This window comes from Mauremys reevesii, linkage group 1 (assembly GCF_016161935.1).
Source record: "Mauremys reevesii isolate NIE-2019 linkage group 1, ASM1616193v1, whole genome shotgun sequence".
Lineage (NCBI taxonomy): Eukaryota > Metazoa > Chordata > Testudines > Geoemydidae > Mauremys > Mauremys reevesii.
This window is the reverse complement of record NC_052623.1, coordinates 70,651,545-70,723,633: the sequence shown is the minus strand read 5'-3', so window position 1 is coordinate 70,723,633 and position 72,089 is coordinate 70,651,545. Positions and strand designations below refer to the sequence as shown.

At 42.6% G+C, this 72,089-nt stretch overlaps 2 long non-coding RNA genes across 2 annotated transcripts; both read left to right on the top strand.

Moving 5' to 3' along the window:
* Positions 1-25,586: 25,586 nt before the first annotated feature.
* LOC120390331 lies at positions 25,587-29,175 on the top strand. Its single transcript, XR_005591064.1, has 4 exons — positions 25,587-25,662; positions 26,011-26,123; positions 26,800-26,926; positions 28,941-29,175. It is a non-coding gene; the product is annotated as an uncharacterized LOC120390331 (long non-coding RNA).
* Positions 29,176-39,735: 10,560 nt separating this feature from the next.
* Positions 39,736-59,122, top strand: LOC120390326. Its single transcript, XR_005591063.1, has 3 exons — positions 39,736-39,902; positions 57,660-57,840; positions 58,751-59,122. It is a non-coding gene; the product is annotated as an uncharacterized LOC120390326 (long non-coding RNA).
* The last annotated feature ends 12,967 nt before the right edge of the window (positions 59,123-72,089 follow it).

The window sequence follows — 72,089 nt, the reverse complement described above, 5'->3', positions numbered from 1 at the left end:
AAATGAGTAGGGGAGAAATGGAGAACATGGCCCTTTCTAATCCCACTGTTGCCAATTCTCATGGTATTACTGTGTGTCTCACAATATTTAGCATCTTTCTTAAAGCCCCAATTCCTGAGGCTGTGCTTATTATGTAAGAATCTCAGCAGTCATTTAGAAAATAAGTAAGTTCCTACCCCTCATGTTTGCATGGAAAGACTTGATATAACACGAGCCCTAAAGGTTCAAAAACCAGAAGGCAAATAACAATAACTCAACAAATATTATTTTTTTAATCTCACAATGAAGCCAATTTCATTACTTTTGGCGAATCTGAATCATGTTTTTTGAATATTTAGGGTTGGCAATACTGTAATCCGAAGGAAAAAAATCAACTTTATTTTCAGTTCATTCATAGGATGCATGATCTTCACCCATATGTTGTAGCATATTGTTTTTGATAAACTTCAACATTCAAGACTTTTCTGTACAGAACGTGATAATGACAAATTATCACTAAGGAAAAAAATATTATATATTAAATATATAGCATAAAAGATAATATGTCAGGTACTTTGTCAGGTTTTGCATATAAATTGTCACTGTCTGCATGACACTAAGACTGTGAGACTCTCATTGGTCAATGACCTCTTCTGTGGTGCAGCATTTCTGTAATGAGACAGTGAGTGGGAAAAAGAAAGAAGGCACCATCTGGTAGGTTGGTCTTAATTTGCTTTTGATATCCCTTTTTTATGCATACCAGTATTCAGACAGATCCTCAGCCGGTGAAAATCAGCATAGTGCCTTTTATCAGAGGGGTAGCCATGTTAGTCTGTATCCACAAAAAAAAAAAGAGGAGTCTGGTGGTACCTTAAAGACTAACAGATTTATTTGAGCATAAGCTTTTGTGGGGAAAAAACCCACTTATTCAGATGCATGGAGTGAAAATTACAGATACAGGCATAGATATACAGTATACAGTAGGCTTCGACCCTGAAGGCGAGGGAGTTGGCAGGGAGCAGGGAGATCCAGGCCCACCCTACTCCACCAGGTCCCAGGCCCTAACAATGGGGCCTAACAATCCAAGGCCCTAACAATGGTGGGTAGTCATGCCACGGGCAGGGAAGTCACAAAAAATGCTGACTCATTTTCTGGCCACATAACCAAATTAATGTCTGGATCCCCTTGGTTACTTCCTACCACCCTTCCTTGGCATGGCTCTGTAGTTCATGGGTTCCCAGTATCGCTGGGGTAAATGGCAGACAGTTTTTCCAACAACACCTCTCTACAATTGGTCTCTTCTGGGGGCAGGGCACTGCACAGCTTGGTCTCTGGTCTGGAATCGTGACGCGAGGTAGAGACATCTTCCTCCTTCAATGACTGACCAAACTGAGGTGCATGGCCTCCCTCTTATATTTCCTGTCCCACCCTTCCAGTTCAGGCATGGGAGGACAGGGCTGGCTTGGCTCCACCCACCAGGGACTTTGGGGCAGTTCCTCCTCATCAGGGTTGGAGGAGGCCACCCTGCCTCACTACAACTACAATATGTAATGCAGTGATCAGCAACCTTTGGCACACGGCTTGCCAGGATAAGCCCCCAGCGGGCCATGCCAGTTTGTTTACCTGCTGCATCCACAAGTTCAGCCAATCGCGTCTCCCACTGGCCGCGGTTCGCTGCCCCAGGCCAATGAGGGCTGTGGGAAGTGGCAGCCAGCACATCCCTCGGCCCGCTCCACTTCCAGCAGCCCCCATTGGCCTGGAGCGGCGAACCGTGGCCAGTGTGAGCCGCGATCGGTTGAACCTGCGGATGCGGCAGGTAAACAAACCAGCCCGGCCCTCCAGGGGTCTTACTTTGGTGAGCCGTGTGCCAAAGGTTGCCGATCCCAGATGTAATGGAAAGCATTTTATAAATCCCAAAATAAACAAACAAATGTATGAAAGCGGTTTTCACTGTTGCTAAATTAATCCCCAAACAGTAAGGGCCAAATTCTCTGTTGATGTAATTTATGGCAGCAGAGAATTTGGTCTTTCTGTAAGGAATTGGGCAAGAGTTTCTATAAGTGAATATTAGTATATACAGTTCTTATGTGCATGTTTCAATAGTTCTATATTTTAATAAATGCAAAGCTAGAGATGACTAAATTAGCAGACTGATCATCTATTCATTGCACATCTTTTCCTTCTGTGTGTATGTGGAGAAATACCAAAGAAACCCATCACAGTAGCATTTAACTTCAAATAAGAGAACTACACAAAAATAAGGAGGCTAGTTAAAGCAAATTGAAGGGAACAATCAAAAGAGTGAATTGCCTGCATGCTGCATGAAAACTCTTTAAAAAACACCATTAGAAGGGCTCAAACTAAATGTGTGCACCAAATATAATAATAATAATTAATAATTAATAATAGTAGTAAATTAATAACAAAATAAGAGGACCAAAAATGTTGCCATGGCTAAACGATGGAGTAAAAGAGGTCATTAGCGACAAAAGGACATCTTTTAAGGAATGGAAGAGAAATCCTGCTGAGGAAAATAGAAAAAAGGATAAATTCTAGCAAGTCAAGCATAAAAGTATGATTAGGCAGAGCAAAAAATAGAATTTGAAGAACAGCTAGCAACAGATAAAAACGAACCACATATTTTTTTAGTACATTGGAAGCAGGAAGCCTGCCAAACAATCAGTGGGGCTACTGGATGACTGAGGTGCTAAAGGAGCACTTGAGGAAGACAAGGCCATTCCCGAGAAGCTAAATAAATTCTTTGCATCTGCTTTTGCTGCAGAGGATGTGATTAAGATTCCCACACCTGAGCCATTCTTTTTAGGTGATAAATTTGAGGAACTGTCCTTGTTTGAGGTATCAGTAGAGGAAGTTTTGGAACAAATTGATAAATTAAACAATAATTCATCCAAGAGTTCTGAAATTGTAGAACTACAGAATGTGATATGTAACCTGTTGCTTAAATCAGCCTCTATACAGCACGGTTAAGCTAATATAATGCCATTTTTTTAAAGGCTCCAGAGGTGATCCTGGCAATTACAGGCTGCTAAGCCTAACTTCAGTGCCAGACAAAATGTTTGAAACTATAGTAAAAAACAGAAATACCAGACACATAGATGAACAAAATATATTGTGGGATAGTCAACACAGCTTTTGTAAATGGAAATCATGTCCATGTAAATGGACCAGTCTAGCAGATTGCGCTGAGGGCATCAACAACCATGTGGACAAAGGTGATCCATTGCACTTGGACCTTCAGAAAGTCTTTGACAAGGTCCCTCATCAAAGGCTCTAAAGCAAAATAGGAAGTCATGTGATAAGAAGGAAGGCATTCTCATGGGTCATTAACTGGTTAAAATATAGAAATGATCAGTTTTGACAGTGGAGAGAGATTAATAGCAGTGTCCAAGGATCTGTAGTGGGACTTGTGCTGTTCAACATATTCATAAATGATCTGGCAAAAGGGGTAAACAATGACATGGCAAAGTTTTCAGACAATATTAAATTACTCAAGATTGGTTGAAAGCAGGCTATAAAGCATTATAAAAGGGCTCTCACAAAACTGGGTGACTGGGCAACAAAATGGTAGATGAAATTCAGTGTAGATAAATGCAAAGTAATGCACATTGGAAAACGTAATCCTAAGTATACATACAATATTGTGGGATCTAAATTAGCTGTTAGCACTCAAGAAAGAGATATTGGAGTCATCATGGATTGTTCTCTGAAAATATCTGCTCAGTATGGCGCTGCAGTCAAAAAAAAGCTAACAATGTTAGGAACCATTAGCAAAGGGATAGATAAAAAAATATCATAATGCCACTGTATGAATCTATGGTATGTCCACACCTTGAATACCATGCACAGTTCTGGTTGCCCCATCTCAAAAGAGATATATCAGATTTGGAAGTAGTACAGAAAAGGGCAACAAAAATGTTTAGGGGTATGAAACAGCTTCCATATAAAGAGAGATTAAGAAGACTGGGACTGTTCAGAGTGGAAAAGAGATGACTGAGAAGAGATATGATAGAGGTCTATAAAATCATGAATGGTGTGGAGAAAGTGAATAAGGAAATGTTATTTATCCCTTTACATAACACATAACCAAGGGTCACCCAATGAAATTAATAGGGAGAAGGTTTAAAACAAACATAAGGAAATAGTTCTTAACACAACACACAGTGAACCTGTGGAACTCATTGTTAGGGGATGTAAAGGCCAACAGCATAACTGGTTCAAAAAGAATTAGATAAGTTCATGGAGGACCATCAATAGCTTTTAGTTAGGATAGTCAGGGATTCAGTCCCATGCTCTGGGTGTCCCAAACATCTGAATGCCAGAAACTGGGAGTGGATGACAGGGGGGTGGATAACTTGATAAAGTTCCTTGTTCTGTTCACTGCCTCTGAAGAATCTGGCATGGGCCACTGTCAGAAGACAGGATACTGGACTAGATGGACCATTGTTTAGACTTAGTATGACTAGTCTTATGTTTTATAGCGTAGTCAATGGGAGGTTTAGGTGCCCATGGAATACAGGATTGGGCCACAAGTTTGGGAACTAAAAGTTTCCCTCCTAATAAAAAAGAAGAGTCCACATAAAAACATATGAGTGGGATAGATATTTATGATACTGATGTCAACCCCTGATAATTAGGAGCAATATCATAATTTTCAAGGTGAGAAAACCTCAAAAATATAGACACTGGGTTTTGACAGAGTCTGAAAGTTTGGATGCTTCTGTGAAGCTTACCTAGGAGTCTAACATTTGTGAAATTGGACTGGAAATCAGTGAAAACAGGCTTTAAGAGACTTCCAGCAGTTCAGCTACTTCTTCCTTGTGGCACCTTAGAGACTAACAAATAGTGATCCCCATCAGATTACATATGGAAATTTGAAGAGAAATCATATTTAACTAAACATTTTAGTACCTCAAACTGATTTCAGCCAAACTTGATTCTAAAAGCAGGCAGAGGTTAAAGAAGTTATATTTTATCTCAAGTGGTTCACTGATCCCAAAAGATAGCATTTCCGAGAATTATACTGTGGCATCAGAAACAGTTTTTGGTGGACTGTTGTTACAATTCAAGCAAAAGACTGTGGCATCAGAAACAGTCTTTGGCTTAAATTGTAACAATAGTTACCAAAATCTTTCTTCTAGTACTGGCCATTCTGGGAACTCTGACATACAATTCAGTCTTCAAAGTGTCTGTATGAACTGAGAGCAAGTTCCTCGGGAACTGAAAGTGAATCGATAATTAATATTGTGTCTAATCATTTATTTCTATTTAGTTATAAGTAATGTTTTGTAACTAGTGAATATTTTTTTTAATACTCAGTGTTCAATAAACATACTTTAATCTGTTCCCTGGAATATCCAGATGGCAAAATCTCTAACTTTCCTTAATCAGTTAACAAAATAAGCCAGGAAAATGTTTTGCACTAATCAATAGCAAGTAATAAAAATGTGTGGATTAGTTTCTCTATTTATCCTTCAAAGATCACAAAGTCCAAAAACATTTCTATTAACTCTTGTTAAAATAAATAAGGTTTTAGCACTGGAAAGCTGATTGGCTGATTTGCACTGTAATACAATTTTCAGAAGTAAATCATGTGAATGTTATCTTTTTTTAAAGAATGTTACACCCTGATAGCCAAATATATTCTCTAGGGCTGAAATCCTGGCCCAATTGAAATCAACAGGACTTTTGCCTTTGACTTTAGTGGATTCAGGATTTCACCCTAGGTGTTTCAGCTCCAGCAAACCAGACAGCCCACTACTGCACCATTTCAAATGTATATCCCATTCTTCATTGTGTTAAGACTCACAGACCCATTACAACAGGTACATCAGCCTGCTTGCATTTTTGGGACAGAACACAATCTGTTTAGTCACTTGCAGCAGAAGTATTTTTCTAATTCTGCACTGTGATCCCAATAGCTGGGCTGCTGTACCTGTGCAAAGCCCAAAGGGACTTCACATGGCTTCAGAAACTTGCCCACATGAATCACAGTATGGGGTTGGGGACTTAGGGGTTACCAATTCACAAAAGTTGTGCTGCTTTAAATATATCAGACTAGTTAACACAGTACAACTCCCCAAGACTGGACACAGTTATATTGTAATGAAAATATCTGACAGTGGTATGGGAATACATTTTACCAGTATAATACACCTTTATAATGGTATAACTGGATCCACACTAGAGGTTGTACTGGTATAATTACTCTGGTTTAAAAAAAAATCACAGCCATAACTAAAATAGTTAAATTAGTACAAAAACTGTGCATAGACCAGGCCTTACCACATATTAAGATAATGAATTACGATAATGAAGTCCTAGTGCAGTAGTGTTGACAGTGTAACTGACACTGTTTTTTGAATGCTTTGGCAGTTTAGCATTGATGATGATGTTTGTAACTGATGAGGGATCAGAGATTGCAGGATGCAAAAAATGAGTACAGCTGAACCTTTCAAGTATTTGTGAATAATCACATTAACATAAATATTTAGGCATGTTCTGAAAAGATTTATAATATTATTTCTAAATAAATATTATGTTGCACAAGTAATGTTTCCTAAAACCCGTATAGCAGGATTTAGTGACTATTCAAACAAAGATGATAGTCTCAATGCAGACATGATTGTGCAGTCTTCTAGATTCACAACATTCTATGAGCAGTATTCAGATTTCTAAATCCCCTGCATGTAACTGATTTTAAAGACATTTTTATCTGAGCTCCTTTCCTACATTGGTATATTATGCAGACTCTATTAATGTGAATTTAATACTCAAGAAAGTTGCCAGCTGCACAACCCTAGAGAGGGAGAACCAGATCCTCAGCTGGTTTGAATTGGCACAGCTCCATTCATTGCAAAGGAGCTATGCTGGTTTTACACTAGATCTGACCCTCAGTTCTCTATTAATATACAGAACAGGCAGTGGCACTGCAAACTTCTGCACATCACTCAGCACCTAATCATTTCTAGGGGCAGGAAAGTAGTTGACCTATCAGTCTTTTCCCTTAACCCTCTTCAATTTCTATCTCACATACCTCCCCCCCCACACACACCCCTCCCTGACAGGAGTGATAGCACCTCTTCTAGTGCTGCAGAGCTTTTGGTACTGGTGTGACTCCTCATATGCTCTTCTCTCATCTCCCTCCCTATGTGTGAAATATATACACACAATAAACAGCATGCTGGTGCAAGGAGAAAGAACATAATCTATAGGTAATATGGCAAGAGCAAAGACAGATGTCTGGCCTGAAAATATTAGGGGTTCACTCCCGGAGTAGCTCTCAAAATAGAGATTGCTGTAAATTAGAATTGCCCTTTATCAACAAAGGTAAGTCATTGTAAAGTCTGGGCATCTGCTTACAGCTGCAGATGGTCTGTCATTGCGGGGATGTAGGGGTATAAAGCAGGGCCGCCCAGAGGGGGGGGCAAAGGGGGCAATTTGCCCCGGGCTCCGCAGGGGCTCCCAAGAGAAGAGCAGAGGCTCCCGCCTCCGCCCCTCTCCGGGAGCCTCGGCGCATCAAGCGCCGAGACTCCGGCCGAGCCCCTGAGCCCCGCCCCGAGCGCCGTGGGGAGGGGGCGGGGCAGCTGCCTCCGCTCGGCGTGGAGCTCACAGCCCCGCCCCCTCACCACGCGGCTCTGAGTGGGACGGAGCTCAGGCCCTGCCGGCGACGCGCTCGGTAAGAGGCCGAGGCCGGGGCCGGGGAGAAGCTGAAGCCGAAGCGGGGGGGGATGGAGAAGCGGCGGCCGGGGCCAGGAGGGGGGGGGGCAGGAAGCGGGACCCACCGCCGCCATCGAAGCGCAGCCCGGTCTTCGGCGGCGGGGGCCCCTTCTGTTCCGGGACCCGCCGCCGAAGTGCCCCGAAGGCCCGCGGCGGGGAGCCCCCCCCGCCACCGAATTACCGCCGAAGCGGGACCCGCCGCCGAAGCGCAGCCCGGTCTTCGGCGGTAATTCGGTGGCGGGGGGCTCCCGCCGCGGGTCTTCGGGGCACTTTGGCGGCGGGTCCCGGAACGGAAGGGCCCCGCGCCGCCGAAGACCCCGGGCCCCCGGAATCCTCTGGGCGGCCCTGGTATAAAGGCCTGTGTTTCTTTGGCCTAACGTTACACAGACCTGATTCAGTTTGTATTCCTATTCAAACCTTGATTTCTCTGCTGAGATTACTAACAAGGGTGCCAATACAGTCATTTTGTTTGATGTGGACACTAGTTCACTAAGTAATTGACTGAGACCATCAGCTAATTTTCTATGAACCACTGAGCAGACTTCAGGTCAGGGGCGGCTCTAGCCATTTCGCCGCCCCAAGCACGGCGGCACGCCGTGGGGGGCGCTCTGCCGGTCGCCGGTCCTGTGGCTCCGGTGGACCTCCCGCAGGCGTGCCTGCAGATGCTCCACCGAAGCTGCGGCACCAGTGGACCCTCCGCAGGCACGCCTGCGGGAAGTCCACCGGAGCCGCCTGCCGCTCTCCCGGCAACCGGGAGAGCGCCCCCCGTGGCATGCCGCCCCAAGCACGTGCTTGGCATGCTGGGGCCTGGAGCTGCCCCTGCTTCAGGTGTTCTGAATGTTGCTTACATTCAATGTGGATCTGAAATGTCTAAATATTTGCATAATATTATCTACATATAGCTCCTTTGTGTATCAGGTGATGCACAAGGGAATTACTTGCCTATTGAAATAGTATCTTGTGTTCTTATTGTGAGAGCACTGCAAACCAAACCCGACTCCCTTGCTCGTCCTAAGGATGAAGCAACTATTTTGAGTAAACAAAAGGTGCTGGAGCTTCATTACTTCTTTAGTTGACATTTTAGGCATATAAGAGCTATTTTAGCTCATCATTACAGATTTTTTATGGCTCCCTTTGAGCTGTGGACAGCTGGACTGATGTTGACTATGGCACCTGGCCTGACAGGTATAGAGATATGAAAAAAAGTCCCAGTAACATATTTAAACTCATAGACGCAGAAGGGACCATCATGATCACCTAATTTCTCTAATGTATGAGGCATATACAGAATCCATGGTGGGACATGTTCCAGGGATACCCAGGTTTGTGAGCACCTCACCACCACCAGCGCTTAGCATGAGGAAGCCTCGTCTGTCCCTGCCGGGGTCAGCTCCCGATTCTACCAGCCACAGGCAGCACAAGCACTTCCCTCTCCACCCACTCACCATCCCTTTGCACGTTATAGCAATAGATACATTCCACCCCCATAGTCTCCAAGCATTTCTCTGGCATGTCCAACCCCAGTTCCCCAGGCACTCACAGTATCCACAGATCCGCCTCTCCCAGAGGACTAGTACACACCAGTTTGCCAGCTCACATCAGACCACAGCTCAACTTAACACACAACACTTACATTACTTTGATAGTGAAAACAGAAATACGTTTATTTAACAAAGAATAGACATTCAAGAAGTAGCAAGTAGGATCCATAGAAACAAAATGGTTACATATACAACAAAGTCAGAACATGCATCGTAGAGCCTAAACTTAACTAACAAGAGTTCCTCTTGTCCAATAAGGAACTGCTTACCTGAAGTCCTTCTTGCAGCATTTTTCAACCTGAAGGACCGAAACCCTCCTTTCATAAAACTAAGCCCGTTGGCATCTTGTCTTCCCAGATGAAGGATGCCCGGGCTTCTCCCCTATATATATTAGACCAGTCATTTGTCCTCCCTTTGTAAACAGGGTTCCCACTCCACTGTTCACCTTTACCTATAAATGTCTTCTCCTGAAGTCCCTCAAATCACTTTATTAGCATTTGATTCAGTATGCAAATAGCTTTCCATTGTACACAGTATTCTGCCAGGGAAACAAGTGTTTCCTACCTGCTGTCTGGTGGAACCTGTTTTAAGGCATGTAATCTCTAGGTGACGTGACTGTAGCGTCAAGGCTTTAAGAATAGAATTTCCAAAATATATATATCCTTACATATCATCTGCACGTATATGTCACACAGAGTATGATGACCAGCGTGACTCGGGCTTTGAGTAGAGACCGTACGTGACACTCTTTGTTGAACTAGCATGTAAATAGCAAATACAGGGGATCACTGTAACTTCTGTAAACCCCAGTGCCCTCTGCCAGTTGACACCAAGATGTCCTTAGGCCACACACATTGCATATTATAGAACACTGGCTGACAGAACTCGCACATGGATTTGCCATGTATGTGTAATGTCCCAAAAGCAGGTATCACAACAAGTACCACAAGTACCACAAGACATCATTAATTTCACAATATAAACCATCTCTGTATGCATGTGTATATTATATATATACACACTCTATATGGAGCAGGATGATCTAGTGGCTAAGACACAGGACTTGGAGCCAGCTCTGTCTCTATTGGTATGCCTATGCTGCATCTGGCATCGAGCTTCTAAGACTGGGTAGACAGGCTCACGCCAGCTCAGCTTGAGCTAGAGCACTAAAAATAATAGTGTGGATGGTCCAGTTCAGGCAGCAGCTTGGGCTGTCAAGTCCATCCAGATCCCTGGGTCTGAGTTTGGACCGCTAGCCTAAGCTGTATCTGCTATTTTTAGCATGCTAGCTCAACAAAGAGTGTCACAAGTCATTTAACTTCTCTGCTCCTTTTCCCACCAAATGCCTGTCTTGTCTATTTAGAATATAAACTTTTTGGGTTCAGGGACTGTCTCTCTCTCTTTGTGCTATAGTTGCTACTATAAGACAAATAATAATTACAATATTATACAGCGTGCATAGGATAAATACACAAATGTATACATGTGTGTACATGTATATATATATATAAAATATCCACATTCCAAACATAATTTTAAAGGGATATCTGACTAGCATAGCAGAGATGGCATGTATTAAGATTTATAAAGATAAAGTGTATGCTTTTCCCTATCTTGAGTTATATCTGTTAGCCAATACATATATGTTAGGCATAGGGCACACCATATTAATATTGCATTTACATTATGTCCAGCCTGTGGGCAGTTATGTTAACACTTTTGCTCATTTATGTCAAGAGCAAAAGTGTTAACATAACTGCCCACAGGCTGGACATAATGTAAATGCAATATTAATATGGTGTGCCCTATGCCTAACATATATGTATTGGCTAACAGATATAACTCAATATATATATTCTACAATACTCTGCAAAGCAAAACATAGCTTTTTGGTATTAGCAAATATAAAACCTGCCAAAGGCAAGATACATGAATGTTTTGCCCTAGTACCAGCTTGAGGAGGTGCCTTCAGGCCTACTGGTACCTGGGATGTGGTAACAAAGAGATATGGAAAGGTACAGAGCAACAAGTTAAGGAACTGATAGAAAATTAGTGGGTTGGATCTTAGGTGTCGTATAAAGTGCTTTTAGCTTGAAAAGGACCCTATTATAAATAGAAGTAATTTAGAGGGTGTATCTTTGAAGCACACCTACTGTGTAAAATGAACATGCTGTGAGATAAAAAATATTTCCCAGAATGTGGGATATGAATGTCTCCTTTTCATATTGTACTGTTTGGTCTTTAGGCAATAAATTGGCTGACCTTGGTTAGTTGGTCTCTTGAACATTTTTTAGCATCAAACCGCAAGTGTAGTCAATCAATCGGCTATACATTTTAATCAATATCGCTGAGGGGTATTTTTCAAATCTGCAGAACAGCCTTTTTCTCTCATCTAATACTGAGCCTTTAAAATCACACTGATAAGTTCGAGAACTGCTAGCTGAGGGCTTTTCTTTTCTATTATTATTTTTTGGTGTCATTAAAAGCCTAAAAAGATTATTGTTCATTTTTTCATATTCCTTATTTATTGAACTGTGCATGTAATATTTTTCCATTTGGATTTATTTGAGATGGTACAAATCAATTCCCAAAAAAGAAAAATATGCTGCCCGAGCTGTGGTGTCCACACAGCTAGCTTGAGCTCCACTACACGTCTGTCTACTGGGCTGGGAGGCTTGCCCCCAGCTGCAGTTTAGACATACGCAAAGTTAGTTATTATTCAGAGAGTGACTTGACTTCTCCCAGTAAGACAGTTTAAAGCTTGGTGAATGTCCCCGCTTCTTGATTTTTGAGACTAATAAAATTTAGTTTTTCTCGTATTTCATATTTTCACAATAGATGCAATATTGACATCCGTACTCAATCCTTACTAGGGTAAAAGTCCAATAAAGGTAACAGTAATGAAACTTTAAAATTCTGTAAGACTGAACATTAAATTAAATGATATCAGGGTGCTTTGAAACCCCATTTAATTGTCACAGCACACATGTTGTATTATGTTTTTGCGAGGTAGGTATTGTTATACTGTCACTGTGCAATGGATAGACAATAACTTAGTAGTTAAGACTTTGAAGAAGTTTTAGCCTTGTTTCTCAAAGCTTAACAAAATGTTACAAGTAAAAATAATTATACCTTGAAACAGGCAGGTGATGTTTGGTGTCATTTGACACTAAGGGCTAGTCTACACTTACCAGCCGGGTCGACGCGGTGAGTTCGACTTCTCGGAGTTCGAACTATCGCGTCTAATCTTGACGCGATAGTTCGAACTCCGGAAGCGCCGCGGTCGACTCCGGTACTCCACCACTGCAAAAGGCGGTGGCGGAGTCGACCTTCGAGCCGCGGACTTCGATTCTGCGGCGTCTGGACGGGTGAGTAGATCGAACTAGGGTACTTCGAATTCAGCTACGCTATTCACGTAGCTGAACTTGCGTATCCTAGTTCAACCCCCGCCCTTAGTGTAGACCTGCCCTTAGTTAATAGTTTCTTATTTAGATTTTCATTATTTACGCAAAGGTTTAGTGGAACAGTTGCCAACTCTTGTTCAGAAGATGGAATTCATTACCTGCAGTGGCTTACTTGCATTGTTTTAGAGCTTTTGGGCCTGAATTTGCCACAGCCTACAGCTGTACAATGATTCCCACGTTACCCTTTACAAATGTAATTTTAAAGCATTACTTTAAAAGCCTTGGGAAGCCCCTGAGTCATTTTAGCCTGGTTTAATTCTTTCCCTATATAGTGCCTTTTATAAGAGTGTACTCCATAGCAGAAAACAAAATCTAATCAATAAAATACACTGAAATTTGACCTCTTCCTCACCTTTAGACTTGTTTGATTTACAAAAAAAATACTAAACAGAAAGGTGAATGCAATTTTGTGTGTTCCTTTGTGGTTGGCTGAGATTGTTGTGTATGTGTGTAATATGTTAACAGCGTAATAGCTCTTTGATTGCACACCATATCTAGAAATGGAACAATGTGATCATAAATGTCCTTTTGGTTTTCATTTAACACCTGAATGCTCATGAAAGGGGGAAGCTGATAATACTGGATAGAGTCAGGCAACATGCAAGATCTGCCCACATCAGTTTTACCACTGCACTGCAATCTGGCCAAGCAGCAGCACCTGCTGTCCCTGTCTTGAATGTGAGCAGAGGCAACCATATGAATGAAAAAAATGCATGGTGAATTTGTGATGTGGACAAAGATCCACTAGGGAGATGGGACCACAACAAGATAACTTCAGTCATTCATTCATTCATTTTAACTAAGTGATAATGCTTAGGATAGGATTCAGAAGGGGGCTTCAGAACTGCAACACTGAACACCTAGGTGGAATTCACAACCTTCAGTTAGGTGCCCAGGCTGCCAGTAAAATGCATAGAGAGCTGGGCACCTAAGAATGGGATTCACAGAAGCCAGCAAGCTGAGTGGGAAACTGCCTAAGCTAGCCAATAGGAAATGATGAGGAGAGGGATGTGGCCTAAGACCCACCTCTCAAAGTCTGGGTCAGAAGGAGGCACCTAGCTCTGCATGAGACTCTTAGCCATGATCCCTCCCCTCAAGTTGGATGCCTACCCGGGCCACTCCTTTTCAAGAAAAAAACAAATAGGAGGCAGAAGTGGTGGTGCTCACCCTTATAACTTTTGGCCCACAGGTTAGAGCACTCACCCAGAATGTGGGAGACCGCCCCCCATTCAAGCCCCCCCCCTTTCTGCCTGATATGGAGAAGGAATTTGAACTTAGGTCTCCCTCCACCCCCCAGAGCATGTCCTAACCATGGGTGTAATTTGGGGGAACCAGGCGGTGTGTTGCACCCCTGCCCCCAAAAGTGCAATCCTTGAGCTGGCATGGAATTTGCCTCCCCCCACGTGACCCCGTGGCCTGACTGGACCTGACCCCCCCCAATATAGAAGTCAAACTATGCCTATGGTAGCCACCAGGCTATGTGGTCTTAGTGGGTATGGCTTTCTCAATCTCTCCTGCTGAAGCTGTTCCACTATGTATAAATAATTAGTCATTGAGGCACAGAGAGAATTTAGAATGACTCTCTAGCCCAAGGACATTCACTTGGGATGTGAGAGACCCCTACTCCAATGAATATTTAATTATGTATACACTATATTTACAATATTACAGTTGGCAAAAAAATGTTTGCAAAATTTAAGCTGTGGTACTAAACACTAACCCTGATTCATTCCAGAGCCTGAACTTTAGCTTAGCTTAAACCTAATCTAGATCTGCACCTGATCTTAGGCCAGGTCTACCCTTAAAACTTGTACTGGCATGGCTATGTCAGTCAAGGGAGTGAAAAATTCCCTAGAAACATACCTGGGCTGAGAAAACGCACAGTGTAAGTGCACCTATGTTGGCAGGAAAGTGTTTCTGTCAGCATAGCTAACATCGTTCAAGGAGCTGGTGTTTACTGGCAGCAAAACTCTTTCTGCGGGTGTATGCTGTGTCAGCCTCAGGGGCTATGCCAGCATAGGGCCTGTAGTGTAGGCATAGCCTTCGCTTCCTTGGCCCATATCCAGTTAAAAATCTTCCCTCTGTTGTCTTTAACTTTGTTTTCTGAAAGTATGTAGCATGAGAAACTCTGTTTACATGAAGACACTCAAATATCTTTACCATTTCAGATTAGAAGAGGCACTTTTCATCAAATTGCTGATGGGAGTCATCTTGCAGAAAGAGACACCATTTGTGATACTGGCATCACTAGAGTGAAAAGGAAGGGATTTCAAATCAGTTTTTTTTCTCTTTCTGCTTTTGTACTAATTTAAATAATCAAAGGAAGACTTTACTGTTTAACTTTTAAATAAAGTCTTTAATTTTTAAGCATAAAAAATTCTATTCCAATAGCTAAACCAGCATAAAAGCTAGATGGAAATTGGTTTTACAGTATCTTTCATATGAAGCCAGAGTTGCAGGCATCTTGCAGGCAAGTGACATAATTTGTAAGTTGACTGCCCCAAACAGTTAGCTCAGAAACGCCAATTGTAAATAAACACTTCATTTTGAAATAAAATTCAAAGTCAGTACATGGTAATGTTTTTCTCCATATGAACTTTCAGATTGCTCTGCTGTGAAAAATGGGCCTAGTTTTCTTCAATTCATATTTTCAGTTCAACACTGCCTTCAAATACATTGGGCCTGCATTTTATTACCATATCATGCAGCTCTCTGTTTCATATACAGCAGTAGCTGCTTTTAGAGCTGTGCAGTGATGATTCACCCACAGGTTTGGGGGCAGGATTGTGCCCTTGAGGTCCAATTCTGAAGGGTCTTAAGTACAAATTGGCGTTATTAAAGAATAAGTTATCTGAAAAACTCACTTGCAACGCCCCGATAACCTTGCACAGAATTGATTTTAATCAACATTAATTACTCACCAGTTAATGGGACTCTTAGCTGATACCTTCTGGGGTTGAGTAAATCCCAAATGAAGTGAAGAAAAGGGGGAGGATCTGGCACAAAATTCAAAGTGTACTTAGTCATCAGTGCAACATTTAAAAAAATTTCAATAGAGACAGACACTAATATGGCAGATAACATATGCAGACACTGATCTTGGCATCGTTACAAGGGTAATTCTTATAACTCTTCTAATTTCTCCAGTCTGCTAGGCACTTGAATACTTTCCTTTTATATTAGGGATACACAGTCTCTTGTATTCTTCAGAGCTAATGGGCTGAATCTTAAAGTCTTCACTCTGTCCTTATTTCTGCTGACTCTTAGGAGAGTTTTGCATGAGAAATGACTCAGTAAAGACATCAAGGTTTGAACCTCAATGCTTTATTCTCGTCAATGTCTCACTAGATCAGTACTTGGTTGGTTTAGGAACTGGCCCTAAACATAGTTGTTGGTATCAAAGACAATTTTTATTATCTGAATTTGTGAATTGTGATTATGTTCATCATAACAAATCAAGCAGTTAGCTAGTATATATACAAAATCACTGCTGTTTATACTAATTACAGGATTAATTCTCCAATAAAGCTGATATTTATCTAAATACTGCTTACAGGCACCTAAGGAAGTGTTCAGCTTTCATCTGGACACTCTTTATACCCAGATCTTGCTTAAGTTCATTACCATTGTTTCTGATATTTCCAGATGCCAGTTTGCTTTGCTCTCAACTTACATTTTCAGAAGTAACTAGTGATTTTGAGTTTCCAAGCTGGCACACATTGAACAGAACCTGTTTTTCAGCTGTGTTGAGCACCATTAAAAAGCAGGTCCCTTTTAAGTGGTCTGAAGTTGGGGTCCCAAAATTGGAGACATTAAATATCTGGAAATTGAGGCCCTTGTGTATAGTTAGGGGTCATAGACCAATCACCAATTTCACTCATCTCCCTTGCTCTTATAGCACAAACTATTGTGTAGTTCACTCCCTTCTCTTCCTACTTGAAGCATTACCTCAACCAAGCTTTCAAATACACTAACTTGTATTTTCCCCACAAATCTCCTGTATTCCTATGCAGCCATTTTTACAAATTTAGGGGTAGAAAGTTTTAATTTCTAGCAAATATCTCCAAACTGTTTAAGATCACTAGCATCAAGGGCAACTCTCTCTCTCTCTCTCTCTCTCTCGCTCTCTCTCCAGATTAACAACAAGGAGTCCGGTGGCACCTTAAAGACTAACAGATCTATTTGGATGATCCATCACTCTCACAGATCTTGGGAGACAGGCCAGTCCTTGCTTACAGACAGCCCCCCAACCTGAAGCAAATACTCACCACCAACCACAGACCACACAACAAAAACACTAACCCAGGAACCTATCCTTGCAACAAAGCCCGTTGCCAACTCTGTCCACATATCTTTTCAGGGGACACCATCATAGGATCTAATCACATCAGCCACACTATCAGAGGCTCATTCACTTGCACATCTACCAATGTGATATATGCCATCTTGTGCCAGCAATGTCCCTTTGCCAAACAGGACAATCTCTACGTAAAAGAATAAATAGATACAAATCAGATGTCAAGAATTATAACATTCAAAAACCAGTTGGAGAACACTTCAATCTCCCTGGTCACTCGATTACAGACCTAAAAGTCACAATATTACAACAAAAAACTTCATAAACAGACTCCAATGAGAGACTGCTGAATTGGAATTAATTTGCAAAATGGACACCATTAAATTAGGCTTGAATAAAGACGTGGAGTGGATGGGTCATTACACAAAACTATAAATAAACCCATGTTTATTTCCCCCCCTACTGTTCCTCACACCATTTTGATTACCACTACAAAAAGTTTTTTTTCTCTCCTGGTGGTAATAGCTCACCTTAACTGATCACTCTCGTTAGAGTGTGTATGGTAACACCCATTGTTTCATGTTCCTGTGTATATATATATAGGAAGATATATATATACATATATATATATATATATCTTCCTACTGTATTTTCCACTGCATGCATCCGATGAAGTAGGTTCTAGCCCATGAAAGCTTATGCCCAAATAAATTTGTTAGTCTCTAAGGTGCCACAAGTACTCCTGTTCTTTTTGTGGATACAGACTAACACAGCTGCTACTCTGAGATCTATTTGGGCATCTGAAGAAGTGAGGTTTTTTACCCACAAAAGCTTATGCCCAAATAAATATTTTAGTCTTTAAGGTGCCACTGGTACTCCTTGTTGTTTTTGTGGATACAAGCTAACACAGCTACCTCCTGATACTCTTCAGATTAAAATTCATATCACTGTATCCACAATAACCAGCTTCTGTCCTTTATGAAGTTGAGCCTCATGCTCTTCCCCCAGCTACTCTCTAATGCTCTTGTCTGTGTGCTCCACAGGTATGTTAGATACAATTAAAATGTAAAAGGGATATAACTCATCATGCCTCAAGGCAAAAGTCAACAACTGATCGGTGAGAGTTAGAAAGAAGCTTCTCCTACGGGGCCTAATTGTTCATTATAGCATTTGTTGCCTTCCTCTGAAGCATCTGGTACATATCACTGTCTCTGGGACAGGATATGAGGCTAGACTAACCTTTATCCTTATTTAACAACCCTACCACCTGCTTGCTACCCACCTGAATCTACTGAATATCTTCTTTAGATATTTCTTATTCCTTCAAGTGCAAATCAAGCCTTCTTTCCAATATTCCAATATGTCAAGGTTCTAATTTTATTGCTTAAGTTAAAACAAACAAACAAACATTTCCCTTATTCCAAATACTCACCATCAACCTTTTTCATTTCAACAACGATGACTCTACATCAAATCATAAACTGCTTGTTTATAAACCCTCTCTGCCACTGCTACGCTGCTAAAATTTACTGGTTTAATAAATACTTGAGCATCATTAACTGGCTAGATCAACTTTAGCCTTTACACACTTTCCTTGTTACTCTCAGTTCTTTTTTTTTTTAATTAAAAGATTTCCAATTTGTTTTACTTGCTTTCTTCTAAAACCTCGTGGTTATTTTTATGCGCTTCCTTCTGCCTCCCTCTTTTAAAAATGAAGGATTATTCCAAGGCTCATATGGGGAAATTCATGCCTTCCAGGATCCAAAAATATTTATTCATATCAATTACGCAAGTTTACAGCAGTTTAACACATCCCCAATTATGATTGTTAGGACAAATCCTTAAACCATTTACAGACTATTCAGATAAAAGAGTCTTAATCACAGCTTAAAAGGTAAAAAAGGAAAGGGAATTCTAGTGGTGGGAGACCACTCTGCTTGTCAAACATGTGCAATTTCTCTTTTATTTTCTACTTTAATAATTTCCTTCTGAGCCCATTAGTTTCTCAACTGATGAAGAGTCATAGAAATATAGCATAATTATTTATTTCCATGACTCTTCATCACTACCTTAGGAAGGACGGTAAGGCAGGGACTTTATGATGGTTTTTGTTGCTGCATTTGTGCCAGGCATAAGAAAGCAGGATCTGTAAAACTGTGGTGCTTGAAATTAGACATGCAAAACAGACCCTATTCAATCATCTTGCTTTTCCCTTGCCAATGCAGGATTCTTCCCTATAGGAGAGAGTCACATGCTTCATTGCTTAGGTAGGTTTAGTGCAGTGCACACACTGGGGGCTTCTTGTATTCCCCAGTCTATTTCAGAGACTCCCTCCAACATTTCCTTCTTTATGCCTGGGTAGGGTTTCCAGGACCAGACCACCCAGCCAAAAGGGACCCTGATGGCTCTGGTCAGCACTGCTGACTGGGCCATTAAAAGTCCAGTTGGTGCAGGGCTGGCAGGCTCCCTACCGGGCTCCACTCGGCTCCCAGGAAATGGCCAGCATGTCTCTCTGGCTTCTAGATGTAAGAGTGGACATGGGAACTCCGCGTGCTGCCCCCGTCTCTAGTGTCAGCTCTGCAGATCCCATTGGCCAGGAACTCCACAGCCCCCGGTCTCCTGGCCGAGGAGCCAGAGGGACATGTCACCGCTTCCTAGTAGCCACCTGAGGTAAGTGTCACCCGGAGCCTTCACCCCTCACCCCCACCCAGGCCCCAACCACCTGCCCCAGCCGTGAGCTCCCTCCTGCACTTTGAACCCCTTAGCCCCAGCCCGCGGTCTGCTCCTGCACCCAAATCCTTCATCCCAGCCCACCCCAGAGCCCGAACCCCCAACCAGAGCCTGCACCCTCAGCCAGAGCCCTCTGAACCCCTCAGCCCCAGCCCAGAGCCCCTCCCACACGCAAACCCTCATCCTCACCCCACCCCAGAACCTCTACCCCTATCCAGAGCCCTCGCCTGCTTCTGCACCCCAACCCCCTACCCCAGCGCAGTGAAAATGAGTGAGTGAGTGAGTGAGGGTGGGGGAGAGCAAGCGATGGAGGGCAGGGGGGTATGGCCTTGGAGAAGAGGCCGGATGAGGGCAGGGCCTCAGAGAAGGGGCAGGGCAGGGGTGGGGCAAAGATGTTCAGTTTTCTGCCATTAGAAAGTTGGCAACCCTATGCCTAGGGGCTCTGTGTGCCCTGCGTTCCTCTCTCCATGACTTGTCAGGGGTTCTGCATCTCTTCCACGTCCCCCTTTTCGCATACCATTTCCCCCCATTCTCCTTATCCCAGACAGTACTTCTGGGGTAATGAACTAGGGCCTGATAATCATTGCATTGATTTTCATGCACTTAGTATCAAGCCATAACAGGCTTACAACTTGTGGGTTCAAGTTGCTCATGTGATAATTTCTCCATCCACTCATTACAAATCTCTAAAAAAAAATCATATAAATGATATAATGTAGAGATCAGTAACAGAAACAAATTTTAAAAAAACAACAACCAGGGAGAGGTAGATCCACAATTGGAGTCAGGTTGATTTATACCTGTTCAGGACCTAGCTCAATATATGTTTTATAATGTTTTAAAAAGGCAGTTACATAGGCTTTCACTTTCTGATTTCCACATTATTCATAAAGGTTAGCCATGGAGTCCTGAAAGTGAAAATCCTTACAAGAGTCAAGAGCTGATCTTTGTGGAAAACAGCTGAATGCTGAAAAGTGCCAGTTGAAAAAAATTGGAAAAGCTGCCTCAGTCAGTGCAATAAAACTGAGACGCTTCTGCTTTGCAAAGCAAGTCACTGGGTTATTGAGAACGAGAAGTTAAGGTAGATTGCACATTCTGATTAATGGTGTGCACACTTCACAAGATTGAAAGGTTCACATAAGCATGCAAATTTCTGGAGTCTTCTCCAAAGTGTATCTGACTGATTCAAATGCATGAGATTCCTACATCAGGCTTCATAATGTGCCTCACACATATATTGTGCAGCTGTCTATCTACTTATATGTCTCTATCTAGTTATATGGCCCTCATTATTATAGCATCTGAGCGCCTCCTAGACACTGATGAGCATGTCTTCTCAGCTACCCCGTGAGGCAGTATTATTGTCATCATTTTCAGATGGGGAACTGAGGCACAGAGAGGCTAATTTACTTGCCCAAGGTCACATAGGAAGTCTATGGCACAGCCAGGATTTGAATCTAAATCTCATTAGTCCCAGTCCAGTGCCTTTGCCAGAAGATCATCCTTCCTCTGCCAGTTTTTCTCACTACTGAGGAGGGGAGACAAGGATGACCATTATGTCTTGCCTATTTCCTTCCCAAGTTCTCTCACAGCTGTCTTTCCCTTCAGATGAAGCTAAATGGCCTGTTGGTCTTTCTGATGCAACAGGTAGATACTACTGGGACACAGTAATCCTTCCATTCAGTCTTTCTTAGATGTATTTTATAAGTTTGTGTTGGTTAGCTGTTAACAGGGAAGGATGGAAATTATTCTTCACATGCCAGGGATTGAGAATTTTATGGGGCCTTCTGCTGTTTGGGTTATAGGGAAGCTCCAGACTTTATCAATGGTCTTGGTGGGTTCTCTTTCACTGAGAATTTTTAAATTAAGATGGGATTTCTTTTTCTAAAAGATGTGCTCTAGGAATTAATTTGGGGAAGTTCTATGGTGAGCAGTGCCATTGTAAGAAAAGGATTTTGATTTGAGAGGAAAGAAATCCTCAACCATTTCAAAACTTCAGAAAAGTTTGTTTTTGTTCTTATTTTATTCACTCAGCATGGGCTTTCCTCTAGATCTCATTCGATAGTGATGCTCTAAGGATGTTTCTAGAATAGCTCCCTGTCTCCATGAAATGTGAACTTTAGGAACATTACAGCCCTGCCTGCCCCTCTCATTCATATTGTCCTACAGGTGCCAATGACAGCTCTAATTTGTGTTGATCATTAATTCCAAGGGATTCTTCTACCTCACCTTGCCCTGTTGTTTTGGTGCTCTGAAGTCCCTGATTCTTCCAACGCTTGCACAGTGCTGCATAATTTTGAATTTCTTCTGCGGGTTCCTATTTCTCCCTCACTTTTCCTTACTCTGCAGGGACTTTGTAAATTATTCATTAAGCCACAAAAACTTTACAAAACATGTAATTCTGGCAAATGAGGTTTTTGAATTTTAATGGTATTTATCCACATGCAAACTTTGAAGTGTTTCAATAAGCTGTCTTATAGCTAAAAAAAAATTGTCCCAAGTGACTATTGTTTAAAAGGTGTAATTGTTAAGCATTAATGATGTTAGAATAGTTTGACCAACTACTTTCTAATTTAGTGGCCTATAACTTGATAACAGTTTGACTAATTTTCTTCCCCCTCTACAGGGGAAGGAAAAAATGTCATTCATGTTGTGCAAACACAATTATCAGATAAACCACAAAAAACTGTGAAACTGGGACTTGAACCTAATATAAAAAACAAACCAACCACCTCTCACCCCACAGATCTGTGCCATTTGAGCAGACAAAATATCTCGGTTATAGTTATAAATTATATGGGGAATGTTTTATTATCTCTAAGGCCCCTTATCCTGAAGTGGGCTTATGTCCACCCCTTCAGAAATACTTGCAGGGTCAAGGCCCAACTGCCACTAGCCATCAGAAGGCAAACTGCTCAGACAGACAGTAACCATTAATGTTATAGGTAGGGTTGCCAACTTTCTAATTGCACTAAACTGAACACCCTTGCCCTACCCTTGCCCTGCTCCTTCCCTGAGGCCCCACCCCTCCTCTGAGGTCTCACCCTCACTCACTCCAGCCTCCCATCCCTCCATTGCTCACTCTCCACCACCCTCACTCTCTTTCACTGGGCTGGGTCAGGGGGTTGGGATGTGGGAGGGGGTGAGAACTCTGGCTGGGGGTGCAAGCTCTGTGGAGCTGGGGATGAGGGGGTTGGGGTGCAGGAGGGGTCTCCGGGCTGGGGCAGGGGTTTGGGGTGCAGGATGGGGTGTGGGCTCTGGGAGGGAGGTTGGGTGCAGGAGGAGGTTTTGACCTGGGGCAGGGGTGTGGGGTGGGGTGGGGGTGAGGGTGCGTGGTCTGGGAGGGGGCTTAGGGCTGGTAGTTTGGGTGCAGGAGGAGGTTATGACCTGGAGCAGGAGTTCGGGAGGGGGTGTGGGGTGCATGGTTGGGGAAGGAGTTAGGATGCAGGAGCGGGTTCCAATCTGGGGCAGGGGGTTCAGGGTGTAGGCTCCGGTCGGGCGGCACTTCCTCAGGTTCCTCCTGGTTGGCAGTGCAGTGGAGCTAAGGCAAGATCCCTGCCTGCCCCAGCTCTGCGCCGCTCCTGGAAATGGCAGGCATGTCCAGTCTGTTGGCCAGAGGCATGGCCAGGCAGCTCTGTGCGGTGCATGCTGCCTGCGCCCCACCCCCGCCAATGGGAGCTGCAGAGCCGGTGCCTGGGGCACGGGCAGCACATGAAGCTTCCCTGATCGACCCTGCACCTAGTGGGTGGACATACCAGCTGCTTCCAGGGAGCTGTGCAGAGCCAGGGCAGGCAGGGAGCCTGCCTTAGCCCTGCTGCACCGCCAACCAGACTTTAAATGTCCCAGTCAGTGCTGACTGGAGCCACCAGGCAACTCTAGCTATAGGCAACAATTATTAATAACTTTGCTGAATTATAAGCTCTTTTTTTTGAAAAAAACAGCCAGCACTAGCCTATAAAAATGACATTCTTTTTAAAATTTGAGATGTACTGGGTTTTTTTTTATTTCTATTTGAGCATGTGAATAAATGTAAAGAGCTCACTGTGTTAGTTAAAATTTTCCAGATAATGTAATTATGTGGAAAGTTTAATGGGAAAGTAGCAACCTGCAATATAAAGCAGAGACCCACCAAAGAAATATCATGCACAAGTCAAATTGGGGGGAAATTTAATGACCTGCAAATAAAATAATAATAATAATTATTATTAATAATAATTAATAATAATAATTAATAGTTTATTTGCAGTGTTGTTGTAGCCATATTGTTCCCTGGATATGAGAGAGATGGGATGGGTGAGACAGGATGGGTGAGGTATTGGCTCATCCTCTGTTGGTGGAAAGGACAAGTTTCCAGTTTCACAGAGTTCTTCTTCAAGTCTTGGGAAGGTAACCAGATGTGAATAATAATAATAATAATTCTTTAAATTTGCAGAGAAAAAAAATCCTTAACAGTAAGAGTTTGTCTTGCAATTTTCAGGCCAACCCAAACCAATTTATAATGGGATTAAAAATAAGTTCTATAATAGAACCAGGTTTCAATCCCCATACATGTCATATCTCCATGATAAGTTAATGGAAATTTCATGAATGTATCTGTGGCTAGAATTTGTCTTAAATTTTGGACTTAGCCTACATCAGGGGTCATCAACCTCTGGCATGCGGCTCGCCAGGGTAAGCACCCTGGCAGGCTGGGCCAGTTTGTTTACCTTCTGCGTCAGCAGGTTTGGCAGACCACGGCTCCCACTGGCTGTGGTTTGCTGTTCCAGGCCAATGGGGGCGTCGGGAAGCGGAGCAGGCGAGGGATGTGCTGGCTGCGGCTTCCTGCCACCCCCATTGGCTTGGGATGGCGAACCGTGACCAGTGGGAGCCGTGATTGGCCAAACCTGCCGACGCGGCAGGTAAACAAACTGGCCTGGCCCGCCAGGGTGCTTACCCTGGCGAGCCGCGTGCCAGAGGTTGCTGACCCCTGGCCTATGTATAAATAAATGCATACCTTAAAAACTAAGTTTCACATTGCATGGATCAAAACAAAGAAAGAATATCTCCTACTAAACTATAGACAATATAGTCTCTACTTAATTTCAACTAACACGGTGATCTTTCTACTTTTATTCACATGCTCAGATAGAAATAAAAATAATCAATACATATCAGATGTTAAAAAGAATGTCACTCTTGTTGACTAGCCAAAAAAAAAAGCTAAAAGATAGTTAAATACAGCATAAATATTTTATACAGAAATGGAATACAGTGTTCCAAAGGCTGCAGACTTCAAATACAGCACAAAACCGTACAGGATATTTTTCTTTCTACTGTATATACATGTGGCATTGATTTTTCTTTATGTATGGCTGTATTAATTTTTGAAGTCCATACAGACAAATGTGCATCTTTCAGAAACAGACGCAATCAAATGAATATGATCCTGAGAAGAAATCTCCTTTATGTACTTTTCATTAATAGATTTATACATTTTTAAAAATCATCCATTTTTGCAATACACCTCTGTAGTATTTACATATACAACTCATAGATGTTCCCTTCCTGAAATTTTAATTTTAATTCAAGAGAAACTTTATTTCTATAAGTCATATTTTATAAATTAAATAGCTGGAAGCAATCAGCATATTTATGCTGTTTTTCACTGTAGCAAAAAATAAATAAATAAACCCAACCGTGTAGCAGACTTGATTATTTGTAGGTTTGAAGCCAGTGTCTACTTTTAAAATTTTCAGTAGCAACAAATATATTGTTGCAAATGATTTAGAACTATTCATTGTGACATAGGAAAGGCAGTAAAGGAATGTTCTCTTGAAAACTTGATATGCATAACAGTCTTCAGCTATCGGTTTAGCACACACAGCCTGATACAAGTCTTACGTCAAATTCTATAAAAAACACACACACCCAAAAAGTGAGCTGTTGCCATTTGGAATTGTTATTGTCTCTGTGTATATTACCACAGAGATAGTATGGTGCACATATGAGATGCTGTGTTGTAGTGTGATTGCAAGACGGCATTCAGTTGGTAAAATTACAAGAAACAGAGGAGAACATCACATTTTCTGACTGAGTTATGTTGCACTTGCTTTGGATATGCCTATTTGTTCTCTGCTAAGTGATGTTGTCTTCAGAATGTACAAGGCCCTTCAAATTCTGTTTATGCAAAAGCAGAGAGATGCTTCAAATATTTCAGGAAGAAAAGCTCCTAGATTGATAGTTGACTGTTTACTTAGATAGAATTTTTTTTTATCTTTTTCAGGCTAATAATCCTATTAAAGAACTTAAGAGAAAGATTAATGACAGCTACACATAAGAACCTGCATCTCATTAAGGTTTCATTTGCTTCTTTTGGAATTAGAAAATGAAATAATGGTAATGCTAGCTATGGTTTCATTGATATTGATGTTGAGGGGGGTTGTGATAAACAACTTAATTTACTAACAAATACAAATAAATCTAGTAGCAATTAGACTAGTAACCTATTAAGATACAAAAATAAGGCCAAGTATTGACAATCTGAGTGAAAAGATAGGTTGTTACATGTTATCTGGGTCTTATTTGATCAGCTGTTGGTTAACTTAATCACTAGTAAAGAAAGCTTTTGAAAGCTTCAGATGTTTTATGGGAGACAGTAGAGTATCCTCTTCAGTGATTTGCTGGGACACTTTGGAGTGAATGCCAAAATGCCCTGTGGATATTCACAGGTAAAATTGAGTTGTCAAACCGAATGGGAAAATGGAGTAACAGTAACAAGGCTGTTTATTTCAGTTTCTCAGTGACTGAATGTATAATGGAGGAGTGACAGCTATATCTCTAAATAAGAAACCCTTTCAGCCAGGCTGCACAGCTAAGAACTTGAATTCAATTTTAAAGACGCAATTCACTCTTCTTTATAACAAAAGGTTAAGTATTATGACAGTGTGTGACAGAGAGTGTGATTGGGGCAGAAGGGTAAGGAAGGAAGGTTTTCTGTAAATGTACAGTATATAAATTAAGCTGTAAAGCACAACAAAATTGTCATTTTAGGTTGAACACTTTCTCTCCTAAGGTGGTAGCTATATAATATCTATTCTACAATTGCGGTGGCTGCTGATGCCACTTTTTGACTAGCTGAGTAGCTGATCTCCTTTCCCTGGAGATTGCCGCTGATTGCTGATCCTGTGAATGAAGCTAGTGTGAGTACTGTATATCTGCACTATTACGGATTATATCAGGCAATGCACAAGGCTACAAGTTGTCAGTGAGTCAGTGTCATGGTGATAGCTACAAATTCTCATTCCTTGAAAAAACAGAAGAATGCTTCTTTTGTTCCTCCACATAAATTGCTCTGCTTAAAAAGAAAAAAAAAAGGGCGGGGGAAGTGTGCAGGTACTGAGAACCTGATGCAAGATTGAAAAACAAAGCAAAAATCACCATTTGATTCAGAAAAAGTCCACTAAAAACTGTTTCTAAAAATAAAAGATTAAAAAAATTAGAGAACATAAACCATCCTTGAAGCGGAAATTTTCCTTCCACATTTTATAGCAGTGTTTTATGTTGGAGTGTTTGGTAGTGCCTATATCAGGGGTGGCCAAACTTACTGACCCTCCGAGCTGCATATGACAATCTTCAGAAGTTGAAAGCTGGGGCACACCTGACAGGGCTTGCAGCTTCAGTCCCATGGGAGGTGCCTGTTGGGACTCAGGGCTTCAACCCCATGGGGAGAGAGGTCTCGGGGCTTCAGCCCCATGGGAGGTGCCTGCAGGGGGTTGGGGCTTCAGCCCTGTTCCTGTAGAAGCCCAAGCCCTGAGACCCCCCTCTCCACTGGGCAGAACCCAGAGATGACATGTGAGAGAGGCATGCGGGGTCATGTGCCCCCCCCCCAGATGTTTGCTGGCCCCACTTGCTCACAGGGTGTCACCAGATTCCCTCCCTGCATGGCAGCTGCTGGAGCTAGCGAGCTGGGAGCTGCACCTTGGCTGGAGGCAATGGCAAACAGCTGGAATGGGCCACTGATTTTGCTGCTGCCTCTCTCCAGGAAGCTAAAGAAGTGGCCCCTCCCTGCAGCTCCCAGTTGTTTGCCACTCCCTCTACAGGCAGAGCTAACACCTCAAGGCTGCTGAGGTAAGAGGGGGTGTGACTCAGGCTGTTGGGTGGATGGGGGGCAACCTTTAAATTGTGCCCCCCCACTTTCAGCAGGTACCAGTATTCTCTGGCAGAAGCTTCTACCCCACCACCCCACCACAGGGCAGAAGTCCCGAACTCTGCACCCCCAGTCTGGTAGGTGGAGAATGAGGGGATGGCAGAGGGGCCGACGACTCCACGTGCAGCACTTTAACTGTAAAAGAGCTGCATGTGGCTTGCAAGTCACAGTTTGCCACCGCTGGCCTATGTCTTACCACTTACTGTGTTGTGGCTGGCAGTTTTAGACCAATACTCTAGAATAGTGCAGTGAGACACTTAGATTGTATGTGTGTGTGTGTGTGCTTAGTATTCCTGACAGAAGAGAGAATATCTACTGATCATGAGAGGAATCTTGCTGATGTTGTCCCTGACGATAACATGTAACTTGAAAGAAAAGGTGAGAAACAAAAGAATCTGAAAATGCAATGGCCTAACTCATGGACAGGTGTTAGTGCACATTGTGGCTCAACTGTAGATCTATTACATATTATAAACGTATTGTAACACCTTAATCTGACATGCTCACTTACAGGAAGAGATGATGCATATTAGCTGACTTAGTGCTCAATTTTAACTTCAGGCACAGCTCTGAGCAAGGAGAACAGTGTAAGCTGAACCACTCCAGCAGTCACCTCTGGAAGACACTGTGACTCAGATGCTTCCCTCGGAGGCACACTTCTTTTACCTGGGATAGGAGCTAGTAATTTGTTGTTAGCCAGTGTCAGCAGCAATATAGGACATTCACCATGTCAACTCATTTGTGCTGGCTAGTGAGTGAAGCCAAACTCTGCCCATCCCCTGCTCCTTCTGCCAACTCCCCATTCTGGGGGGGTTGGTGAATAGGCATGCAGCTCTCACCTAATCCTGGGCAGCCAGCTGCAAGGACTATTTCAGGCACATAGGGGCCTAAAGCGTGGTTCTTGCACCCCCTTACTCCTCTGCACAAGTGTGTAATTCAGTCACAGTCTAGCCTTTAGAAAGATACAATGTATATGAAGTTCAGTTCAAATGCTTTTCTCCCCACAGGAAAGTGCCAGCTCACAGCCAACCATGCTTTAAGTCAACAACTGCACAGATTTCCTTTAGAGCATGTCAGTACTGATAATCTGGCCAGAGGAATCATTCTTGAATGACATGAGACATCCTCTGACTGCAGGGGTTGAGTATACTGTCTCCTTAGGTCTTTTAGTCTATGTCATCCCAAAGAACAAGCAATCAGGAGACAAGAGACCATATCACTACCAATAAACTATCAGATTGGCAATGCACGTAAATGGGTACATAGATTTTTTTTTAACTAAAAATTTTGCCTCTTACAGTTTCTGACTGCATATCAAAGTAAAGCTGATCCCTATCTAAGGATAGATAGCCAAGATAGATTTCTGTAAAGACTGCCTGTCTAACAGAATAGATGGGTTTGATGAGTGTGAAGTAAATGAGAATATGTTTCCCCATTAGGCAGATCAAGTAATACTTATCTCTGTGGTACTCTGTATCATAGTAAAGCTAGTAAAGACATGCCATAATGCTGACACACTTAACTTATTACTTACTGCAAGGAACATTTTACAGCCTTTCATTACCACATGTAGTACCTGAATTAGACTGGGAGAAACAGGCTTCGAAGAATAATTCAGTATGGTAGTTATAATCCAAACAGTACCCTTTTCCTCAGAGCAACATGGGGAATACAAGATCAGTTATTACCTGAGCTATATAACTATAAAAAACACCGACCATATTATGTAGAAGTAGAAGTATTATGTAGCAACTCCATATGTAAGATTTTAAGCCTCTTTTTGTAGGGATGGTATTGATCCTGTCAGTCTATATAGTCTCATAGATTCATAATTTTAAAGGCCAGATGGGTTCTTTAAGATCATAAACTCACATAACACAAGCCATAGAATTTCACCCAGTAATTCCTGCATATAGCCCAGTATTTTGTTGTTCAGCTGGTACATATCTTTTAGAAAGACATCCAATATTGATTTAAAGACTCTAAATGCTGAAAAATAAACCACATACCTTTGTAATTCTCAAAGTTAAAATTATCCTCACTATTACAGATATGAATTTCTGTTAAAAATTCTCTCTCTTTCCGGAGAAAATTTTATTGCAAAGTCTGAGTGGATTGGACCAGCTGTTTGATATGTGAATTTTCAAATATGGCTGGTACTTTACATTTTGAAGAAAACTTTTTTTTCCTTCCATTGCTTATCTCAAAAGCAGCTTGGTCCAGGAACTTCAAATTTATTGCATTAACTAAGCCTCAAGGTGAACTGTGCTTAGGAGTATATCTTAGGTGGATAATTTAAAAGTTATTTGCTAAGGCAAAAATTAACTTCTGGGTGCTCTGCAAAATCACTACAAAGATAATAGCTTTAATGAGGACTTCTTTATAGCCTGCAGGATTTGTAAACCCTGTGCTCAGAATCATTTCAGGTCATTAATGCATATATGCCGATTGTCAATATTTAGCAAGGACAAATCCATATTATTCCATTTCTTTTCCCCCGCTCTGTCCCTACCAAAAGTTTCCCCCAAACAGTGTATTTCCAAGGATTTAAAAGCTGTGTCACTATTTTCATCCCCAAATTTCCCTATTTATAGCTTTCAAATATTAGCATGTGCAGTGTATGAAAGTCAAAAATGCCATGTATTCTGGTTCTGAAACTTAAAAACACTGCCTATTACAAGCCTTGACCCAGCAAAGTTCTTAAAAATCTGTACGTTTGTAGATGCGTATGTACTTTGCTGGTTAGAGCCCTATAGCTATTATTTTTCTGTGGATGCAGGTTCCAAAATAAAAGCCCACAAGATGTACTTTATCTACATAAGAATCATAGGAGATGCCATACTGTAGTTCATCTGAGAGTGGTCAGTATCAGATATTTCATAGCAAGGTACAAAAAACCCATAATGGAATAATCTGCCCATGTGCAATTTGTTCCTGTACTCAGGCAGCTAAAGTTTGTCATGTGGCCTGAAGCATAAATTTCTATCCATTTGAAATGGTTATCCTGTTTAATGTTAAATGGTTATCCTGTTAAATGTAGATTTTCTTAGGATTCATATAAAATTCTAAACCTTTTTAAAATCCTCCTCAAGGTTAGGTTTCCTAGTCTGTTCTTCCTAGCGTATACCTGCCAGTATCTAGACTGCCAGAAATTCAGGGCAGGGACTATGTATTTTGTATAGTGCTGAGTACATTGCTGGTTCTTAATAAGCCAATAAATAATAACAATAGAATTGGATCAGAACTAGAACAGTAGATCTACCTCCCTTTACAAATGTTGGGGATGTTCAGATTTCAATCCTGATCCAATACAGCACAGCTCAGATCCTCCTCTATAAAGGGCCAAACAGGAACACTGAATCCAAAAACTGTGTGCTTTGGAGAAGTCTGTCTGTGATTTTGGTCCATCTCTAAGGCCCTACTACTGAATTAGATTCTACTAGCATGAACTTTTGTGGAGTTCAAGCAAATGGGATTCTGAATGGGTTCTGGGCTCTTTGCTAGTGGATCCCAATGGCAGTGCAGGGTCAAGTAGTTAAAATATAGGGGCTGTATAAAATAAGTACACCAAGATGACTTGTAATCATCCGCATGTAAAATGCAAGTTGGCTATGCACTGAATTAAAGAGAATCCTAGATCTTTATATATGAGGGCATAGTGTATAAATCTGCTGTTCTGAGATGAATGTTTTTTCTTTCCCTTGTGCAGGTGTTAGGCATCCTAAGGAAAAACAAGACAGGTTTTTTAAAGTCTCAGTTTTGCTTAGTATTAAGAACACTCTCTAATTATGTAGTTCATAAACCATTTGTCTTCTCTGATATTGATGGCCAATCCATTTCTTTTTTAATCTGATTTTTCCCCCTGAAGACTATCAGATGATTTACAGCACAGCAGTGTGTCTTACTCTCATAAATTAAGCCAGCTTTTGTTGACTTTCATGGGCCTGTTGTTTTTTCTTTTCTTTTTAATTAAAACATTTATACAGGATAATTTACTGAGCCATAGACTGTTTTCTGACAGTTACTGTGCAAACCCTTTTAAATTATTTTTATTCCTAATAGGGGGATAAGTCATAAAAAGTGAATGAAACTCTACTATCCTCATTAATTGTAAACCTTCCTACATACTTTTCTGTTAATTTGATATTAAGAAAAAGTCAAAATTAGAGAAATTTACATCCAATAGAATAAAAACACTCAGCAAAATGAAAAATATCCAGATTTCCCATTTAAGCACCTAAATAGGAAAATGATTTCTATGAAAATCCAGCTATTTATTTAAGTACCTAACTGGGAGCTGTTGGGTGCTGAGCTCTTTGGAGAATCTGCCCCTGAGAGTCCCTGTGAATCCAAGCTTCCTTTCTGTCTATCACACTTTCCTTTGGGTTTATCATTACTGCAAAGGTCCCTGTGTAGTAAACAACCTTACTATTATATACTCCCTATTACCAATCATAAAGGATCGATATCGAGCCCAGTGTTTAGCCTGAATAGATACATTACTCATAGTTTTGGCTATGAAGTACCATTAACAGGATGGATAGTATTGAGAGCTTCCCTTTCGTGAATACCCTGGCCTGCTATTTCAACATCCCAATTACGGACAGAGATAACTGGTGAAGCAAACTTATGCTGCTCTTCACTCTTAGCAGCATCCCACAGGAGCAATTCTATGTATGGATACTTCCTCCTTACTATTTCTGCTGATTTGGATTCTTCACCTTTAATTTTACAAATCAAGGGGCTTTTGAGTTAGAACTGAGCCTCAAAAGTGTTTAAAACCACCATCGAGGTTTTACTGATCAAACATCACCCATCAGCCAGTTAAAATAAATCATTTGGAAACTTATTATATCCTTCCTCTTCGGGTTTAAGAACTGACTTTAAACTGCAACAATACTAGCAGGTGCTGCTCTAATGAGAAGATAAAGTATGAAATTTTGGAGATAAGTAGAATCAATTGAGCCTAGAAAGGTTAGTCATATATATGTAATCTTTTTCATTAGGGATAACATCTTGATTGACCTGTGTTTGCTGTTTCACTGATAGTACTATTCCATACTTGATCTAATGAAAAACATCCTTCATTATGTCTATTTATTATTATTATTGTTAATAATAATAATTAATTTGTTTGTTCTTGGCTTGGCAACTCAGATTCCAGTTATTTGTAACTTTTTTTAAAAACATGACAGAGTCTTCCCCTCTACCCCCTTGACTTCTGAATTAACTATTTAGGCTCATATCAAATTACTCAACACCATTTCAAGTGTTGTCACAGTGTTTCCTATTAAGAGACAACCATTCTCATTACAAGAGTTGAGCAATGCCACTGATGGCAACTAATGATGAGAAAACCTCAAAAGGTTGAAGGTTTACTTTTGCATTATCCCAAAGAATGGATGCTTATTTGAACCCTATCTGAATTATGTGTGAATATGTACCTTGCTTAGCTTCCCTTATAAAACATCCCCTTGCCCCACAATCACCATATTTTCTACTTTGTGAAGGACCTTCAGATGAATAATCTCTCTCAAGGCTTGGCTTGGGAGGATATTCTTTATATCAGCCTGTTCAGGTGGTGATAGAACCTTGTAGTTCCCCTTTCTCTCCTTGGGGATCACACAGTTGCTTCTGAAAGGGATTTTGTTTTGACTTGGGAATGGATCAGATCGTGCCAAATGGCAGGTATTACCAAACATTTTCCATTGTCAGGACACCCCTCTCTCACCAAGGCCTTTACCCTTACTTACCATTTCAAGTTAGCGAGAGTTGAATGCAATACTATACTACTAATATTCACAGGAACAAAGTATACACATTGTCATTTAATTAACTATGGGTTTTTTTTAGCCCAGCTGTGTTGCCCCTTGCTATGATTGTAGTTAGGAGGGAAAAAAAATTGAATCAACAAAGAGAGAAATGAATAGATTCACCTGTTGCACTTCTCTCCTTTCAATGAGCATCAGCCTATCCTGGTTCACAGTACTTATTACAGGCTAAGAGTGTGGGGAGGGGTTGTTTTGTTTTTTGTATTTTTGGTGAGTGCAAAGGTCACGGTGAGACCTCTAACTCCACATATGCACATAAACCCAGAGTTATTCCTGGGAGGTTTGGGGAACAGTAATCATATATGAAAAAGATATCTGAGGTATCTGGTTGTTGTAGCCACCTTTTTTTGTGCACCAATGTCTGCTGGGCTCCATATCACCTCTCTCTTGCAGCATTAGGATGCAGCATTAGAAGCTGATGTTAGCAACCCACCCGTTACATTGCTCAGTGACTTCCTAGGTGCCTTTGATAAGCAGTGAGTGCAGTCACGGGTTCTCTGCTTGGTGTCCAATCTGGGTCCCTGATTTTCAACCTTTGACCTCACTTCTGCATCGTTTTTTTTTCTTTTGTTGTCCCCAGAAATCAATTGTAGCCTGGACTTAGTGGTTTCTCCCCATTAGTTAAAGGAAGTGGGCCTTTAGTTATGGCCTTTAGTTATGACCCACCTGCCCCAGTAATACAACTAGTACTGCACATGCAGCTCTATATTCTTTCTATGAAACAAGCTGTGCTCTGCATTTTGTCTTTTTCCATGTTAGATTTACAGTGTCCACATTTTTATTTAAACCATGCTCAGAAGTTGACATGCAGGGCCACAGTGTTGCCTAACCTGCTCCATATTTGAGGAGAACCATACTAACACCAGATTTTAGTGCACTTTGCTCATCATTTGGTAGAGTTCAGCACCCGTACAGTAACTTGCCCTTTACAGCCACATACCATGGTGGATGATTTGGCTTCTATTACTCAGCTGTATTCTGTAAGAACTCTTGGAGTCACAAAGAGGGTGGCAGCGGGAGAAGAGAGAGTGAACAGCTAGGCCCTGCTCCAGCAAAGCGCTTGAGCATCTGCTTACCTTTAAACACTTGAGTACTATCATTGAAGTCAATATGATCGCAGCGGCCCAGGAGCCGGCCAACAGGGTGGCTAACAGGGGAGTTTGAGTGGGAGTTCCCATTGGAGGAGCCAGGTATTCTGTGTTTGCGTCTGTCTTTGGGGTGCTTGTGTCTCTCTCTGTCGGGGCAGACTGCTGAGCCCTGATTAGGGGGCGGAGCTAGGCGGAGGAGGGGGCCTATAAAAGCGGCCGCCCAGCCAGGCAGCGGCACAGCTGATCGCAGCGGCCCAGGAGCCGGCCAAGAGGGCGGCTAACAGGGGAGTTTGAGTGGGAGTTTGGAGGGGGAGGTGGAAGGGGGCGGCACCGTGTCCCCTGCGCTCCCCAGGTAAGAACGCCAAGCAAGGCCGAGACAGCAGCAGCCAGCAGCCATGAGCCAGGCAGCAGAGGACACACCGAGGATGAGAGCATGCAGCAGCTGCGGTATGTACCTGGTCCTAGCGGGGGACCCAGAACAGTACTATGTATGCATGAAGTGCCACCTAATAGAGCTGCTGGAGGAAAAGATCCAGGGCCTAGAGCTGCAGGTAGAAACCCTGATAGAGAATAGAAGGGGGTTTGAGCAGCTGATGGAGCAATGGCAAGCAGTAACTGAAGGGGAACGCCCAGGGGCACAGGGGGGAGCAGGGGCTGAGGCCACTGAGGGGGGACCACCAGATGAGGAAGATGGGCGGTGGAAGCATGTGACCGTGAGAAGCAGGCCAAGGAAAAGGAGAGCCAGTGAGGGGGAAATTGAGCTAAGGAACAGGTTTGAAGGTTTGGAGAATGAGGAAGGGGTAAAGCAGATGGTCGCTGACGGTGGGAGGCCAAGGAAAAAGAGACGAGCGGACAGTCCCATAGAAAAAGGGGAGGAGTCTATGGAAGTAGCACCAAGTTTGGGCCCAGGGAGGATGCAGGATGGCTTAAGGGGAACCACAAGGGATGATAGGAATGGAAGGAGCTTGCAACCAGGGGGGACGGAGGATAGGTTAGAGGACTGCACTGTCCCCAGGCGAAGGCAGGTCTACGTGATTGGGGATTCCATACTGAGAAGGTTGGACAGACCTGTGACCAGGGCCGATCCGGAGAACAGAAGGGTGTGCTGTCTACCGGGCGCTAAAATACGGGATGTGGACCTGAGGTTGAAAAGGATCCTAAGAGGAGCAGGTAAGAACCCTTTGGTCATCCTTCATGTGGGAACGAATGACACTGCTAGATTCTCACTAGAAAGGATCAAGGGAGACTATGCTAGGTTGGGTAAGACGCTCAAGGAAATTGAGGCTCAGGTGATCTTCATTGGGATCCTACCTGTCCCTAGGGAAGGGCGCCAAAGGGGTGACAGGATCGTGAGGATTAATAGTTGGCTGAGGGAGTGGTGTTACAAGGAGGGCTTTGGGATGTATGGGTACTGGGAGGCTTTTGGGGACAGACAACTGTTCTCACGGGATGGGCTCCACCTAAGTAGGGAAGGAAGTAGACTTCTAGGAGGGAGGCTGGCTCATCTGATTAAAAGAGCTTTAAACTAGACACTGGGGGGGGAGACGGTTGGGAGAGGTCCTGGTGCTCTCCACGCCAAATTTATACATTGGGAGTGAGAACAACAAGATAACAACAGATATAGCCAGAGGGAGACGGTTAGGTGTAAGGAAGATGGGGGGGGGACGGATACTAGATCTACAAGTCATACTGGAAGTACTGTGTCCCTACCGAGTTGGGTGAAAAGAGTGAGAGGAGCCCAACAGGAAAAATTAGGATGTTTGTTCACCAATGCGAGAAGGCTTAGGTAACAAAATGGAGGAACTGGAGCTCCTGGTCCGAGAATTGAAACCGGATATCGTAGGAATAACCGAAACATGGTGGAACGGTAGCCATGACTGGAGTACAGGTATGGAAGGGTATGTGCTGTTTAGGAAAGACCGATGCAAAGGTAAAGGTGGGGGAGTAGCATTGTATATCAATAATGAGGTGAAATGTAATGAGATAACTAGCAATGCAATGGATAATACAGAGTCTGTCTGGGCAATGGTCACATTGGGGAAAAAAACTACCAGAGCCTCACCCGGGATAGTGATTGGGGTGTGCTATAGACCGCTGGGATCTAGCTTGGAGACAGATAGAGAGCTCTTTAATGTTTTTAAGGAGGTAAATACTAATAGGAACTGCTTGATCATGGGGGACTTTAACTTCCCGGATATAGATTGGGAAACAAATGCTAGTAATAATAATAGGGCTCAGCTTTTCCTAGACGTGATAGCTAATGAATTCCTTCATCAAGTGGTTGCTGAACCGACGAGGGGGGATGCCATTTTAGATTTGATTTTGGTGAGTAACGAGGACCTTGTTGAGGAAATTGTTGTAGGGGACAACCTTGGCTCGAGTGATCATGAGCTAATTCATTTCAAAATAAATGGGAGGATAATCAATAGTGCATCTGAGACTAGGGTTTACGATTTCAAAAGGGCTAACTTTACTAAATTAAGGCGACTAGTTAGGGAAGTGGACTGGACTAACATATTTAGGGATCTAAAGGCAGATGACACCTGGGGTTACTTCAGGTTGAAGTTGCAGGAGTTGTCAGAGGCATGTATCCCGAGAAGGGGAAAACGGCTCGTAGGTAGCAGTTTTAGACCGAGCTGGATGAGCAAGCGTCTTAGAGGGGTCATTAAGAAAAAACAGAAAGCGTACCAGGAGTGTAAAATGGGAGGGATCAGCAAAGAAACCTACCTTATTGAGGTCAGAGGGTGTAGGGAAGCAGTGAGAAAGGCAAAGCGACGGGTGGAGATGGACCTAGCGAAGGGGATTAAAACCAATAGCAAACGTTTTTTTAGCCATATAAATAGGAAGAAAACCAAGAAAGAAGAAGTGGGACCGCTTAAAACTTTAAACGGAGTGGAGATTAGGGATAATCTTGGAATGGCACAATATCTGAACGAATATTTTGCCTCGGTCTTTAATGAGGCTAATGAAGGGATAAGGAATAGTGATAGAGGGACCGATGGGAATGAAGATATGGGGGTAGACATTACGGTATCTGAGGTAGAAGCCAAACTTGAACAACTTAACGGAAGTAAATCGGGGGGCCCGGATAATCTTCATCCTAGAATATTAAGGGAATTGGTGAGTGATATTGCTAGCCCGTTAGCGATAATTTTTAATAAGTCTCTAAATTCGGGGGTTGTACCGTTTGACTGGAGATTAGCTAATGTAGTTCCTATATTCAAGAAGGGGAAAAAAAGTGACCCGGGTAACTACAGGCCTGTTAGTTTAACATCTGTAGTATGCAAAGTCATGGAAAAATCTTAAAAGAGAGAGTGGTTCCGGAGCATGAGGCCGATGGCAACTGGGATAGATTACAGCATGGATTTACGAAGGTAGATCGTGCCAAACCAACCTGATCTCCTTCTTTGAGAAAGTAACAGATTTTTAGACAAGGGAAATGCGGTGGATCTAATATATCTGGATTTCAGTAAGGCGTTTGATACGGTACCGCATGAAGAATTACTGGTTAAATTGGAAAAGATGGGGATCGAAATGAAAATCCAGAGGTGGATAAGGAGCTGGTTAAAGGAGACTTCAGAGGGTAGTATTGAAGGGGGAACTGTCAGGTTGGAGGGGGGTTACCAGTGGAGTTCCTCAAGGTTCGGTTTTGGGTCCGATTTTATTTAATCTATTTATTGCTGACCTGGGAACCAAGAGTAGGAGTGGGCTGATAAAGTTTGCGGATGACACCAAGTTGGGAGGTATTGCCAATTCGGAAAAGGATCGGGATATCCTCCAGGGAGATTTGGATGACCTTGTAAACTGGAGTATTAGTAACAGGATGAAATTCAATAGTGAGAAGTGTAAGGTTATGCATTTAGGGATGACTAACAAGAATTTTAGTTATAAGCTGGGGACGCACCAGTTGGAAGTAACGGAGGAGGAGAAGGACCTAGGAGTCCTGGTTGATCGTAGGATGACTATGAGTAGGCAATGTGATGTGGCCGTTAAAAAAGCTAATGCGGTCTTGGGATGCATTAGGCGAGGTATTTCTAGTAGGGATAAGGAGGTGCTAGTCCCGTTATATAAGGCGTTGGTGAGACCTCATTTGGAGTATTGTGTGCAGTTTTGGTCTCCCATGTTTAAGAAGGATGAACTCAAACTGGAACGGGTACAAAGAAGGGCCACTAGAATGATCCGAGGAATGGAAGGCCTGTCGTATGAAAGGAGACTTGAGGAGCTCGGTTTGTTTTCCTTAACCAAAAGAAGGATAAGAGGAGATATGATTGCACTCTTTAAATATATCAGAGGGATAAATACCAGGGAAGGAGAGGAATTATTTCAGCTCAGTGCTAATGTGGACACGAGGACAAACGGATATAAATTGTTAGTCAGGAAATTCAGGCTTGAAATTAGACGAAGGTTTCTAACCATCAGGGGAGTGCAATACTGGAACAGCCTACCGAGGGAAACAGTGGGGGCGAAGGACCTCCATGACTTTAAGATTAAGCTAGATAAGTTTATGGAGGAGATGGTATGATAGGATAACGGGCTTAGTCAATAGGTCAATTAAGTGACACACTGAAGTAAATAGTCCAATGGGTCAATGATATGATATAACCTTTTCCAGAGGGTATGGCTGGAGAGTCTTGCCCGCATGCTCGGGGTTCAGCTGACCGCCATATTTGGGGTCGGGAAGGAATTTTCCTCCAGGGAAGATTGGCAGTGGCCCTGGAGGTTTTTCGCCTTCCTCCGAAGCATGGGGCAGGGGTCGCTTGCTAAAGGCGTGGGTGGATCGGCTTATGTGGCCTGCATCTAGCAGGAGGTCAGACTAGATGATCATAATGGTCCCTTCTGATCTTGAATTCTATGATTCTATGATTCTATGTGTGGAGCCTTCGACTTGGATCCACAAAGGGATGTAAGCATTGCAACATCTAACTTCTTGGCCTCTAGCCACCCAGCGGAATCCACCAACTGTGAGTTGGGTGCTCTGGCTCACCATCTCTTCAATGCATAGGGAAAGACAGGCACCTGAGAATGAGATCAACAAAAGCCAGCACACTAGGTGGGGAGCTGCCTAAGCTAGCCAACAATGGATGCCAAAGAGAAGTTGTGTCCTAAGCCCCACCTCTCTCAGGGATTTCTGTGCCTATCTTTGCTTGGATCCGCAGCTGCCACCCTTCTCCTGGAGTCAGGCACCTTTGTTGACTAAACTGTTTCTTTCAGGAATGGCAGAAATACATGCCTAACTCCACACAAAACAGCTTATGGAGATGGAACAATGGCTGCAACCTTCCTTATATCTAGAGCCCTACCAAATTCATGGTCCATGTTGGTGAATTTCATGGTCATAGAATGTTAAAAATCATAAATTTCATGATTTCAGCTATTGAAATCTGAAATTTCACCGTGTTGTAATTGTAGTGGTCCTGACCCAAAAAGGAGTTGTGGGGGGTTGCAAGGTTATTGTAAGGGGGGGGGGGGTTGCAGTACTGCTACACTTACTTCTGCACTGCTGCTGGTGGTGGTGCTGCCTTCGGAGCTGGGTGACCAGACTGTGGTGGCTGCTGGCTGGCAGCCCAGCTCTGAAGGCAGAGCCATGGCCAGCAGCTGCACAGAAGTAAGAATGGCATGATATGGTATTTCCACCTCTATTTCTGCACTGCTGCTGGCAGAGGAACTGCCTTTAGAGCTGGACACCCCGCCAACAGTCGCCACCCTCTGGCTGCCCAGCTCTGAAGGCAGTGCAGAAGTAAGGGAGGCAATACTGTGATCCCCCTAAAATAACCTTGTGTCCCCCCCACAACCTCCCTTTGGGTCTGGTGTCCCAGTTTGAGAAATGCTGGTCTCCCTCCTGAAATCTGTATAGTATAGGGTAAAAGCACAGAAAAGACCAGATTTCACGGTCCATGATGTGTTTTTCATGGCCATGAATCTGGTCAGGCCCTAGTTATCACCATTAACTCACTGGTTAGAGAACTCAGCTAGGATGTGGGAGGCCTCGGTTCAATTCCCCCCTCTACCTGATGAAGACAGAGGATTTGAGCAGGGGTTTCCCACCTTTGTGGTGAGTTCTCTAACTATGGTCCATAAAGTCATTCTCGCTCTGTGGCCCAATGCATGTTTAATACAAAGTGGAATGTTGATCCACCTCAGAATATCCCTAGTCCAGCAGTTAGGGCACCTAAGTCTCTTTGCAGAAGCGTATTATCGCCTAGGCCAACAAGGCCTAGGCCTAGGGCAGCAAATTTGCAGAGGCTGCAAATTTGCTCGTGAACCCTCCCCAACTCCACCCCTTCCTCAAATCCCCGGCTCGCCTCCTCCACAGGCGCGCTGTGCTTCCCTTCTCCCCCCTCCCTCCCAGGCTTGTCACGCGAAAGCGCTGGGAAGGAGGGAGAAGCGAATAGCGGTGTGCTTGGAGGAGGCAGAGCAGAGGTGAGCTGGGGCCCACAGGCGCGGGGAGTAACCTGGGGGGGTCGGGAACTACTCCCCACCCCAGCTCACCTCCACTCCACCGCTGCCATCTCCGGAGCGCACCACAACTCCCCTTCTCCCCCCTCCCTCCCAGGCTTGCCGCGGGGGAGCAGAGGTGATCTGCAGGGGAGGGGGGCAATTTTTTTAGGGCCTAGGGGCGCCAAATTTGTTAATCTGCCACTGATTCTTTGTGTATCTGAATCTTAGATACTGAAGTGATAAGTGGTATAGCAAACCCCAAGACAGACAGACAGATGGAGTGAGACAGAAATAATAGAAATAATAAATAGAAATTGGATCTGAACAAGACACTGAATCTAAATATATCCAAGCATGGGGGAAGTTTGGCTCCAGTATCAGATTTGAATCTGGATGTACGTGTGGAGCCAAACTTTATAGCTCAAGTCCACATCTAATAATAATAATAATTAAAAATAAATAACTAGTAAAAAGTAATCAGTTATGCAGTTATGTGCAATAAAACATCCAGTTTTTAATGAAGCATTTGAACACATTCAGTACACAGCTACATTTGAGGATTCATTTCCCAGACATATAAAAAGCATCCCTCACACAGGAAAGATGAGAGAGACAGAAAAATTAAGCTTTTCCATCTGAAAAAAAAGTAATGAGCATTGGGAGAGCAAAGCTATTTTTTTCCTGCATCCTTAGTATGCTAATTGACTATTTTAGAAAAAAGTTTTAATTTAATCTGAACTTCCTTATGTTCCAAGTCTCTATTAATAACACACAATTCTGATATCTCATTCTTATGAAAATATGCTAAGAAGACAAGAAAATGCCAAATCATTGTTTTTAGGATGAAATGTATCCATGTGGATGACAACAACTGTAAAGGGAATGGATCCACTTTTGTCAACAATTTTACAATTTCTATTCATGAATAACTTACACTCCATTTATACTCAATTTCTGTGTACATTCCACTGGAAAGTTATACAACACACTTTATGCATATAAATTGCATTAAATAGGAACAGATGGGCCAGGGTTGAAATACCTGATATTTGGGATTACCAAATTCATACCAAATACTTGATTCATCTGGCACCTGAAAAATGGAGTCAGGTGTTTGGTACCAGGCTAATGACCCTCAAATGCATTTTGTCGAACTAACTATCACCTCCTTAGCATTCAGCACCTGTCATAGTTTGAAAGAATGCTAAGCAGAACTAAGAGCAAGGAGAGTTTAAAAAAAAAGAAAGAAAACATGTTATTTCTTAATTGTGCTATTGACTTCTTCTATTGTGGATCAGCCTTCATATAAGCATACGTTGCAGGAGGAATTTAAGAAAATGAGGGACTTCTGACTAAGAGGTTGTTCACTAGTTCTGCACACCCCTGCAGGCATCAGTCATAGGGCCTGATTCACCAATCCACTAGCCCAGCTTTATTCTGGTGTAATTCCACTGAAGTCAGTAGTGTCACAATGGTGTGAAGCTGGTTGTCATCATTCTAGTTCCCGCCCCTCCCCCCCACACACTTCTGTGAGGGGAATCCAAGCCTCTGGGCTCCTGGATCCTGGGTGTTTTAAGCCCCCCAGAGGCTGAATGGAGTCCAGCTGCTGTCCCAATCTTGGGGTCCCTGGGCATGCTCACAGAGCACGGACCTTTATCTACCACCACAATCTGAGAATTGGAACCTGTCCAGCTGCCTTTGGATTCCCCTGTACTTAAGCCCATCCTTGCCCAGAACTCCATCTTAATGGTACAGACCACCTATTTTGTTATGGTGCCCAAAGTGTACTAGGTATTGTACAGAGAAAAAAGAAGATACAGTCCCTGACCCCAAAAGCCTGCAACCTAAACAGACAAAATTAAGTTGGGAGAAGGGAAACCACAGTCAAACCACACACAAAGTGGTAAGGGGGAGTATTGGCTCATGTCTTGTTAGTGACGTGGTTACGGAGGGAAAGAGGTGGGATGAGGAGAATGAGCTGAAATTCAAAACTGTGGTTCTCTCCCTTATTTATTACCTTATATTATGTTGCTCTCTCCATGCCATTTAATTGTATTAACTACATTAAAGTCATCAGCATCCATTAATTAATAGTTTAATTAGAATTTTAGAGAAACCATGTATCTAGCTCCTTCTACATGGCAATAATCAGTGTTTGTTAGGGTAAACCATAGCTACATAATAAAAATAGTCTGTCATTTTATCATAGCCTTCACTAGTATTACTCACACATGTATCACCTATGATTACTTTAAAAACCTACAGCTTTAATTAGTTCTATTGTAGGTAAAAATAAATATCAGAATCTCACATGCACATCTTGCTCTCCCTCTCACAGCAGCAATATCAGCTTAAAGATGTATGAAAAAAAATCACTGACATATAGTGCATATGTCTCTGAAAAGAGAAGCTGCTGTCTCGAGAAGCTGGATTGCAGCCCACATCCATATGGATATTTAACCTTTGATTTAGAATGATTTCACACACAAAAGAGACAATTTCTGGTCATGAAGTCAGTTGAAAAAGTCAGCGTCCTGTGATTTTGAGATGGAAGTCACAATGGGTCCAGACCTCAGCTTATGCAGGAGAGTAGGGGGAGATGAGGGGAGAGTCAGGGGGAATGTCAGATTCCAGTTCACTCTTTCTGAGGGACAGGCAAAGCCCAGAGACCACTGAGAGCTGCAGCTCTAAATTATACCAGCAGAAGATTGGCGTAGCAGAGCAGAGCTCCACCATGAGCATATCCTTGCCCCGATTCACCCCTAAAGCTGAGAAATGCGGGGGGTTGGGAAGGAGGACTGAGGTCCACAGCTGGATGGTGGCATAGATGTGCCAGCAGGGATTTCCTGTATGCCAGGGGAATTGTCTGCTGATGATTTTCAGATTGATTACATACAGCCCTTTATGCCACCTGAATTGTGCAAATGGACATAACCAGATTTCAAAATATTTAATATATTTTTATCATTTTGAAATTTCTGTAACAGTGACTGAGAATTTTTCGTATTCTCATTAAGCCAGTCTTAAAGAGACAATGTCAAGGCTGCTGGTCAAGTCAACTCACTAGATTTTTTTAGGTCTTGTCTATATGCAGAGTTGCACTGGTTTAACTCAAGTTGTGATTTTGAACCTATTTAGTTAAAATGAAGTATATCAGTTTAAACTGACATAAGAGTAGCCACACAACTTTCTGCCATGGTTTAAATAAATTGGTTTAAAATCACACCACAAGTTAAATCAGTGCAACTCAGCATGTAGAAAAGGTGGATTTCGGTTTAGTGTAATACGCTTAGGAACTGGTTTAAGATAAACCAAAATAAGCCACACTCATCCCAAAAGAAGAGAGTTTACACAAGGTTTTGGACCAGTTTAACTAAACTGATTTAACTAAACCCATCCAAGTTTGTGTGTAAATCAGGTCTTAGTTTCATGAACTTGTGCCCATCACATTGACTCTCCCCTCTGTTTTCTCCAGAGCAGATGAATGAGATTTTGATACCATTTTCATTCACGTGAGTTCAGTAGAGACAGGAGCCGGGTCAAAACTGGTTGCAGACCTGGGCAGTAAAATTTCTACAACTTGGGCTGGGTCAGACGGGTGCAAATTTTCACTACCACCTGGAGAGAAAAACCTGATTGGCTGCTTTTCCCACTTGCTCACCTACTGGGCAAGTGGGGAATCAGAGCTGCAGTGGGCAGCAGGCAGAACTCTCTCCCCCTTCCTTCAGAAGCTGATATCTTTCTCTCAGGAGAGGGAAGGAGGAGGTAGAAGACAGCAGAAAGAGCTCAGCAGCTCTGGACAGCTCTGCTCCCTCCTTCCCACTCCTTCCCTGTGAATGATGGGATGGCTGACCCCCCACCCCATTTTTTCAGACTACTGTGTAAGTACTGGAGCTGGGCAAAAAGTGAGGTATCATGTCCTATATTCTGTGTCCACACCAGTAGCATATATGACCCTATAGCCATGGAGAACTAAAAAAAAAAATGGTGTCTGGACTTGAGTTACTCCAAGGAGACATAAGATATTTAGGAATGTAGCTCTTGTTTAGGAATGGAGGTTGAATTTTCTTAATCAGATAAATGATTGAGGGGGGGAAGTGGATTTTTTTAAGGCCATATCCTTTCACTTATCTTTAACTAGATTGCATGGATTTAAATTAGGTTTAAGCAGGAAGATAAATTGGCCTTTTGCAGCCAGACACAAAGAATTATCTTTTATTTAAAAATAAGCAACTACAGTAATCTAGAATAATGGTGTAAATCACTGCAGCAGTAAAATGAATTTTGGCCCCATTATTAGAGAATTCTATGCCACCGTTAATAAGGACTGTGGACAATTGTCAAGTTATTTTCCATTTCTGCTTCCTTTGGGAGCCTTTTCTGCTTCTTAATATGTGAGAGAAAACAAATTACATTTGAAAAGCTTTACCTATGGAGGTGTGGAGATAAAGCACTTTAGAACTGCTAGCATGAATGACAAGGTTTTCTTCCAAGAAAAAAAAGAAATACAAGATGCTTCAAAAAGAATAGATAGATTTCAGGGGGCATCTGTTTAGCCATTTCTAGTTAAAAATGGTATTTGGCTGTAAAACATCAATATGTCAAGTACATTACTAATATAATTTTTATGACAGCATAACATATTGTGAAGATATGATCCTTCTCCCTTTCCCTCAGCCCCACTTAACTGCCTTTCTTATTCAAAGTTTCTCTTCTAAGGGACCCCACCATTGCTAAAAAATGAAAATCCCTATCCCAGCACCTAAGCCAACTGGTATCTACAGTCACAACACATGTAGATCATATCTTGATAATGCATACTCTGTGGTGTTTCTCCTACTCCCAGGTGCACCAGACAACATAGCCTTCACATTGGTAAGTCTACGAGCTATATGGTACCAATGCCTGAAACTGTGACAGGGATTTAAAAAAAAATATTTGGCAAAGAGAAGCGAGGAGACTGTCTGAAAATGCTTCGGAATCACATTATTAAAAATGTGTATGCATAACCCTGAAAGTTATCTTACTCCCTTCAGTGAAATAGATTACTCCATACTGCTTTCCTATTGACACCTTTGTCTTACCAGTGCTTCCTGTAGTAGAAGGAGAGAGCCTGATTATGAGCAAAAGTCAGGCCTCGTCACAAAACATATCTACTTGCAAGTTAAGAGAACTTGGCAAGAACAGAGCCGGCACTACAAAAACACAAGCACTCCTAGGCACTAAGTATTCACATAAACACATTCTGGAAGGGTAGTGCCAGAACACCCTGATATCGGGTTATGGTGTAAATGCACTCTCGGAAGATGATACAAGGACACATTGACCCCTCTTAAAGATAAAGTCAGGATGCCAAGGTGCTGGATAGAGGTGCTTTGATCAAACCTACAGGTACAAGGGAAAGGGTTGTAACTAACCATGTCAGAGGAGCAATACATAACTTCTTTGTATCAGTGTATAAAGAGAGGTCAGAGGGTGTGTATTTTTGTCCAGCAAAGGGGGGAATGGAAAGTCCTGCTATTCACTGAGCTGAGTCCATTGTCACAGGCATTAAGGCAACAAAAATGATTAGGGGGCTGGAGCACATGACTTATGAGGAGAGGCTGAGGGAACTGGGATTGTTTAGCCTGCAGAAGAGAAGAATGAGGGGGGATTTGATAGCTGCTTTCAACTACCTGAAAGGGGGTTCCAAAGAGGATGGATCTAGACTGTTCTCAGTGGTAGAAGATGACAGAACAAGGAGTAATGGTCTCAAGTTGCAGAGGGGGAGATTTAGGCTGGATATTAGGAAAAACTTTTTCACTAGTAGGGTGGTGAAGAACTGGAATGGGTTACCTAGGGAGGTGGTGGAATCTCCTTCCTTAGAGGTTTTTAAGGTCAGGCATGACAAAGCCCTGGCTGGGATGATTTAGTTGGGTTTGGTCCTGCTTTGAGCAGGGGGTTGGACTAGATGACCTCCTAAGGTCCCTTCCAACCCTGAGATTCTATGATTCTAAGTTTACCTGTAGCACTAATACCGTGCTTCGTCGACAATAAATGGGGCCAGGTCCTTTTGCTACAAATGGAGTGTTGTGGACTTACTGGGCAGTTAGATCAAGGTCTGCTGGGCCAGCTATCTGTGCAGAGCCAGCACAGCACACGGGAAGAACACACATGCAGACAACGAATAACTACACTTCTTACTATAGAAAGAGGGCTCAGTCCACTCCATTCAGCACAGAGAAGTGCCACTTTACACGAGGGGATGGGCAATCACCCAATGGAAGGCAGGCAGTGTTGCCACTTCTGCCTTCCCTTAGGTTTCCATCAGTGGAGGGCAGGTTTCCTTTATGGTTGACACACCATAGAAACCCTACTGGCGAAGGGTGCTCAGTCAATGGGCTCAATCAATGCATTCTCAAGGCATGGTAGTCACACTCTCTCTGTGCCTGGTTTGTCCACTTCCTGGGGTGAGCAGGGCAGCTCCAGGCTCCACACCAGAATGAGAATTACCATACACTGTTGCAATCACCCTATGCCCTGATTTCTACTGGCTCACTACAATAGTGTGAATAGACTCAGACCTCATGCATTCAGAGTCAAATTTCTCAATCGCTACTATTTCTCTCTCGTCTTCTGTTTCCCTTTCAATTTGTGACACTTTCGGCCATATGTTCAGAAATGAGCATTACCCTGACTACCTCTGCATAACTAGTACTCAAGGGATTAATATTCCAGGCTAAACTTCCATTGATTTGCTCCCATTGAGAGATTTGCTTTACAAAGCATTCCGATGCAGGTTTTAGAGCCCAGTTTTGCCACACCTATATTGAGATGCACTTGACTTCATGAGAAGTCCTATAGAAATCGTTGGGGGAAATTCACTGAGTAAAGGATCTCAGTGTGATTATGACTGGCAGAATTTGGCCTTAAATTTGTGCTACGTACATTAGCATTGCAATATTAATCACAGGAATTGCATTACAAGATACACTCACAAAAGGCTGAACTTGGAAACATTACAAATTTTCTATGACATTTTAGTTCTCTTTTATCATTAAAATGCATGTTTCAGAAATAGAATGTTGACACTTCTTGTGATTTTTTCACAAGTCTCATATTTGCTGGTTTTCTTGAAGACCAGCTCCTGGAGAGAAAGAGAGAGTAAGGTTCTAACCCTTATTGTTTCAGAGAAAAACTTTCAAACATGATCCCTAAATGCTCAAAACTCTGAAAGCAAATGAAAACAACTACACATTTATTTTTTAAATTAACACTATTTTTATTTTTAGAGGCCTTACTCCTGATTTCTGAATGCTTGGGATTGACTATATTGGAATAGACTTATCTTAATTCTCTCATTGACTCTATAAATTGCTTAAGCTTCACTCTTGTGATTTTTGCATTATCCAATCTTCTTGGTTAGAAATCAGATACTTCCATGGTTAATTCCAGACCATCAATCATGGTTTATATAATTTCTCATCCCAATTTTAACTCTTTTACTGTGGATGATTTCCCCTTAAATAAATACTAAATCACTAAAATAATATCCTATGGTGGTATAAAAGAGAGAAGGTGCTTAATTCAAAATCTAATAATTAAAAGTGACTTGAAATGAATTAAAAATAAAAAGATCATATAACATCATATCCTGATAATTGTTTACTTGAATTGACTTGGCTCTCAGAAACCTTATGAAAAAACCTACCTTTATTAGCTGTATCTCATTATCTTTAAAAAAATCCTAGAGAAATATTGAATCAAAATCTATCTATCTATCTAGATATAGAGATATAGATATAGATATAGATCATACAAATACTGAACCAATATTTAATGACAGGAGTGTGTTTCTGTGTGAATTGAAACAAAATATGGATTTAACATTAGACCCTAGTCACTAAACCAAAGATGCCAAAAACTTTTCATTCCAAAACCTTAAATGCAGAATCCAACCAGAGAAAGTGCTAGCTGTTATTTAAGAAGAAGCTTTTATAACTGCCTAATGAATATATGGGACTGTCACAGATTCTAAATGCTTTTTCCCCCCATCTTCAGAGTATAATATAAATGGGTTACATTCAACTCTTTCAGTCTGACTTGGAGATCTTGGAGTGATTGTGCGGATAGTTCTCTGAAAACATCCCCTCAATGTGCAGTGGCAGTCAAAAAAAGCAAACAGAATGTTGGGAATCATTAGGAAAGGGATAGAGACTAAGACAGAAAATATCATATTGCCTCTATATAAATCCATGGTAAGCCCATATCTTGAATACTGCGTGCAGATCTGATCACCTCATCTCAGAAAAGATATATTGGAACTGGAAAAGGTACAGAAAAGGGCAACAAAAATGATTAGGGATATGGAACAGCTTCCATATAAGGATAGATTAAAAAAACTGGGACTTTTCATCTTGAAAGGAGATGGCTAATAGGGGATATGATAGACTTGTGTGTAAAATCATGACTGATGTGGAGAAAATAAATAAGGAAGTGTTATTTACTCCTTTTCATAACACAAGAACTAGGGGTCACCAAATGAAATTAATGGGCAGCAGGTTTAAAACAAACAAAAGGAAGTATTTCTTCAAACAATGCACAGTCAACCCGTGGAACTCTTTGCCAGAGGATTTAATTAAGGCTATAACATGGTTCAAAAAGGAATTAGATAAGTTCATGGAGGATAGGTCCACCAATGGCTATTAGGCAGGATAGGCAGGGGTGGTGTCCCTAGCCTCTGTTTGCCAGAAGCTGGGAATGGGCGACCTGGGATGGATCACTTCATGATTAGCTGTTCTGTTCATTCCCTCTGAAGCACTTAGCATTAGCACTGCTGGAAGACAGGCTACTTGGCTAGATGGACCTTTGATCTGACCCAGTATAGCTGTTATTATGTTCTTATGACTTTTAGTTCATGAATCAAGGAATCAATATAATGAATTATGCAGATTTGTTGGTGAATCCTTATTTTATCAGAAAGTGAGGATTGCAATAGAACAATTAAATTTGGGTGTGATATTTATGTAAGCCACAATGCTGGCTTGATGGAAAATGAAGGAAACCATACACATTGACAGGGAGAGCAGAATCACTTGACAAAGGAAAACAGCAGACAGATATGCTTCAGAGAATATTTGCATATGACTGATACTGAATAGGGGTGAATTAGTCCCAATGTATAGGATATGTCTACATTTTAAGCTGGGGGTCTAAGAGACATTCTTGTGTAAGCTCTGATCTAGCTAGTGTGCTAAAAATAGAGTGTAGCTATGGCAATGCTAGGGGTGGGAGGACTTAGATCTCCTGAGTATATGTCTAGTTGAGGTTATATTCAGGGCAGCTATCCCTCCACTGCTTGTGCTGCTGCAGCTTTACTCTCTTTTTAGCATGCTAGCTATCATAGGCGCCGACTTATATGGGGCTCTGGGGCTTTAGCCCCATGAATAAATCCCAAGCAGGGGCTCTGCCCCACCAATGTTTTTTCTCCCCTGCTTCGAGCGCCCCCCCGCCGCTGCCGCCGCCAGGGCTGCCCAGAGCCCTTTAAATCCCAGCCGCGGCCGGGAATCAGAGGGCTTGGGACTGCCTGCTGCAGCGGGAAGCCCAGAGCCCTCTGATTCCCGGCTGCGGCTGGGATTTAAAAGGCTCTGGGCTCCCCGCGGTTGCAGGCAGCCCAGAGCCCTCTGATTCCCAGCCGCGGCTGGGATTTAAAAGGCTCTGGGCTGCCCGCCGCAGCAGACAGCCCAGAGCCCTCTGATTCCCGGCCGCGGCTGGGATTTAAAGGGCTCTGGGCTCCCCGCCGCAGCAGACAGCCCAGAGCCCTCTGATTCCCGGCCGCGGCTGGGATTTAAAAGGCTCTGGGCTGCCTGCAAGCGCGGGGAGCCCAGAGCCTTTTAAATCTCAGCCGCGGCTGGGATTTAAAAGGCTCTGCGCTCCCCGCCGTTGCAGGCAGCCCAGAGCCCTTTAAATCCCAGCCGCGGCCGGGAATCAGAGGGCTCTGGGCTGCCTGCTGCAGCGGGAAGCCCAGAGCCCTCTGATTCCCGGCTGCGGCTGGGATTTAAAAGGCTCTGGGCTCCCCGCGGTTGCAGGCAGCCCAGAGCCCTTTAAATCCCAGCAGCGGCTGAGATTTAAAAGGCTCTGGGCTCCCCGCGGTTGCAGGCAGCCCAGAGCCCTCTGATTCCCGGCCGCGGCTGGGATTTAAAAGGCTCTGGGCTGCCCGCCGCAGCAGGCAGCCCAGAGCCCTCTGATTCCCGGCGGCGGCTGGGATTTAAAAGGCTCTGGGCTCCCCGCCGCAGCGGGAAGCCCAGAGCCCTCTGATTCCCGGCTGCGGCTGGGATTTAAAAGGCTCTGGGCTCCCCGCGGTTGCAGGCAGCCCAGAGCCCTTTAAATCCCAGCCGCGGCCGGGAATCAGAGGGCTCTGGGCTGCCTGCTGCAGCGGGAAGCCCAGAGCCCTCTGATTCCCGGCTGCGGCTGGGATTTAAAAGGCTCTGGGCTCCCCGCGGTTGCAGGCAGCCCAGAGCCCTTTAAATCCCAGCAGCGGCTGAGATTTAAAAGGCTCTGGGCTCCCCGCGGTTGCAGGCAGCCCAGAGCCCTCTGATTCCCAGCGGCGGCTGGGATTTACCAGGCTCGGGGCTGCCCGCCACAGCAGACAGCCCAGAGCCCTCTGAGTCCCGGCCGCGGCTGGGATTTAAAGGGCTCTGGGCTCCCCGCCACAGCAGGAAGCCCAGAGCCCTCTGATTCCCGGCTGCGGCTGGGATTTAAAAGGCTCTGCGCTCCCCGCGTTTGCAGGCAGCCCAGAGCCTTTAAATCCCAGCCGCGGCTGGGATTTAAAAGGCTCTGCGCTCCCGCGGTTGCAGGCAGCCCAGAGCCCTTTAAATCCCAGCCGCGGCTGGGATTTAAAAGGCTCTGCGCTCCCCGCGGTTGCAGGCAGCCCAGAGCCCTTTAAATCCCAGCCGCGGCTGGGATTTAAAAGGCTCTGCGCTCCCCGCGGTTGCAGGCAGCCCAGAGCCCTTTAAATCCCAGCCGCGGCCGGGAATCAGAGGGCTCTGGGCTGCCTGCTGCAGCGGGAAGCCCAGAGCCCTCTGATTCCCGGCCGCGGCTCGGATTTAAAAGGCTCTGGGCTCCCCGCGGTTGCAGGCAGCCCAGAGCCCTTTAAATCCCAGCCGCGGCTGAGATTTAAAGGGCTCTGGGCTCCCCGCCGCAGCGGGCAGCGCAGAGCCCTCTGATTCCCGGCCGCGGCTGGGATTTAAAAGGGTCTCAGCTCCCCCCGGTTGCAGGCAGCCCAGAGCCCTTTAAATCCCTGCCGCGGCTGAGTTTTTAAGGGCTGCGGGCTCCCCGCGGTTGCAGGCAGCCCAGAGCCCTTTAAATCCCAGCAGCGGCTGAGATTTAAAGGGTTCTGGGCTCCCCGCCGCAGCGGGCAGCCCAGAGCCCTCTGATTCCCGGCCCCGGCTGGGATTTAAAAGGCTCTGGGCTCCCTGCGGTTGCAGGCAGCCCAGAGTCCTCTGACTCCCAGCCGGGGCTGGGATTTAAAGGGCTCTGGGATCCCCGCGGCTGCCAGCAGCCCAGAGCCCTTTGAATCCCAGCCTCTGTCCGCTGATTGCCCCCTCCCGAGACCCCTGCCCCTAACTGCCCCTTGGGACCTCAGCCCCTATCTAAGCCTCCCTTCTCCTTGTCCCCAACTGCCCCCTCCTGAGACCCCACCCAACTTCCCCCCCCCAGGACCGCACCCCCTACCTGTCCCCTGATAAACCTTAGACTCCCATGCCTATCCAATTGCTGCCTGTCCCCTGACTGCCCCTTCGAACCTCTGCCCCATCCAACTCCCCCTGCTCCTTGTCCCTTGACTGCCCCCCGGAACTCCCTACCTCTTCTCCAACCCCCAAACTGCTTACTGTGCCACTCAGACCAGCTGATCTGGCTGCCTGCTGCTCCCGACAGTTGTTGCCATGCTCCCCCTTGGAGCCCACAGCCCTCTCCAACCCCCAGGACCTGTCTTCCAGTGTTTAACACCTCAAAATTGAGGAGTGCTCTTGCTCGGTTTGGGCAGCTTTACTTCATGTCTCCCAAATCAGTTTCCCCTGCAAGGTGCCAACTGAAGGTGTTGGAGAACAGAGAGATCAGGTGGCCTCCTAATGCCTGGAAAAGAGACAAAGGCCGGAGGAGGGAGTGTCAGTGCCTGTGCGGACTTCTGGGAAGTGCACGGTGGAAGGGGATGCTGTGATGCTTTGGAACATCTCCATACAAAGCCAGTCAGGACTCTGGGGAGCCTCCTCTCGGAGCATACTGTCTCCAGGGCAAGAAGCTTACACCTTCCTGGGTCTGACCTCGAGCATTCAGCATGCCCTTCCACGTCATGCACTTTCCAAAGTGAGTCTGCCCAGGCTGGTCCTGGGGCAACCAGAGGTCGCTGCACCCCAACTCTGCAGTCAGATGTGACTCTCAGCCAGACAGTAAAACAGAAGGTTTATTAGATGACGGGAACACAGTTTAAACAGAGCTTGTTGGTACAGAAAACAGAACCCTCTGTCAGGTCCATCTTGGGGGGTGGGGAGCCCAGAACCAAGTTCTGGGTCTCTCCCAATTTCCCCAGCCAGCTCCAAACTGACACTCCCTCCTCTGGCCTCTGTGTCTCTTCTGGACAAGGAGGCCACCTGATCTCTTTGTCCCCAACACCTTCAGTTGGCATCTTGCAGGGGAAACTGAGGCACCCACACAGTATTCAGAGAAAATATTAAGAACATTCCCACTTCATCACAACAGATGCAACAAAATATAATACTGTATATTGAAGTAGGCAAGTGCTGCTTCTGACTTTCCACTTTTAATTGACCCTTGTAATCTTGTGGCACTGACGCGTTGTAGCTTCATTTTATATCGGCTTACAGGGCGGGAGCGGGGGGGCACCACCATTTTGGGCCCCACCAAAAATTATACAAACCTGCCGCCTATGCTAGCTATATCAGAGCTAGAGTGGGTATGGAGTGGACCAGTAACTATACCATGTCTGTCTCTACATAGAGAAGGGCTGGCCATTTTTTTTTCCTCTTGTTGTGTAGAAGTGGTGACACTAGATACAGAAGAATCTCTCTGAACCTCTCAATATTAGAATAGGTTGAAAAATAGTGAAAATGTCAACTAAAGAATATTTGTATTGTTCATGTCATTGACAATTCCAATTTTTTGTAAGTTGTCAACCAGTTTTATAATTTAGTTAAATAAATAAGTGAAAGTGTGTTAAAAATGTGATTTTTCATGAAAAAAATGTTCAATTTTATTCAATACCTTGATTTTTTCAATATTTCATTGAATGAGAATGAGTGTTTCTGACTGTTCACCAGAATATTTCTCCTCTTTGCATTTTCTCTCATGACTGGGAACTGATCTACCTGCAGGAGAATGATCTGCAAAGCTAACCATTCTTTTCATGAATCAGTTAGTGTTCTACTTTTTAGTCATGCATGGTAGTAAGAGTAATGATATGGGTGGGAATACCTAAAGGGAGCTCTCATAGTTTTGAAAAGCAGATGGCATCTGTTCCCACACAAAGGGAAACAGTTTAGCCTTAATAGGATCTATTATTAACCACTGCAAAAGTAAACAGGTTTCTGTTAGAAAGAAATGCTAGTATCATCTCAAGCAAGTCACTATGGCATCAGAAGGTCTGGAATGTCAAGAGGAAGACAGAATTAGATTTTAGCCAATCTGACATTTTAAAATATCTTTTATGCATAAATAACCATTTGCAGCTCTGTTGAAATGCATTTTACACTCTTGACCAATTATCGAGTTTTCATTTAGTAAATAAAATGTGAAAGCTGAAAGTGGGGCAACAATTGTATGTGCATATTATATTGAACATTTCATAATGTGCTTGAAAGCTGCAGAAAATGCAGTATTGATTTTGAACATTGCATTTCATTCAGGTATTACTTAATGTATTGCAATGTTTGCCAATATGAGATTGTAGCTGGAGATGTGCTGTACTATCCAAAACTAATTTAGGTAGTGACAAAAAAGACTACCTCACATACTGTGTATCACTTATTCAGAGCTTTCTGGTGGTCAATAAAAAAGGTAACCAGTTTGATGCCAGTTCTGTGGTTCAGAACTCGGAAGCTCAATTCATTTTCTTCGTGCCTTCTTTCTTCTTCTCTCAGTTTCTCTCTGAATGGTACAACAGTACAAGCTTCCGGTACCACTTATAAACATGAAGTTTTGAATGAGACCACACTTAAACATATTTACTCTAAGTGCCAATTTTGTCTCATCAGTTATATTGGCTGCCATCCTTGGCACAGTTTGACATCTTTATCTTTTCTTTCTTTGTGGCACAATTGTAACTGTAGTAATAAAATATATATGCCAGAGTTTGATAAACAAACATACAGACACATACTAATATATTGATACTTCCAAGTACCTTACTGTGCAATGCAACTATTTAGTTACAAATCTGATAAAACGTTACGATACACCAATGCATTGGCAATACAAAATTCTCTTATTTTTTACCAATAAGATAATGCAATCACATTATGGCCTGGCAGTAGAAGATATGCATTTCATTTGCCATCATTTCCATATCTTTGCCTACAATTACCCAGTGCAATTTGGGGTACAAAACTGCACTCAACATCATAGGTGTTGAAAAACTAAACCTGTACTGGAGACTTAATCTGGCCTAATTCTGCTTTCATTTAGGGGGTGTAAAGCTGGAGTAACTCCACTGTAGTCATTGTTGTTTCTTTGGATTTACATCCATGTAAATGAGAGGAGGATTTGGCCCTGTCTGGATGGCTGTTACAGATTTATCTGCTTTAATACAAATCTGTTTGCAGTGAAATTACATTCAGGCCTAGGTAACCATACAAATGTGGTGTGTCCTTTTTAGGGCCATAAGAGAATCAGTAATGGGAGCTGCAAGTTATAACCACAGCAATTTACGTTACTTTGAGGAAACCATCCTCATGTGGGAAAAGGTAGAAACAAATTTCCATACGTACTTTTTCAGCTCCAGTACAAATCGGTTTATCTTTTTTGAAACCATTCCAAAGTGGTCTTAGAAACCAATTCAAAATATGAAGTTTGCAGCTACTGTCAAAGAAGTTGGGATAGAAAGTCAGGATTTGTGCATGTATTATAGTAAGGCCGCATCTATGCTACAAAGTTTTGTCAGTGTAGCTATGTCAGCTATGTCAGTCCAACCAACATAGTTATACTGTCAAAAAACCCTTTGTAGACACAGCTATTCTGGCACAAAGTTCTTTTGCCTTTATAGCTTATGTCATTCAAGGAAGTGGTTTAACTATACTGGCAAATTAATTTATTTTGCCAGTATACTCAGCATGTCCACTGTGGGGGGCAGGAGGGAGTCTTGCCAGTATAGCTATGCTGACAAAATCTTTGTAATATAAACTAGCACTATGAACAAAGTTCACCCCTTATGTAGAATGAGCACATGACTTAAGCACAACTTAAATGCCATTTAAGTCCTCAAAATAAGATTTAATTAGAATTTATGTGGGGTGTGCACCTTGTGCTGGCTCTGTTCTAGAACAGGTTGAGAAATGATTCTACCCCTCCTACCCCCTGCACCTGCTCAATTTGTTTGTCTATATTTTTCAGGTGTTTTCATGAACACAAAAATGTCAATGAAAAATGGCCTTTTTCAGTGAAAATTTCCATTTAATTGAAAAATCAATTTTCCATTGAAAAAAATATGTTGACAGATTTTTTTTCATTTCTGCTTTCTACAGTGGGGTGAATTGCACTCTCTGTGCCTATGTAATATCTACAAAATATTCATTCATACATTATATTTACCTTATAATGCCCATATTTTATTCTATTGTATTTTAAAAACAAACAAACAAACAAACAAAACAACAAATCCAGACAAAAAGAAGAACATAGTTTTAAGCTGTAGACAAGGACAATAACACATTTTGTGACCAGGACAATATTGATTTTTTTTATTATTATTTTTTATTTACAGTCTTCATGGTAGTGATGTGTTTGTACAATTACAGTTAGGTCTGTCAATGTTTTCATCATAAACCGTGCTTTTCAGGGATTTATAACTGGGCTACAAAATTGCTGCAGGCTTACACTTGGCAAAGAGTATAGAGTCTCAGCAAGAGAGTGACATTCATTTTTGCTTTTTTTTTGGTAAACAATCATTGGAGATATTTTCAACAGCAACATAATGCATGTATATAATGTCTTCAGCCTGAAAATACCATGGTACTTTACAGTACAATACTAATGAAACTCTTGACTCATTCCTGGATATTGCCTACCACCCCATGTCACCATTGTCACCAAAAGAATGAGCTTCTTTAGGTAATCCTGGGGTGGGCAGAGATCCTGATTAACATTCTGTATTGTTCAGGAAAGGAAGTGAGAAGCTCGGGTCAGAAGGATGAGGCAAAGGAGATGAGAAGACAGAATTCTGGTGTATGAGTACGTGTTGCAGGATGGAGACAGAAGCCTGTTGACGGTGGAACAAGGTCAAGCACGCAGCACGAGCTCCGGGACAAGGGGTCTGGATGACAAGCAGAGAGGCCAAGCAGGTAAGCAGGCTGTGGTAGCAGCAGGAACAGCCTGCAAGATGGAGGCCTGAAGCAACCAGTATGGCTGCATGACAGAAGATGATATAGATGGGTCCCCAGTGAAAACAGGCAATAAAGAGAACACCCTTGATGCTATTACTTATGGATCAGTACTTAATTGCCATCCAAGAGAAGGTTGGACTAGAGAAGTTATCCCAGGTATTAGGCTTGAGGAATCTCAGATGACTTATTTTTTCTCCCTTAGCACAAACCTAACATCCTACTCCCATGAAAGTCAATGGGAGTTTTTGCAGTATGTGCCCAGAATTTGCTACTTAACCTCGTCATCTCTCTTGGATTTTCATGTAGCACTGATTAGCAGAATAAGAAGTTATTTTCACAGTAGCATCTATCTACAATTTAATTTACTATTTGTTAATAACTATTCAGTTATTATTATTATTATTATTATTATTATTATTATTATTATTATTATTATTGAGAGGTTATTCTTTATTCTTAACACAGAATTGATTCTGGGTAATAAAAAAGAATATTTTTCACCCAAGGTGTACGCATAAAAAGAAAAAGAAAAAAACACTCCTCCCAACTGGAAAAAAAATCCCACATTTGTGTTAATACTTCCTGAACTGCCACAGAAATCCAGGCAGCTTCCTTGTTCATATTAATATTAATTATTCCACAAAAAATGTATTTTAACAATATATTTTATTTCTCCCTAAACTTAGAGTAGAGAACTGGACTCTAATGAACCTTTGTTTTCTTTGGTTTTTGAGATAATTTCCTTTCTTCATGTGTTATGAATGTTAACCCCATTCCTCTTTACAGCCCTTATGAGGCACATCCCAGATTTGTTTTGCTTTCTTATACAGCAGCTGTCTTATACACTTTTTTTTTTTTTTGCTTTCAGTAATGTCACCATCACCATCACCATCACCTTCCAAGGAACATAGTTCAAACTGTCAGTAAGCATTAACATTGAACACAGTCCTGCAGCTCTTAAAACTTGCAACATTTCAATTGCATTTGGTTACTTTTCATATAATTCTCTAGCTGTATGTCATAAAAGCAATAAAGTAGATCTCGAGGTTAAGTACAATAACTACAGCAAAGAACTTATCTTCCTAGTAACTGTATGGTGTAGCCTTGACTCATGTTGGTGAGCAATGAAATCAATGACTTCTCATTTACTCAGCAGCACCACAAAGGGTTGCAAAATCCAGCCCTGTGTTTTTACAGCACCTAGAACAATGGAGCCTTGATTCTGATTGGGGCCTCTTGACGCCACAATATTAAATATAATGATAATCAATAATAGTACAATGATAGAATAAGATAAATGTGTAATTTTCACATCTTAGTTGCAGCCACATGACCTAATATGGTAGATATTTACATTGCCAGGGAGATTAATTAGATTCACTTAATATATCAAGACAATGGACAAGATGACCTAGTAGATATTTGCTTTCTCTAACTTTTTTAATAACAGTGAAAACTCCAGTCATAATTCCTCATAATGGTATGAAGCGCTAACAGGTGCATGCAAAAGGAAAAAGACCTAAGTCAGATCTGGAGGGTACTTCATAGCAGAGGGAGTTTTGATCATATATATATGTAGCAATAGATGTGCCTGAGTTACAAAGTTCACATTTGTTTTTCAGCCAACCCAAAGTCTGGGGTTATATAGATGTGGGGTTTTAGTTTGGGTCCATCTCTAGCTATGAAACCACTGATGGAGACTGTCAACAGCATACATTTCAACTATGATTGGAACCAGACAAAGGCAGTATCTGAGATCCTAATAATGGATTCTAAACCTGCCAGTAGAATACCATATTTAATGGTGTTGAATGCCAGAGAGCAATTTAAAGACCAGATGTGCAAAGGAATCTGAGTCAGCTGCATTCAGTAGATGATTGTACACTGTCAGTAGAGCCACCTCTGTGCTGTGAGGTATTCTGAAACCCGAATGAATTTGTTCAGATAGGTTGAATTGAATTAAATGAGTTTATAATTGAGTCTGAATTATTATTTTTTTGAAGCACTGCACCTTAGAGAGAGAGTATACTGTACATCTGAAACAGGATGAAATTTAGACATATCCTCAGCTGATGAGGAGGGTTTCTTCAAAACAGGTGTTATTGAATGTTCTTTAAAATTTGCTGAAACATTTCCATGTTGTAATTAGGAGACTAAGTTGATATACAGTCTGCTCTCAAAGTTGAGAGCTTATTCATGAAATAATAAAATTGCAAAACTTTTGCCTAAATACACTGACAGAATTGGTCTTTCTGGATTTAGAAATCTTCTTATAGCCTGATAAAGAGTTGCAGGACTTAAGCAATTAAGCCCTGATTCAGCAAGGTGTGTGAGCACATTCCTAGCTTTAAGCACATGGACAGCCCCCCTGAAATCTATGTGACTGCTCATATGCTTAAAGTTACACACAGTCTTATGTAACTTACTGAATCAGAGCCTGAATCTTTAGTAGAAAGCCGCTTTTGATTTAATAAAGGCATTGTGGTCTTTTAACATGAGCAGCCCAATACATGAAAAAGTATACTGAATGTCATAGTGCCTTTATGAATTGCTTCTGCATTGTTAGAGTCCTGAGAGCTGGAGCATACCTAAAACTATACCAAGAGACTGGCTGAAATATGATTAGCAGATTAACACTGTCATCTGCAATGTTTGGTATTTGTAACATTTTCATTTCATTACATGTATCATCATGTAATGGAGGACTCCATGTGTTAATGGCAGAGAAGATATTTTGACTTGTGAGATATCAAGGATAGGTAAATAAATGAAATGGGGAGGGCCTCTAAATGTGGATGCCCAGAATTGCACACCCATTTTCTAAATTTGTCTGAATGGAGAGGCCAGACTGATTCCTCTGCAATTTTGCTTTTAAAATAACAGGGCAGGAAAACAAACAGCAAGTCTGTCCTCTTTTTTAAACTGTTATTTGAAATTAAATCAAACAGAATATAATACTAGGAAAAAGAGTAATGCACTTCTTATAAATCTTCATCTTTTTAATACATCCAAACTATTTTAACATTAAAAAAAAATAAGATAGTCATAATTTCCACCAGCTGGTTAATTACAGGGAAAAAAACAAACAAAACTCGATATGTTATTTTCCATCTCCGTATCTATTTTATAAGTATAATTGTTGGTGATTAAACTTTGGCATAGGTTGAATCACTGAACACTAACCAACACCCACTCACAGTGGGGAGCAGTATTCAGAAAGTGTTACTTAGTTATTACCTATTTTAAAATGGAAAATGAGCCCAAGTATTAAAAAAAGTGTTGGGAATGACTGATGAGTTCTTTTTTCCCCCCAAGATGCTGATAATTGTTTATGGTGACTGAAATGTACACCTTGAGCAGGGGCGGCTCTAGAAATCGGCTGCCCCCAGCGCCGAGCGCGCGCGCCGCCGCCCTTCCCGGTCCGCGCGGTCCCCCTCCCCGGCTCCGGGTTGAGCTCTCTGCGGCATGCGGCGCGCAGGGCAGGCGCAGCGGGGAAGACGGACCGCGCCCCGCCGCCGCCGCTCAGCTCAGCAAAGCCAACCAAGCCCCCGGCCGCCCCCCCGCCGCCGCCTTGCGCGCTGGGCTGGTGCTGGCTGCTGCCTGACCTTGAGGCTACTTTCACCAGTGTACAGGTCACAAAAAGGAATAGACAAATGATGCTTTAAACTTTTGAAAATGGAGGCAAAATTGTTGAATGATGATGATTGCTTACAGCTTTTCCTTTTTAGATATACATTTTAAAGCCTGCCCATCATAGCTATTACAAATAGCCAAGTCGTATTGCTGTCTTGTGAGTCATCATTCACTTAATGCAGCTGTGTGTGTGTGTGTGTGTGTGTGTGTGTAGCATTTGAAACTGTTAATAACTGTCTCTTTCCCTTTCAGGGTTAGATTGTCACCTATCAATCATATATTTTCTTTTTTGGGTGGCTATTGTATATATAATCTCAGTCCCTTACAGTAGTGAGTGGCATATGTCTGTTTTGCCATCTGGCTGGCTATTGAGCATATAATTCCTAATTTTTTCTTTTTGCTGTTGGATGGGGACATATAAATAGTGATGGTACAGGTAATGATTATCTGATCTGAGGATACTACTTGCAACTTTTTCTGTGTTATAGTTACCCAACCAGTCTTCATACCAAAAAAACAAACAAAAACCAACCAAACAAACAACAACAATAACAACAAAACAGGGCACTTAGTGACATTAAATTATGAAAAATCCATTATTTTAAATATCCTTAATTGTGTTTTTCTCTCTCACATATGTACACCCATCCATTCACTGTGTCCCTCCTATGCCTACAAACATGGTGTACAATCCAATTTAACCCACCCTTGAACAACTTACGGGTTGTGACATTTTGATTGAGAATCTAGATACAGAGTCAACATGGCAGAGTCAACATTAGATCAAAAACTGGCAAACTGACAGGTCTCAAAATGTAACTGTAAATGTTTCTAGTGGGGTGTCACAGGGATTGATTCTTTGCCCTGTGTTCTTTAATCAATGATCTAGAAGAAAGCAACATAAAATCATTACTGAGAATTTGAAGGATTTGTGGAATGGTTAAAAAAAAGAGAACAGATTACTTGTACAGTTTACTGGGCACAAGCAACAGTTTGTATTTCAATATGGCCTAATGTAAAGTCGTATATCTGGATACAAAGAATGTAGGCTATACTTGCAGGATGGGGGACTCTATCCCGGGGAGCAACAATTCTGGAAAAGACTTAGAGGTCATGGTGAATAATCAATTGAACATCAGCTTCCAGTGTGAAGCTGTGGATGTACAAATGGGAATACCATGTAAAAGTGGTGAGGTTATTTTACCTGTTTTTGGCACTGGTGTGACTGCTGCTGGAATACTGTGTCCTTTTCTGGCATTCACACTTCAAGGAAGACGTTGAAAAATTGGAGAAGGTTCCAAGAAGAGCCACAAGAATGATTAAAGGATTGCAAAACGTGTCTTATAGCAAAAGGCTCACAGAGTTCAATCTATTAAACTTAACAAAAGCAAGGTTGTGAGCTGACTTGATCACAGTTTATAAGTGCCTACACAGGGAACAGAAATGTGACAGTTTAGCAGACAAAGATATAAATACTAATGATTGGAAGCTGAAGTCTGGCAAATTCTGAATAGAAATAAGATGCAAATTTTTAAGAGCGAAGGTAATAAATAACCACTGGAACAACTTACCAACAGTTGTGGAATATTCTCCTTTACTGGAAATTTTTAAATCGAGATTAGATCTTTTTTGTAAAAAATATGCTGTACTTCAACCATAGATATTGGACTTGAATCAGGAATTAATTCAGGGAAGTCCTATGGCCTGTTTTATGCAGGAGGTCAGACTTTTGATCACAATGGTCCATTCCTGCCTTAAGCAGTGGTAAAGTTCTTCCAGAGAATGCTCATAACCCCTTCCCAGGCTGCTCCAGCACAGAAGCCTCTTCTCTTGCATTAAAATAGCTTGAACTACCAAATCTGAGTGGCACTGCAACCCTGCGTGTTAGGTTGTAACAGCCATGGGACAGAAGCCACTGCTGAAGAGTGAGTGCAAGGCAGGCTCATCTCCTATCCCCTCAACTGCACTGGGCTGGGATCAGAATTGTGGTGTCAGGGCAGAGGGTGCTATTACAGGTTATCGGTGGCCCCTTTGACTACAGTTTAGTTGACCTATTGAATCTGGATGCGACCTGTGCTCCAATACAAACCAGATATGAATATGGTATACTTTAATAGAATGGACTCTATAATATAGTAGGCTGACTAGGTCATAGGGAAAATTATGCTCCCATTAAAGTGAATCATAAAATTTCCCATGTGTCCACAGTTCTCCTTTTGAATGGAGTATTAAACATACCCAACGTTATAAACCTCAATACCACTATATATCAGAGATTCTCCTTTAGTTCAAGTGATAAGAGCTTCTGGTTATGCAGTCAGTGTGCTGTATACCTGATGACAGTTGTGCGTATGTGGCCAGAGACTAATAATTATTTTTAAACATTATTATTTACTATTTGAATTATGATAGTGCCCAGCGGTCCCAACTGGAATTGATATCCATTGTGCGAGGTGCTGTACAAATAAAGCAATCCAAACTCGTTCAGGTAAGAAATCCACACTTAAGGCACCCAAAAAACCCTCAACTCTGCCCTGCCTTGACATTATGAGGGGGGAATATATGAAAACAATTTAATGTGTCTTTAAAACCAGTTTAATCTGGGACTACAAACACTAGAATGCCTTAATTGAAATTGTATACTTACTGGATGACATCAATACAGAACCAGAGTTAGAGTTGTTTGAATTCCTTATCTGTGCATTTCTTACATTAACTCTGAATTTCTTTGGTTTATATTTCTTAGTTTTGGGGTAAATACAGCATTCCTGATGTATTTTGTTCCATTAAGTTACTGAGGACTTGGCTATACTCGAAACTGCAAAGCGCTGCCGCGGGAGCGCTCCCTTTGAAGTGTGAGTGTGGTCGTGGCGCCAGCGCTGGGAGAGAGCTCTCCCAGCGCTGCAGGTACTCCACCTCGCTGAGGGGATTAGCTTACAGCGCTGGGAGCCGTGCTTCCAGCTCTGGGGCACTGTTTACACTGGCGCTTTACAGCGCTGTAATTTGCTGCGCTCAGGGGGGTGTTTTTTCACACCCATGAGTGAGAAAGTTGCAGCGCTGTAAAGGAGGACTTATCGGCAGGCAGCAGCAGGCAGTGGGGGTGTCAGGGAACGGGGGGTTTACAGCGCTTTACAGCGCTGTAACTTGCTGCACTCAGGGGGGTGTTTTTTCATACTCCTGAGCGAGAAAGTTGCAGCGCTGTAAAGCGCCAGTGTAGCCAAGGCCTGATTCATACTCTGCACCTTAAATTCATTTGAATGTAGGTTATTTATCTGGGAATTATTTTTTTATACAACTAACACCCATGGATCCCAACTAAGTCTGAGGCAACACTGTACTGCATATTGTACAAACACATAGTAAGAGACAGTCCCTGTCGCTAAGAATTTACAGTCTATCAAACTATCTATCTAGCTATTCACCCATGCTCCAGTATGGGGAGATTTTGATGGACCAGTAAAAGACCAGGGACCATTAATAGTGTAATACTGATTATCATACTTGTTGCTAACCATGGGTGGCAGATATAATAGGCCAGGGAAGGCTAAGTCTTCCCTGGAGCAGCTGCCGCAGACCCACCGCCAGACACCTGGACCCCCCATTCCCTGATGCCCCCACTGCCTGCTGCTGCTGCTGCCTGCCGATAAGTCCTCCACTCCACCGCCTCCGCCCCCACTCCAGCTTTGCTGGGTGGGGGGCTTCAGTGGTAGGAGGGTTGGTGGTTTGGAAAGGCTGGCGCTCGGCCCAATGGCCCAGTGCTCAGGGCTGGTGACTTGGTCAGGGAGGCGTCAGTAGCTAGGCAGGATGGCGGCTTAGCCCGTGCTCATGGGGAGCTCAGCCAGGTGTGGTTGGGGTGGGTGGCTGGGGCTCCTCCAGTCACGGGGGAGGGAGGTGGGCGTGTCCTCAGGGCTCCTCCTGGTAAGGGGGGGGATTTGGGGGCTCTAGCATGTGGGGGCAATGCCTCAGGAGGAAGGGGCAGATCCAGCGGCCTATCCTCCACAAAGCAGAGGTTCACCTGCCGCCCATGTTGCTAACAGCAGCCAAAACTAGCAGGCCTTTTTGTATGGGCTGTGCAGCTTAGCAGGACTAAACCAGGAGAGGAGAGGGTTTGGGTGACCACAAAGGGAGCTGTCAAGACTGAATCCCCACTCTGTGACTCCGAGTGCAGAAGGTGGGGGCCTGCAAGGATTCTAAAAAATAATACTTGCCACTCCAAGCTTGTATTAAACTCCCAAGGTTACAGCTTTTCTCTGACCGTGGCTTGGTAAATGCTGCCACCAACCAAATGCCAAAAAAAAAAAGAACCCTTTGGACCCAGGAAGGACCACTTAGGTATCCCTGTGGGATACCCTCAAGCCCTTTCACCCTCCCCCTCTACCTCTGGGGAAGAGCTCAGAAAGAAAACAAAGGAAATTAGCTGTTGCCACCAGCTAATCAAACAGCATATGCAGAAACCTCTTAGGACACCAAAATCCAATCCTGTTCTTAAAAAAGGTAAATTTTATTTTAAAAAAAAAGGAAGAAAATACATCTGGAACTTAGACTTTTGCTAAATTTTAAAAGAGCAACTCCAAAAATTAAGCACCCAAAATAGCTTTCTTGGGGGTTAGCTAAAGCAGGGATCAGCAATCTTTGGCCTGCAGCCTGCCAGGATAAGCACCCTCGTAGGCCGGGCCAGTTTGTTTATGTGCCGCATCCGCAGGTTCAGCCAATTGTGGCTCCCACTGGCTGCGATTCGCCACTCCAGGCCAATGGGGGTGGTGAGAAGCGGCAGCCAGCAGCCCCCATTGGCCCAGAGCAGTGATCCATGGCCAGTGGGAGCCACAATCGGCCGGACCTGCAGACGGGGCAGGTAAACACACCAGCCTGGCCCTCCAGGGGCTTTCCCTACACAAGCGACGACCCCTGTTTGAGAAGCCCTGCTCTTGCTCAACCTTGCCTTCCCCTGCATCCCTCCGTGATTAAATCTCTGTTGGATGTGCTAGGGTCTGTGTTTTAGGAGAAAAGCAAGATGCTTATTTATATTTGCCTTCTGGGATGTGTCTGTCAGCACCTGAAGGCATGCATACTCTGCAGGAACACATCTGGCTAATTAGTAATCTGAGGAAACCTCTTTTTTAGCTTTTGAAACTGCTTGCCTAATAAGTTTTCTTGATTGACAGGTCATTGTTTACCAACAAGGATAAATAAGCGGGGGAGAAGTTTAGACTCTTGGGGAATCTCTTCATGGACACATTTTGGGTTCCCCAACAGCAGCTGAAAGATGGGCCAATCAGAAGGCTGCTGCTGTACCACTTGAGAGCCACACCCATCTTCGGTGATCATTGAGGGTTGGGGTATTTTACTAACCTGTTGCAGATGTGTGTAAATTCTTAAGACTAAGTAAAGTATAGCTTTGAGTGAAAGCACTCTTGTGTTGTACCATTTGTGCCAGCCATCTATCGGTTTAACGGATGTGTCTCCATTTATTTATTTCATGACACCACGTCACACAGAGTAAAATTACCAACATTTTTGGGTTGAATGAACCATGGCTATCACTCCCACCAATGGAAGTACAGAGCGAGGTAAGGTGAGTTGCCCAAAGTTCCAAAAAAAGTGAGTGGTGGAGCTAAGAACAGAATCCTGGTCATCCTGAATTCTAGTCTACTGCTCCACCCACTGGACCTGCTGCCTGTCATGTTTGCATATTAAATTTTGTTTCTTTTTTTCATGTGGTTTCTACTTTTATTTCTGGAAACACACAGTAAGATTTTTTTTAAAAAATAGGCACAAATACTCAAGTCGTAAAACTGTAATCACACCTGATTAGTTAGCTGAGTGCTAACTACTTTACATGGTAACAACCATATAATGGGAGAGCAATTATGTAATTAGTTTTTCCTTCTAAGCTAAAGAGTTATCAAGAGACCTAAAACTGTGGATTATGTAGTAATTATTACTGGAGTAATTCAGCAAGTTTATATATCCTCACCAAGTTATATTAATTGCATTACCATGTATTTATTTTTGTGGTTATATAATATTGAGCATTATATTTTTTTTTAGATTCGAAATCTAAAAACTTTGAATGCTTCCGTTTTTACCATTTCCTTTCTGGTAAGTGATAGCAATGGTCAAAACCTGAAGTTGTTTCTCAGGCCTAACTCTTTATTTCAGCAAAATGGTCACTGGTTTCTGTGAGAGTTTTGTGGACTGGGGAAACACTGAGTATGGATTGCAGGATTCAGCCACATGACAATTATTTGCTTTTCTTTTTATTCATTGTCTAAGTTCACTGTGGATCTCTTCAGAAGCTGGATGAAAAAAGATGTTTGCACAAAAGACTGGTACAAAAATATAGGGCTGGATGGTTAAAAACAAGCTTAGCTCTAATGTAGGTACCTAAATAAATAGGGTTGTCAGGCATCTGGTTTTCGACCAGAATGCTTGGTTGAAAAAAGACCCTGGTGACTCCAATCAGCACCGCTGACCGGGCCCTTAAAAGTCCGATCAGCGGTGCAGCAGGGCTAAGGCAGGCTCCCTGCCTGCCCTGGATCTGCATGGCTCCCAGAAGCAGCCTGCATGTCCCTGTGGCCTCTAGGTGCAGGGGCAATCAGGGAACCTCCATGCGCTACCCCTGCCCTGAGTGCTGGCTCCGCAGTGCCTATTAGCCGGGAACCACAGCAATGAGAGCTGTGGGGGCTGCGGATGCAGGCGAGGAGCTGCCTGGCTGTCCCTACACCTAGGAGCTGGGGCGAACATGCCGGCTGCTTCTGGGAGCCGCATGGAGCCAGGGCTTACAGGGAGCCTGCCTTAGTCCCGCTGCACCACTGACTGGGAGCTGCCTGAGGTAAGTGCTGCCTGGTTGGAGCCCACACCCCGAGTCCCCTCCCACAACCCAACCCCCTGGCCTAGCCTTGAGCTCCCCATTCAAACTCCCTCCTGGAGCCTGCACCCCCTCCCACATCCCAAACTCAGCTATAAGTCCCCTCCTGCCCACACCTGGCAACCCTATAAATGAAGTGGCCAGAGGTTCAAAAGTTGCCACTTCTTTCAGATACTTAAGTGGGAGCTGAGTTCTTTTGAAAAGTCAGACACTTGTTTAGGTGCCTAAATGGAAGCTGTCGGGTGCTCAGATTTTTACAAAATCTGGCCCAGAGTGTCCATTTCTTTAAAAATCCTTATTTCTGATCAAAAGTGATCTCAATAAAACCAGTTTTCCCCTTTGTGTTTAGTGCCAAAAGAAAACTCCAACTGGTATTCACTCAGTGGATGATACATTAGGCTGAAAGTGCCCTGGTGTTCTGAATTAACTAGACTCAAACTTCTTCCTCCTGATTTTATAAATAGAACAAGATTGCTCTTTTGGGTCAATATGGAAATGATTCCAGTACAGAAAATGATTTAAGTCCTAGTCATAATATGCTGTTCTGCTTTCATTCCTGTTCTGTGCCATCAAAGTTGTTGACATTCACAGTTTCATTAGAAAATACTGAGCAAACACTCATTTTATTGACAGAATGGTAAAGCGATTCATGCTTTAACTATGGAGTACTAGAACACCACAGAAAAGAGCACAATTTCTAGTATTCTAGTAGAAAAGCACAATTTCTACCAAAAATATACTTTACTCCTATGTAAATACCCTCCACAAAATGTAGAATACCCATGATACTGTGCAATAACTTTTTTCTTGAACCAGCAAAACAAAATAATATCACAGTTTTTAAACAGCATCTCAGTTTCCTGGCCAAGAGTAACCACAGTCTCATACAAAAATAAAAACAGTGATAAGATTCATAGATTTTAAGGCCAGAAAGAATCATTATGATCATCTAATATGATCTTCTGAATAAAACAAACTGAAGAATTTAACTCAGTAAATAAAATCCCAGGGCAAGATCTTTAGCTGGTCTAAATCAGCATAGCTGAATGACTTAAATGGATTTATTCCAACTTTAGATCTTGTCCATCACTTGAACAATCAGTCCATTGGCCCTCACAGAAAAAGCACCAATCACAACACATCATTTGTGTTTTTTTAACCAGTTCAGTTCTGGCCAGCCTGTCACTAGCACCAGACACAGGATCAGCATAGCACATTGTAGCCCAGAACCCCTGAGCTCAAGTGAGCTGCTAGCCTCAGCCTCTTAAGTAGCTAGTATTATAAGTGTGCACCACTGCAGCAAGTTAGGTCTGGTCTATTGTGTTTTTATTTATTTATTAGGCTGATTTTAATTTTCATCTACCAGTGTTTTGTAGTCATAGTACAAGAATTAAAAATATAAGAATGTTAAACAAAAGTATCACATGTATGCTCAGACTTTGATGACAACATATATAAGCATTAAGTCTTCTTATTCTACATCCTTGCAGCATCAGGTCAGAAAGTTCCATATGCCTGTAATGCAATATTGCCCTCACAATGTTTCTGTCCTTAGAGTGTGATTTAGTGGCTTGAGATTCGATAATGACTTCTGTCCTTGCTTTTTTGGAGATGAATACTTTAAGGCACTCTGGGGAATATTCTTCTTTTGATCAGATCATTTAAGATTTTTTTTTCCAGAGGAGAAAAGCTTGTTATAAATAAGTTGAAGTTATTAGCCTTATAGAAATGTACTCCACATCTCAGACATATAATACAGACTCATGTACAAGTCTTCTCAGACAGCTACATAGCGATATAATATCCATTTTGGATAGAGAGATAAGGTCACTCTGACAGAGTTTCAATATTGTTTAAAGGGAAAGTAATCAGCTTGTCAGTAAACTGTATTCCAGAAAAGGAGGGAGATAGTGGTAGATGCCATTATCTAGGGAGAAGTATTCTGGTGAGGTTGGGTCCCTTTAGTGAGCTGTACTTTAATCTGTGTAAGGTTTGGGGAATATCAGAGTGGGATATATTTGTTTTAGGACAATGCCAAGGTACAGAAATATGTGATCTGACTTCCATTCCCCAAACCAATGGCAATGAAATGAGGAAGATGTATTTTCTTTGTGTTTGCTTCATTCTCTGTCATTCAGGTGGCAATAGTGGAGCTATGAAGTTACCAAGCATATTGCTGATTTTAACTTGGTAGCCATCCAGACCATAATTTCAGTTCCTGGTTTGCCCTGTTCATGAATGATCCAGCATGACTCCAGATGTAATTAACTGACAAGAAAATTAAAGGAACTGGCACATGAAATTGCAAGCCCATTAGCAAGAATTTTTAATGAATCAGTAAACTCAGGGGTTGTACCGTACGGCTGGAGAATTGCTAACATAGTTCCTATTTTTAAGAAAGGGGAAAAAAAAGTGATCCAAGTAACTATAGGCCTGCTAGTTTGACATCTGTAGTATAAGGTCTTGGAAAAAAAATTGAAGGAGAAAGTAGTTAAGGACATTCAGGTCAATGGTAATTGGGACAAAATACAACACGGTTTTACAAAAGGTAGATCATGCCAAACCAACCTGATCTCCTTCTTTGAGAAGGTAACAGATTTTTTAGACAAAGGAAACACAGTGGATCTAATTTATCTTGATTTCAGTAAGGCATTTCATACAGTTCCACATGGGGAATTATTAGCTATATTGGAAAAGATGGGGATCAGTATGAAAATTGAAAGGTGGATAAGGAACGGGTTAAAGGGGAGTCTACAACGGGTCATACTGAAAGGTGAACTGTCAAGCTGGAAGGAGGTTACTAGTGGAGTTCCTCAGGGATCGGTTTTGGGACCAATCTTATTTAATCTTTTTATTACTGACCTTGGCACAAAAAGTGGGAATGTGCTAATAAAGTTTGCGGATGACACAAAGCTGGGAGGTATTGCTAACACAAAGAAGGACCGGGATATCATACAGGAAGATCTGGATGACCTTGTAAACTGGAGTAATAGTAATAGGATGAAATTTAATAGTGAAACGTGCAAGGTCATGCATTTAGGGATTAATAACAAGAATTTTGGATATAAACTGGGGACACATCAGTTGGAAGTAACAGAGGAGGAGAAGGACCTCGGAGTATTGGTTGATCACAGGATGACTATGAGCCGCCAATATGATATGGCGGTTAAAAAAGCTAATACGGTCTTGGGATGCATCAGGCAAGGTATTTCCAGCAAAGATAAGGAGGTGTTAGTACCATTATACAAGGCACTGATGAGACCTCATCTGGAATATTATGTGCAGTTCTGGTCTCCCATGTTTAAGAAGGATGAATTCAAACTGGAACAGGTACAAAGAAGGACTACTAGGATGATCCGAGGAATGGAAAACCTGTCTTATGAAAGGAGACTCAGAGAGCTTGGCTTGTTTAGACTAACCAAAAGAAGGCTGAGGGGAGATATGATTGCTCTTAATAAATATATCAGAGGGATAAATATCAGGGAGGGAGAGGAATTATTTAAGCTCAGTACCAATGTGGACACAAGAACAAATGGATATAAGCTAGAAACTAGGAAGTTTAGACTTGAAATTAGATGAAGGTTTCTAACCATTAGAAGAGTGAAGTTCTGGAACAGCCTTCCAAGGGGAGTAGTGGGGGCAAAAGACATATCTGGCTTCAAGACTAAGCTTGATGAATTTACGGCAATTAATTGATCTTTGATTA